The sequence below is a fragment of the Lepidothrix coronata genome, unplaced genomic scaffold (assembly GCF_001604755.1).
Source record: "Lepidothrix coronata isolate B3197 unplaced genomic scaffold, Lepidothrix_coronata-1.0 Scaffold7, whole genome shotgun sequence".
Taxonomy (NCBI): domain Eukaryota; kingdom Metazoa; phylum Chordata; class Aves; order Passeriformes; family Pipridae; genus Lepidothrix; species Lepidothrix coronata.
In genome coordinates, this window is record NW_016690187.1 from 11,599,172 (window position 1) to 11,671,260 (window position 72,089).

General features: G+C 35.1%; 1 protein-coding gene across 2 annotated transcripts; it reads left to right on the plus strand.

Annotated features, from left to right (window-relative positions):
- Positions 1 to 8,264: 8,264 nt before the first annotated feature.
- On the plus strand, positions 8,265 to 58,361 carry LOC108509129 (sodium channel protein type 2 subunit alpha-like). 2 transcript variants are annotated; one of them, XM_017838400.1, is made up of 26 exons: positions 8,265 to 8,537; positions 10,301 to 10,419; positions 11,714 to 11,803; positions 13,078 to 13,206; positions 13,630 to 13,721; positions 14,758 to 14,994; positions 18,703 to 18,766; positions 19,837 to 19,978; positions 20,672 to 20,878; positions 21,664 to 21,945; positions 22,449 to 22,829; positions 24,306 to 24,438; positions 25,232 to 25,470; positions 26,850 to 27,023; positions 28,185 to 28,541; positions 30,428 to 30,877; positions 38,348 to 38,465; positions 40,300 to 40,454; positions 41,637 to 41,810; positions 46,391 to 46,513; positions 46,780 to 47,061; positions 49,528 to 49,581; positions 50,370 to 50,507; positions 53,578 to 53,682; positions 54,092 to 54,362; positions 54,738 to 58,361. In XM_017838400.1, the coding sequence occupies exons 1-26, from the start codon at positions 8,265 to 8,267 to the stop codon at positions 55,913 to 55,915; spliced, it is 5,967 nt and encodes a 1,988-aa protein (XP_017693889.1). In that variant the 3' UTR covers positions 55,916 to 58,361. The 2 variants fall into 2 exon arrangements, with proteins under 2 accessions (XP_017693889.1, XP_017693897.1); XM_017838408.1 differs by having other exon boundaries at positions 22,449 to 22,796.
- The last annotated feature ends 13,728 nt before the right edge of the window (positions 58,362 to 72,089 follow it).

The window sequence follows — 72,089 nt, forward strand, 5'->3', positions numbered from 1 at the left end:
CTGGTTTTCGCATTCTGTGTATTTACTTGTGTGGGAAAGTTGCTTTACTCTCCCCCCCTTCTTTCCCGTATTCTCTTATTTGCAAAAAGAAAAAAAATCTTATTTTTTTCCAACATTTGAGGGAGAAAACCTGACACAAGTGGTCTTTGCAGACTAAAAAGCTTGTGACAAAGCACTAACAAAGCATATTGGCTTTATAAAATCTTCCAAATGATATGTCTGACCACCTTACAGAAGGCCTCATTTACTATATGGAAAATTAAAATGCAATGAAATTATTAATTTTTAAAATAATTATTAGAAACACCTAATAAAAATCCCTTCATGTTTATTAGGTCATAGTAATGTTATCTGTAACAGCAAATAAAGTTAAAGATTGCTTCAGAATTTTAACAGTTTTCAGTCAATGGAAAAATGTATTTTATATTATAGGTAGACATGTTCTTTTCTGCTGTGGTCTAAAGGAAACATCGTTTTGAGCTTTCTGATAGACAAAAACCAGAGTCGGTGTACATTTTAAAGATTTGATAACATAAATTTTTACTGTTTCAAATCTAGTGAAACAAAGGTTTGTGTTCTGTTCTGTGTTATTAATTCTATGTTATTAATGTCTTGTTAGCTTTTCTCATCATTATTATTGTCATTATTAATATTGTTCAAGAGGACTTTCCTAATATAAAAAGTCTTCTGAGTTTTAAACCTTGATTTAGGATAGCTTAAAGAGCTCATTCTGTTTAAGTTCCTAAGTCACTTTTGCTGTTCAGGAGGGGAACTTTCAACAGTGTTTTTTGGGAGCTGTACTAGTTTGATATCATTTATTGCTGTTGCTTTACAGTGGTGACTTGTGTTAGTGGTGGCCCAATAACTGAGCATAACACAAGAAAGGAGAATGAAATTTTAATCGCAGATGAGCAAAAACCTACAGCAAATATTCCAGAGCTCCACCTACTAGAACATGAGCCAGAAAGTTGCAGGGGCAGATGGTGCTGAAGGTTGATAGATAGCTGGTAAAAGAAGCCTTGCATGAGCTTGCATGAGGAGCAGGTTGGAATGTGGTGGGTGGAGATCCTGGAGAGACCCAGTGCAGGAATATGGGGAAGCAATCTGCAACAGACCCCTTGAACCTACTTTTACTTACTGTAGGCTATATAAGGTAGGTAACCTTAGCCTCCTTTTGAGCTGGATTTTGAACTATCTGCCTTCAAAAGGTGCCTCCCAAGCTATATTTTCCTCTGATATCTTCAGTCTTACTTTATGTAAGTTCTTAAAAATACAATACTAAAATTTCCATCAGAAATTTACTTTCTTTTTTTCCTCTAGCTGCAGTTGATATAAACTAAACCTTTCTGCTTCAAACACGGCCTGCATGTTCCCTGTGTGGAAAAAGCAAGTCCAGTGTTTTCTTCTAACTTTCATGAAATCAGTCATAATTCAGAATAATACTTTATGCATTAATGAAAGTTTCATTGATGTAAAGAAGGTGTTGGTACAGTTGTAGAGATCCCAATATGTTGACTTTAATCTGATAGAGGTAAGGCATTCAAGATAAGTTTATTTTTAAATCGATTTTACAATGAAGTTATCAGAATGGTAACAAAACTGAACCATGTAACAGTCTAAAGTCAAATATTTATAGCAAGTGGTTCACCTGCATGACAGAATAAATCACTTGGAGATGGTATACAAACTTTGAGTGATTTACTTGGAGCATTTGGATATCTGTGGCTTGACAGATGACACTTGTAAGAGCCAAACTAATGAAAAATCCCATGTGTGTGGATGTGTGCAGTTTCTTTGCTGTGCACAATGGTTATGTACTTTGTAATATTATGAGCACGTAATTTATTTATTACCATATTAATAATTCATTAATTTGAACTTATGAGGTCTGAGCAAATGATGTAGTGGTTCTGATTTGCTGCTGAGGCAGTCTCTATGCAGAGTAAAAGAACTTTGAGAGGATATATTTTAATGGATCAACAATGGGTTCACTGAAAATTCTAGCACCTTGATACAAAAAGATGAAAGAAGCTCTCAGTTTCTTTCCCTCCTGACACTATAATTTTGGGAATGGAACAGTTACATCCTAGAGAGTTTGTGTAGCTAAAACAAGTTTAAGTGGTGAATTCAGTTTTGTAACTAATACAATTAGTAGGTAATAAGCACTCTGTGTGAAAAAAATAAGCTTACCCTTTGTGATGGTTGCCCTTCCTCCATGCTCTCTTTCAGCTAATCAATTCAAGGAAACTAAACACTGTGCAAGCAGCATGATTATTTAAAAATATGTGTAGAGAGTATTGTTTCGTAGCTTATCCTTTAAATGGCTATACTATGTTATTCTGTGGTATCCATGGAGATATTTCTTTCTCCTGTTCATCTTTTAAATATCAAAACAAGGACTTAGATGCTTGCTCATTTCAATCCACAGATAGAAGTAGTATTTAAAAGTTTTGATTTATTAATTTATACAGAAATATTATCCAAACTTGTGAAGATGAATGTCATAATGTAATTAACTTGATATCATCTTTGGTGTCATAAAAGAAGTGTTTTAGAGCAAAGGTCACCCACCACACATTATCAGTGCTTTGTGATGAAACTACATAAAGTCTTATTTTGCCATAAATTGGTTTAATGACACATAAATAATGGCAGCAAATTGAAGAAGGAATCTGGAGAACTGAGGAGAAAAAACCCCGACACGTGGATAATGAAATCTCACAAGACCAAACACCAAGATTTACAAAAACAAATCTGTCCCACAAAGTAACATAAACACAAAAAATAAGTGTCAGTGACTAGTAGCATTTGTGTGACTCACAGAAAAGACTCACTGAACTCATATCACCAGATATTTTGAGAGGAGCATTTTTACTGTAAATATATGAAATTAGGAAGCACTGATGGGCTATTGAAGTGAATCACAGACTTAGTGTAGGAGCAAATCTGATATAAACTTCTCTTTAGATTGTAGAAGTAGTAAACAAACTGAAGAAGCTTTAAATTAGGATTATTATGGAGAGAGTTGGCTACATGACTTATTCGGACCTAATTAGAAGTAGGGTCTTGAAATATTACTCTAGTCTGGAAAAATGTCATAGAATTCATGTTAATGACAGAAATATCACACTTGATAGAATAAAAATATGTGTATATCACATTTCTGAGAATGTAAATCATGTTTTTCACAGTTCTCTGATGCCTTGCCCATAGTAAAAAAAAGTTGAAGTTTTGTATTTGATGTGTTGGCTGTTTGATATAAGGTGATTGGGTTGCTTGTTTGTGAGGACTGAATTTCCTGGATCTGCACTTGATGAATGCGTTTTCTAACATAAAGGAAAGAGGCAGATTGGTTTGCCAGTGTGGTTGCACATTGTAAAAATGGGCTTATATTAGAGAAATTTTCCTTCTGAAGATCAGCTGTAGCATCCTCTACCTTTTAAACATTTTTTGTTCCTGCAATAATAGTATTTTTCAGATATCTTCTGTGAATTGCTATAAATTTATAAATCGGAATGAGAGGCTCTTGAAATGAAAATAGCTAGTTTGGAGTAACTTTGCAGTTGATACAAGTCATGTAAGGCGAGTTGCGTATATGAAGTTGAATCCCTACCTAAAATTGAACAGAGATTCAGTCTGTCAACATTTGTTTTGGTCTTTAAAATTGTTTTCATGAACAAACTATAGAGAAAGAACTGATTTATAAATTAAGGACATGATGAAGTACTTTCTTTAAAATGATCTGTCCCACTGAGTGTTCTTGTATTGGCACAGTCTTTTGTTGAGAAGTATTGGGTGAAATGTAGCATAGGTCTAATTTATTCAGTCTCAAAATAATTAATAATTCAGTAACGTTTTAGTTTTTATTGATGTTTAGGAACAGATGCTTTCTAGATTAAACCATTGTCCTAAGAATTTTCTGGATTTGTGTTATAGCTTCCTGCTTGTTTTGCAAACAATTGCAGAATAGTAATATTAAGGTATCAGTAATAAACCCAGCTTATTTTCTGTAGAAGCTGTAACAGTCTTAAGGCTGCACCACTGAATAATGACAATATAGTAGTTAATAATGTAAATCTTAGTTTTTGGAGTAGAATTCAACAGCCCTGGAAAAAAACAGCCATATTCTTTTACGTACAGACGTGCACAAATAAGAGCATAGCAAAGAACATATGTGTAAACTTGCTTATGACTCACCAAATTTGATCACTTGCCTAACTGCATTTCACTGAACATCTTCACCCAGCTATCATGGTAGCAGCTTCTTATTTTTAATGAAGTTTTATACATGTGAGACTTAAATGGTTTTTGAGACTTAGTAAGTTCAGTAGTACGGCTTCCTTAGTATGCTGAAAGCTTTATTCATGCTACTAAATAGTACTATGAAATGTACCATAGTACAGAGAACATTGAAAATAACATTGTAAAAAATCATAATTATGTTATGGAATATAGAGCAGGAAGAGTAGATATGTTGTTTCTATCTCTGAAAAAATATTAAGATAAATATACTATGACTCATTCATTTCCTCATTACTGCTGTTTTTCTGCGGTATGATTTGGGTCTAAGCTTGACCATTATTTTTGCAAATATTAAAATAAACATTTTGTAGATTCCTGTAGAAAATAGAAACAAAAAATCGTATATATTCATGCTTTTGTTTTTAGCCCAGTGGACTCAAGCTTAAAAACCTCAAACTTGACATAAATGACCCTGATGCTTTTCTTTGTATACATATTAAAAATATTATTTAGAAGATCATTTATAAATTTTTCTTGCTTACTCAGCCATACTCCATGAAAATATATTTATGTTTACATCAGTATTGTGTTGTTAATCGTCTTGTTCCTGGCCCCAAGAGTTTTCTTCTAGTGCTGTGCTACTATATAGTCTGTGATATGTCACAGTTTTACGTAATCTTTCATTTGTAATTTGCATTTTCTGTCCTGCTTGATAGAGGGAGTCTCCATTCAGGCTTATCTGTACAATATGGTAGATTAGGAGCCTAATTCTTCAGAGTAAACTGAGTAAATTGGGCTTTATCTGTTGGGGTTTGTTTTTTATTGATGGTGGTTTTTTTAATGTTGGGCCTTTTTCTGTTTTCAGAAGGACTTTTGTGGGGGTTTTGGGGGGAAGGGCTAACAGTTTCTTCAGGATTCCCATTCTTTTTTGTTTTCTGATTTGATTGTTACTACCTCTTAATTTGTAGTAGAAGTCATCAAAATTGCAAAAAAGAGACACATTCAAGTCATTAAAGCAATCCAACCTGCTTCATAAATTTTTTTTCATTCCATTTCTTTTTTGGATAAACTGATTTCCATGATGTAATGATATAAGCAGCATCTATTTGTTCCACAGTGCTACAAAATTTATATATTTTTATTACTTTAAAAAAATCATGACAAGAAAATATGATCACTGAATTGTAACTCAAGATGTGTTTAATAGGTGTGCAGTTTTTTTCCAAGCATGTGTTGTGATTAGGCTGCTAGGGTAGATCAATCACAGAAGAGATTTGTCATGTGTTAGAACATAACTTTTTTCAGTTTTGTGCTAACACCAAGAGATGTGCTGCAGTCGTTGGCTGTGATGTCTCTAGAGTTCATCTCAGCCCTAAGGGTACCACTTAAGCCTTGCTGAATAAACCAGCGGAATATGAACATGCAAGTGGAAACATTGGTTTTCATTCTGATAACATCTGTAATAACTCAGAAAAACTGCCATAAGGCTGTAGCGGTATTTGGTAAAATGAACAGTCATAAGCTTTTAATTTTACGCATTATAGAACCTCTAAAGAGTAAATTTAGCCTAAATGCATAGACAGACGTAACAGTTAGTGACATTTTCAAATGCATGTTTGATAACAAGTAGTTTCTGCAGGCATCATATTCCTCACCTTCTGAGTACACATGCCAAATGTTGACTAGAAAACTATTCCTAAAGTTTTATAGAGCCTTTATCCAAGTGACGAGAACATCCTCCAAAAGACCAGCCAAATGTTTTGGTATATAGTTGAATTCTCTGAGAGGGTTTTTCTGTTGTTGTTGGCGGTGGTGTTTTTTTGTTGACATATTTATTTCTGTCTGTATTGTTTTTGAAGATAGTAATTGAAACACAAAATTGCCTAAGTATTTCTTAGACTGCCAAATGTGCCCTACTTGTTCCTAGGCATGGTGGACTGGTCAGTGGTGTGTAGATGTGCTGAAAGACCTGTTTGGTATTTAGCCTATAAAGGGCAACGTAACTGTAACAGGGCAGCAACACGTGTACAGCTCTTGTTCTGTTTGCTTACAAGATAGACATAGGTCTAATGGCTGTTAGATCTTGCTCTCTTGCCTCTTCAGACTCTAAAAGACTTCGTGCAAACATCTAGCCATTTTAGATAATAACTGAGTGTGTGTAGACTATTTATGTTATAACTGCATATATATTGTGTTGTTTGCATCATTCAATAAAGAAAAAACAAATATTGTAAGCACCTCGGGGAAAACACATCCAAAAAAGAGCAAAATGCCACAGGTCAGTGTAAGGAGAAAAGCGTGAGAAACAGCCCTAACACCAAGGTCAGGGGAGCAAGAGCGGGAGGAGGGCTGCAAGTCCTGGAGCAGAAATTCCCTGGAAGCCTGAGGGACAGGCCACATCAAAGCAGGTATTTCCCCACAGCCCACAGAGGACAGTGCCAGAGCAGATATCCACACTGCAGCCTGTGCAGGACGCAGCATTGGAGCAAGTGGATATTCCTTGATGGGAGGGCACGTGTAGAGCCCACATTGCAGCAATCTTATCCTGAAGCTCTACAGCCAATGTGAGGGACACATGCTAGAGCAAGGGAAAAACATGGGGAGGAAGGAGTAGCAAAGAGGAACGGAGGGGTCTGACCCCAGCCCCCATTCCCCATCTTCCCTGTGCCACTTGGGCAGGGAGGAGGTAGGAGTTGAGAATGGAGCATTGAAGTTGAGCCTGGAACAAAGAGGTAAAGTTCTTTTAGGATTTGTCTTTGTTTTTCATCATTCCATTCTGTTTTAACTGGCAATAAATTATTTTTCTCCAAGTGAGTCTGTTTTGCCCATGACAGTAATTTGTAAATGATCTCCCTGTCTTCATTTTTTTTTCACTACATTCTCCCCCACTCCACTGCCTTTTGTGGAGTGGGAGTGGAGAGCAGCCAGCCAAGGTCAACTCACCACATTGTTGTGTTGACAAAGGCTGCACCACTTAATGACAGTCAGCAAGTGGGATTGGATTCTGTTTTGTCTCTGTTCATAAAACTGGTTTATTCTGAAGATACTTACCCTTGGGTATTAACTGTACTCTCACTGTAGAAAGTGTAAACCTAGAAAGAAGTCATCAGTCAGGGTTTGTTGTAATTTAATGAATTTATTATTTTTAAGTATTTTGAAAATATCTTTGGCCTCAAAGAGAGTACTGCAACTTTGAGTAGAGTATGATGTGCTTTCTGTATAAATCTAAACCCCTTCATCCATCATAACTTCCTTAATTATGGAGGTAGCACCATCAAAGATAAAATTAAAAATCAGGTGGATAGGAATTAGAAGCCCTAAAAGAGAAAGACAAAACTTCAGCCCAGTTGCTTTCTGCTTGTGCACATGGCTTTAAATAAAGAATGCCTTTATGTAGTACCTGTCTAATAGTATAATATGAACATTAGTCTAGCAAGTAGTATAAGCCACTAGATGGAGTAATGTTGCCATGAGAAATTGAGAGTAATAGAAATATCATGTTTTTTCTTTCTACTTTTGTAATATATGTGACTGTTTTAAAGTACTGGGCCAACAATGTATAAATCCATGTCTTAGAAGTTTTAACCACTCACTGCAGTACTTAGCTGTGCTATTATATTTCTTACATTTTCACAATAAGGTAACGATGTTAGGCTAGGGAAAGTGAGAATGTTTTTTGTTTTTCTTGTTGTGAGATATAAACCTGAGCTGTAACAAACTATAAGCAAATCTGAACTTCCCCCCCGCCTTTTTTTTTTTTGTTACATCATAACTTCTATCTCTTTGCCATACTGTTACTGGTAGCTAATTTTCTGTTAAGTATCTGACAATTAATTGAAATACTTCTTGCTACAGTGCTTTATAAGTAAAAAAGGGGCAGATGATGACTATGCCAAAAACTTTTGTGTGGGGATCTTGGTGGTGGTGCGCTCTATTTTCTGTTGTTTGTTTGTTTTTTCCTGTTTTCCCAGGATCTTCTTGCACAAGAGCCTAAAAGCATTTAAAATTTGCAGAATGAAAAGATGGCGTGGGCAATGCTGGTACCGCCAGGACCTGAAAGCTTCTTCTATTTCACCAAAGAATCTCTTGCAGCTATTGAAAAACGTATCGCTGATGAAATATCTCATTGTGACAAAGATGAGCCTAAAGATGATGGTGGTCATGAAGAAAATCACCCAAAGCCAAGCAATGACTTGGAGGCAGGAAAGATACTACCATTTATTTATGGTGATATTCCTTCAGGAATGGTGTCTGAGCCCCTGGAGGACCTGGACCCATATTACATCAATAAAAAAGTAAGTATTTTATATTGAGAGTGTAATTAGAACACTCCTGTTGAACTATATAGGGTTAAGTGCTCTCGTGGGAAGGTGGTCAGAAGCCCTTATTGAGGTGACATCATGTTAATTGTTTTAATTACACTGTAAAGACAGCTGACTTCAACTTGCTTAAGTTGTTTTTTGGTTGGGTTTTTTTTTTAAGAGTTTTATTTTATTGTCTAATATTATTGTATTTTACTTAATGGATTCTGCATTAAATGTCCTGTAATCTCTTCAGATCTGATTGAAAGCTGAAGCATTTGAAAATTTCCCCTCTGTCTGGCTACTCTCTGGGTTTTTTAGGAAATGTATCACCTGAGATCTAGTTCATGGTAGTAGTCCTTGGACAAAGTGCTCATTCAGTCATATGCCAAAACAATCACTGTCAAAGAATTCTTGAAATATCATAAAAAATATTTGTTTTACAAAAGTAAAAAAAAAGGAAATATTTTAATATTGGGTCTATGTTATAGGCCTAATATAAACCTATATATATATTAAAAATTATACATAAAATATATTAAAATATATAGAATATATATAAACTCTAAATTTATATATATATAAGTATATTTTATATATAAATTTTATATATATAAATGTATGTATAATTACTCAGTTTCTTCTGTAGATACAACTATAACAAAAGAAAAGAGCAAAGTGATTACTTTGGCAAGTACAGATGAAGAAAACATATTTTTGTGTAGGCATGTGAAGTAAAATGTCCAGAAATAAAACTAAATTTAGTTTACATTAAAAAGACAGTACAAAGTAAGCAGGAAGTGGTTATTTTATTGTGTAAATCAATAAAATGCTTTTTGAATGAAAAACATAGAGCAGTTTCTTGAAATGAAGTACTGGATAATCAACAAATTAGTATCTCAGAAGTAAGCAGTTGACCAAAGAGCTGTATTATCTCTGGAAGAAGCAATTTAGTTAAAGCAGTGGGTTTTTTCTAGTACAGAATGTAGAAGATCAATAATCAGGTGTAGATTTTTTTTTTTTTTTAGTTATTTTAGTTTTTGTTCTCTCAACTTTATGAATACTTCTGACAAATGACCTGTTTCTTTTACAATAACATATCACTGGAATACAGAAAGATTCAGTGTCATAACTTGCTTGTTTCCAGATATTAGCCTTTTGGGGGGAATAATCATAAGATGTTAAAATCATAAGAATTAAGATTTCATTAGATGACATTTTCATTGTGTCTCCTAGTTAAAATCAAAAATGTTTACATGGATGGTGCTAGTGACAAATGCACAGGCAATAGAGGCAATAAAGCCTTTAAAAAATGAAGGCTGTCTCAACTCAGAGGCAGTTTTAACATGCTGAAATGGTTAAATATTTTCTCATGAGTGTCCAAAAATGGTTAGTTAGGGCCTTTGATTTGCATTGCCAGCTTTAATCTGAAGTACAAGTAATAGAGCTGCATTAAATCTAAATGTTAAAAGTGACATATTTTAAATTATATTTTTAATGTAATTACCTAATCCTAGAAAATGCTGAAATGCAGATTTTGTTTAAGAGCACAGAAATAAAGAATGCATGAGTTTTCATGGTTCATGTGAAAATTTAGAATCTGATATTTACTTGTATAATTCTACTGAAAACAAATATGGCAGCTACTAAGATCTATGTAAGTACAGCCTCTATAAAGGTAAGATTGCTAATATGTATCTTTAATTTCCTATTTCCTATCCCACTTCCCCAACACCCTTTTTGTCTATTTTTTAAAGACATTTATAGTATTGAATAAAGAGAAGAAAATCCACAGGTTCAGTGCCACACCTGCCTTGTACCTTTTATCTCCTTTCAATATTATTAGAAGAATAGCTATTAAGATTTTGGTTCATTCATATCCTTTTCCAGTGGTTTATTAAAAATTATTACTGATTAATTTTACTATTATTAGCACTGGTGGTTTTGGTTTAGTGTTTAAACGTGTTCCTGCCTTTAACTCTTTCCTCTCAAAATCAATCAGAGCTAAGATTAGTCACTATAAGCTGCTGATTAAATTCCAAGGAAGTCACTAGTGAGGTTCCCCAAGGTGCAGTACTGAGCCCAGCCTTGTTTAATATCTTTATTGATGATCTTCATGAGGAATCGAATGTACCCTCAGTAAATTCACAGATGGCACCAAGCTGGGTGTGAATGTTGATCTGGTGAAGGATACGGAGCCTCTGCAGAGGGATCTGAAAAGGCTCAAGATGGACCAAGACCAACAGCATGAGATTCAACATAAACAAGTGCCAGGTCCTACACTTTGGCCACAATACTCCCATGCAGTGACATAGGCTGGGCAAGAGTGCTTGGAAAGTGGCTCAGTGGAAAAGGACCTGCAGGTGCTGATCAGCTGCCACCTGAACATGAGCCAGCCTGTGCCCAGGTGGCCAAGAAGGCCAAAGGCATCCTGGCTTGTGTCAGAAATAGTGTGGCCAGCAGGAGCAGGGCAGTGATTGTTCCCCTGTACTTGGGACTGGTGAGGCCACACCTTGAGTGCTGTGTTCAGTTCTGGACCCCTCAGTGGAAGAAAGACAGTGAGGTCCCAGAAAAGGATGGTGAAGCTGGTGAAGGGTCGAGAGCAGCACATGCCCTGTGAGAAGCAGCTGATGGAGCTGGGGGGGTTTAGCCTGGAGAAAAGGAGGCTCAGGGGAATCTTTATATTTCTCTACAGTTGCCTGAAAGGAGGTTGTAGCCAGGTAGAGGTTGGCCTCTTCTCCCAGGCAGCTAGTGACAGGGTGATAGGATATAGCCTCAAGGTGTGCCAGGGGAGGTTCAGATTGGACTCAGGAGGAATTTCTTCATGGAAGGGCTTGTCAAGCTTTGGAATGGGCTGCCCAGAGAAGTGGTGGAGTCACAATCTTTGGGGTTCTCAAGAAATGACTGGATGTGGCACTTTGTGCCATGGTCTAGTTGACAAATGATCAGTCAAAGGTTGGACTTGATGGTCTCAGAGGTCTTTTCCAACTTAAATGATTCTGTGATAGCTGTATAGCCAATGTTATTATGAAATATCTTTGCAGTATTTATGACATTGATAGTGATAGTAAACTGATTTGTATCAATATTCTATGGCCTGTCAATTCCTCATTTTTTATGTTATGCAAATTCAGCTTTTAAAAGGAGTATGTTCCTTAACTACAGTCAACATGGTTCAACATGCTCATTATGCTCACTATTATGGCAAACTGTGTATGTATGACATGGGCTAAACTTCCAGAATGGATGAAGATTGTAGAGTAAGTATACTTAAATTGGCTAATAATTTTTAAAGTGGTTTAAAAATGACAAGCAAATTAAGAGCTAGACCATGTAGTTTTACTTACCCTTCTGTGTAATATCTTTTTCTTACTTAGAGTTTGGTCCTAGCTGCAACTCAAAGCAGCAGAGTTTTGCAAGCTCTGTGAAGGAAAGAAGCTGTGACATTGTTAATCTCTTTCTCTGAACAAAACACTGATAAATACTTTTCATCAGAATATTTGTACAAATAATGTTCTTATGCATTCTTGAGCTGTTCCTTTATCATTAAAAAAAAAAGAGAAATAGAAAATAACCATTGAAGCCGAAACTACTGCTTTTCAGTACAGAAGATACTTTCTGTAGCCCTTTTGAAATACCTTCATTTTGTACAATGAAATTTTAAAAATAGGACGCCCTCTATAAAGAAAATACCTCTGCTGGGGATAATTGTTTGATACTCTCAAGTCTATCTGCTCAGCCATTGCGTACCTTTAGTAAATACTAAGTTTCCCTTACCCATGGATTTTATTTCTGACATGGCAACCATGCTGAAATTTTTATTTGAACAAAAATATTTTTTTCATGTTAGTCATGATTATTACTACCACACCTGGAGTACTGTGTCCAGTTCTGGGCCCCTCAGTTCAGGAAGGATATTGAGGTGCTGGAGCAGGTCCAGAGAAGAGCAACAAGGCTGGTGAAGGGACTCGAGCACAAGTCCTGTGAGGAGAGGCTGAGGGAGCTGGGGTTGTTTAGCCTTGAGAAGAGAAGGCTCAGGGGAGACCTCATCAACTCCCTGAAAGGAGGTTGTAGCCAGGTAGGGGTTGGTCTCTTCTCCCAGACAAGACAAGAGGGCCTGGTCTTAAGCTGTGCCAGGAGAGGTTTAGGTTAGATATTAGGAAGAAATTCTTTACAGAGAGGGTAATCAGGCATTGGAATGAGCTGCCCAGGGAAGTGGTGGATTCTCCGTCCCTGGAGGTTTTTAAGATGAGGCTGGATGTGGCACTCAGTGCCATGGTCTAGCAACCACGGCGGTAGGACCAAGGGTTGGACTTGATGATCTCAGAGGTCCTTTCCAACCTAGCTGATTCTATGATTCTATGATTATTAGTGATGAAATTTCAAAAACTTACATGCTAGGAACCGCAAAACTATGTATGAGTTTGTAACTGCTATTACAGTGCATGTACTAATGACTGGTTTTGAGTTATTTTCCTGTGATGTATCACTGAACAACACAACAATCTAACTTTTGCTTGAATGTTTCTTACAGGTACACTTTCACTGGAATTTATACTTTTGAATTTCTAGTAAAAGTCCTTGCAATGGGCTTCTGTATAAATGATTTTACTTGCCTTCGTGACCCCTGGAACTGGCTTGATTTTATTGTCATTTCCTTTGCGTAAGTATATAGTATTTTTTTGAGTCTGTAATAATTTGTTTGGCTTATGTTAGCTCATTTGAAATTAATTGTAGTTGAATTGTGTTTCAATTTTTTCCACTTCAATATTTCACATTAATGTAGCACATAACAGAATTAGTGGGCTATCCCACAGTACAAAAGAAAAGTTACTGGTGAACAATCAATTTTAATTAGTATTTAAGAAATAAAATCAGGGATATACATTTCATTTTAAATTTGCATTTACTGGAAAAGCTGAAGGGTGCATTTTTTAGGGAAAACTTAATTGAAACAGGAAAATATGAAAGCAAATTTTTCATTTAAACTTGCTCCTTCCAAAAAAAAGAGAAAATCTGAATTACAGGTCCAGGTAAGTAGTATACACTCTGCCTAATTCTGAATGACTGTGATTTAATCCTACAGGTATATAACAGAATTTGTAAACCTAGGCAATCTTTCAGCTCTTCGAACTTTCAGAGTATTGAGAGCTTTGAAAACTATTTCTGTAATTCCAGGTAAGAAGTAACTGTGTAAAATAGTACGTGCTCTTGTGTCACCTCTGTTTAACTTTGTGTGTACTGTCATTGTTTGTGTGTGGAATGCCTCACTACAGATATGTGACAGAGCTTGTGGACCTGGGCAATGTCTCAGCATTGAGAACATTCAGAGTTCTCCGAGCTTTGAAAACAGTATCAGTCATTCCAGGTGAGAAAGAGGTTAAACACTGAGGCTGACTGAAACTCCACAGAAGCTGAACTCATGTTTTTAACAGAAACATCCAGGTTTTAGTATTAACTTCATTCCCTTTTCTAATTCTCTAAAACACTCAGCCTCAGAGTTTAATACATTGTTGCATGGGAAACTCCTTTACATAGCCTGTATATATTTCCATTTCATGATGTCAAACTTTCACACATTAAGGATCAAAATGAATTCCTTATATATTTCTCTAACTAATTTGAGTGTTACTATTTATGAAAGATTGAAAATTTTAGTGTGTTGTAAAACTTGAATCCTAGAGGAATGAGATAATAAAAAGTAGCATGGAAATTGCATGATATATTTATTAGCTTATGATGCCTATCTTCACCAAACTCCATCTCCAGTGGAATAGGGTGCATTAGGATGCAGACATTAAAATTACTACTGAAATACAGTTGTGCTCTCTTTTGGTTTGATGTTAGAGAACTAATGTATTGTATATTGGAATGGAACACTGGAAAAGGTTTGGAGCAAGAGGCATCAAAAAGCAAAGAAAATGAACTATTTTCTTGAGGTGTAATTTACATTTATTGAGAGCATAAATTAAAAGTTCTTCATTTCAAGAGTGGGTGGTTTGGAAAGCGTGCCATTCATCCTCCTTTATACATTATTTTCAAATTAATCTTTCAGGAATGATGAAATTTATTGGTATCTCTTCCTTTTGAAAATATTTTTGTGAAAAAAGACTATTTTTTTGTGAAGCTATGCATGATAATTAGTAGTGTTTGCATTGCATTTTAGCTTAGGTAAATATTTAGTATTAAAATAAAAATCTGCCTCTGTTTGCAGGCTTGAAGACTATTGTTGGAGCATTAATTCAGTCTGTGAAGAAGCTCTCGGATGTTATGATCCTGACTGTGTTTTGCCTGAGTGTATTTGCACTAATAGGATTGCAGCTGTTCATGGGCAATTTGAAGAATAAATGCTTGTTCTGGCCACCAGAAAATTCAACAGCTTTTAAAAAATACGTAGTTCCATACTTTAATGGTACAGAATTTGACTGGGCAGCATACATTAAGGAAGAAAGTAAGAAATACTGTTGTGACTTGCTAAAATTTTTGTGTAAAAATACACACAAACACAAGTTAACTGTTTCATAATACAGACTAAAGATAAAAAAGCATTTAAATAGGATGACAAAGAATCAGGATTTGTATGTATTACACCCTAAACTCATGCTGACATGATTGTTCTTTCCATTAACTGCACTTAGAAATGTATTTATAGGGTTAGTTTGGTTTTAGAATCACGTAGGCTGGACAGGATCTCCACAGTACAGACCAATTGCTGCTCAGCTGCAGGTCCAGTTAGAGTGGACTGCTCAGTGCCTTGTCAGGTCGAGTTTTTAGTATCTCTAAGGACTGAGATACCACAGCTTCTCTGGGCAGCCTGTTCCAGCATTTGACCAGTTGCACAGTATCTTATTTTAATATCAGTTCAGAATTTCCCATTCTCAGATTTTTGCTACTTACCTCTTATCTTTCCAGTGTGCACCCCTGAGAAGAGTCAGGCTCCATCTTCAATTACCATCTTTGATGTTATACTTGTGGGTAGCTTGGAGATCCTCACACATCCCAAACCCCCCCCCAACCTTTAGCCCTCTCAAGGCTAAACAAAACCAATTCTTTTAGGCTCTCCTAGTATCTTTAGGATATAAGACAGAGAACCTCTAGATAAATATCAGGGATATTTCTACTTAAGATGTACTTTTATTATTAGGTAGAGGTAACAAATCAGACTGAAATATGTAACTCTTTAGGCAAGCAGAGATTCTGGTAGGAAAGGAGGTAGTATTCATCTGTAGGACTTGTTGTTCCTCAGGGGGCTGCAAAGGCATCTTTATCAAGATATTTTTCAACAGTTTTAATGTCAGTAGACTGAAGTGATATCATTCAGGCTGGTTCAGAAACATGTAGATACTTTCGTGTTTGTGTCATTTTAAGAGATAGCATCAGTAGTGTTACAATACACAGTTAACTGTGAGTTAATGTAATATAATAACTTTACCAAAAATTTGGTTAATTTTCATGTGTGGGTTTGTGTTGGAAGTGGATTTACAGGGTATTGCTCAGTAATTAATTGTAGAAGTAGTGTATTTGATTAAAGAGAAATTGATAGAATAATGCTAGCTTTCCTTCTCTCTGACCCAAAAGTGAAGAAAAATACAGTTGCTATGGGCTGAGTTCTGATGAGTCATATTTTCTTCCTTTTTTAGCACTGGACACTAAAGTTCTCTGCTGTTTCCTGCGTTTTCAGATTTTCTTTCTATACTTCTTAATTTTTGAAATGTTGTGACTGTATTTATGTTTTCTGTGGAATCTATCATTTTAGCTAGTTTATTTGCCTAAGAAGGGTTGTGAAAGTGAAATGGTGATAGTACTTTGTGGATAATTTTGGCTGATAGTTTATGTGCTGTAGAACACTTGTGAATTCTCTCTTCAGATATACTATATATATTCTCTATTTCCATTTCCCACTGAGTAGCAATATAAAAGAAATAAAATTTTCCAGAATGTCAGTTGCTTCCTGTGCTGCATCTGTTGACTGTTGTGAGTCTCTACAGAGCACTGATGCAGGCAAGGCTGTTAGATCTTGTTGTGTTTTTATTCTTCCTTTCTCGTATAACTATTCTTAATACTATACACTCTATACAGTGGCATTGCAATATAGTTTCACTGGGCTCAGTTATGGGTCCTTCTAATATTTTTTTCAGCTGTTATATTCTGGTCAGCTGTGACCGAGTGTGATATCCTCTTGTCACTTTTTTTTAACGTGTGTGCATTTTCATTCATTAAGAAACAAGACCAGATTCATTTTTTGAAAATACAGCACAGATCTTGGATCCCCATGCCAAAGAATCGGCACATGGCATTTAGGTCATTATCTGAACATTTAGAGTTTTAGCCAGCTCTAAAGCTATTAGGGAAGTAATAGGATTATAATTTTTCTAATGTTTATATAAGTACTGTTCTTTGATGGTAGGGTTTTGGCATCACTGTATTTGATTTAAATGTTCAGTTTAGAATCTTCCTCTGTTCTTATATTTTTTATCTCTTGGGCTGTTTCTGACTATTTAAATACTACAATAATTTTTTACCTCGTGAAAACCAAAGCCCTTGTCAGCTTAAAAGGTACATCAATGACATCAACTGAGGATGGCAGCACATTGATTTAGTTGAGAATAGAGGGTTTTTTCCAGATTTCTGTGTCTTTTCCACATTTCAGTGCCTGACTATCCTCATGGTGAAAAGTTTCTCATATCCAGTCAGTACCTCTCTTGTTTCAGATTATGCCCAGTGTCTCTCATTCTTCTGCTAAGCACCAGAACTTGTCTCTGTCCCCTTGATAAGTTCCTTGTAGTTACTGAATGCTTTCTACCAACTCCCCCCGGAGCCTTCCCTTTGCCAGGCTGAACACGGCCAGGTTCCTTGGTCTCTCCTCACATGGTGAACGCTCCAGCCCCCTCATGACCTTGGTGACCCTCTGCTGCACTTGCTCCATTTTATCAATATCTGCTTGCACTGTGGGGCCAAACCTGGAAACAGTTCTCTTGGAGAAGTCTAATGAGTGCAGAGCCAAGGGGGACAGTCACTTCCCTCGCTCTGCAAGCTGGGCTTCTGGTCCTGCAGCCCCGGAGGTTGTTGACCCTCCTGGCTGCCAGGGCACACTGCTGGCTCAGCCTCACCTTGCTCTCTGTCCAACAAAAGTCTCAGGGCACTTTGTGCAGAGTTGCTCATCAGCTTGTCAGTTCCCAGCCCGTGTCACTGCAGGGACTCTTCCTTCCCAGGTACACAGCTGCATTTATCTTTGCTGATTTTTATGTGTCTTCAGTCAGCCTGTTCCTCCAGTCTGCCTAGGTCCCTCTGAATGGGGCCTACCCTCACTTCTACGAACTTCTTCCTTGATTTATTATCATCTTTTTATCTGTATTTTTTATTTCTTTTTTTTCTTTTTTTTTTTAAATTTTATTTTAAGGACAGCACAATTGTTAATTGTTAACAACAAAATATATTCATTTATTTCTGAAGGCTACCACCTTATAATTAGAAGGAAAATTTTGTAAAGTTGTTTATAGTACAGCAGCTGTTATTGTCATTGAAACATCCATCTTCTTTTCAAATGCTGCCTTCATATTTTAGTCACAAGATGTGCTAGTTAATGTTGCTCTGACTTCAAAACTCTCAGCCAGCCATTAGAAATATTTCCATTTCAAATGAGATAGGCTTTAATTTTCTGATTACAATCTACCTGCTGAATAAGAGAAGTTTTAAGTTTTGTGTTTTCTTTCTCTCATTTATTGGAAATCATATTTTGGAAAGATATCCAGTGTGCAGTGACTCAAGAAGAGAAAATGGAATTTATACTGTTTAATCATTGTTCTAAGATTTTATTTTTCCACGGTGTTTTTATTTTGTTACCCAGAGAGGTTGTGGATGTCCCATCTCTGCAAGTGTTCAAGGCCAGGTTGCATGGGGCCCTGATCTAGTAAATGGCATCCCTGCACATGGCAGGGGGGTTTGGAACCTCAGATGATCTTTAAGGTACCTTTCAAACCAAGCCATTCTATGATTCTGGGATCATACCAGCATTTGAACCCATTATTGGGAAACCATAGATGGGAGATTATGAACATTCAAAACATGATGATTTGAACATAGGTTCATTCTTAAAAAAAAAAAAACAAAAAACAACTCCTTCCATTTGTAAACATATCTCTTCCTATTTTTTCTTTAGGTCATTTCTATCGCTTAGAAGGAGCAAAGGATTTTTTGCTTTGTGGCAATAACACAGATGCAGGGTAAGGTACACTGAAAATTACGTACTAAACATGTAAAAAATATCAATCTAAACTTAGATATTGTGTTATCAGTTGCTTAAGAACATACTTCGTATTCATAGGTTTCATGGAACTTCTCAACTCTGAAATAGGCATGGGGCACTGAGCCTTATGACCAGATTTGGGGATGACACCTTCAGGTTTCTTCTGTCTGGGAACTGCATGCATGACATTGTCTTGCTTTCTCTTTGTGACAGTTCTCTGTAACAAAATCACATAATTCTATTTGCTAATGGTATATCAGTCCATCCCTTGGTTTCAGTTGGTTATGGCTTTAAAACATATATACTTAAACTATTTTGATAAACATTTAGTTTATGTATGTAACTATGAGATAATTTTATGTGTCTGTAAGTATACATCAAATATACACACACATATGTGAAAAGAAATCTTTATAATGTTTTTCTGTAGAGGTTTTGGAGGCAAGAACATTTTCTGTCCTTCAAGAATGAATCATAATTGAAACAGTGTGCCTATAGTTGATATCAAGATTGGATCACCTACTCTCAAAACTGATATGTACAAATAACCCTATGTGGGTTATTTGCTCCTGAGGAATTGGTAGAATTCGTTAATTAGACTTACTAATTCACAAATGTGAAGAAACCCAGAAATCTAGTATGGCAACCTTGCTGACAAAGTTCAGCATAAAATACATATGCTTTCTTTTTTTTGCATGGTAGTATCTGCTTCTTCAGATCTCTGTGTTAAGTAATATCTTGTTTTAATTGAAAAGGTATCTGCAGAACTAATACCAAACTGTTGGGAATAAGTTTTATTTTGTCTATAATGAAAGGGTGTAAGAAGAAATATTTTTATTTACTTTTTTGTTCTTCCTGGATTTTTCTTTAAAGAACACTCTTTTAATTTCCTCACTAATTTTTGAAATGTTGTAAGCCAGAAATAGCAGCACCCTTCACAGATGAAACTTCCTTAGAAGCTCAAGGCACAGCAATTAAAAAAAAAAATGTTATATATTTGTATATGGATTGCTTTACCTCTTTTTCTTCTTTTTTTTTGCCTCCTAGTAAATGTCCAGAAGAGTATATCTGTGTGAAAGCTGGTAAAAACCCCAACTATGGATATACTAGCTTTGATACGTTCAGTTGGGCTTTCTTGTCACTGTTTCGACTGATGACACAGGACGGCTGGGAAAATCTTTATCAGTTGGTGAGTGTATAGTAAAAATTGTGATTAGTGTCTTATTGGCCCCAAATCAATCATGGAAAGGCCATTCTTGCTGATATTGCACACCACTGTTGTTGTTAACAATTGAAAATTATTAAAGGAAGCAAATTCAGTTGCAGAATTGAGCAGACATGGACACTTGTTAGAGAGTCTCATGATTTCCGAAGAGGCCCATGAGGGTTTTTTTGATCCTTGATTTAATTTTTACAGTGTATATTAGATTTTGTGCTGCATGATAAGATATTTTCAAAAATGTCAATGTTGAGTTTAACTCGTAAAAATGTTACAGCAAAATCTGAATCTTAATTCTGTTCTTTTAATCCTGTTTCTAATAACTAAGAATGCATGTCTTGATATAAATTAATTTTCTTACCATAGCTTTTCATTATATGCTATGTGGTTTACATTAATAACTCTGATCCCATATCCTTTTCAAGATTATTAGGTATTGAAAGAGGTTTGTCTCAGAAAAGCATGGTCCTAAAACATGTTTTCCCCATACATGAATGGTCCCTTTGTTTTGATTACTTTGTAATTCAGAAAGCTTGTATGATCTTTCTACAGAAGAAAAACAACTCAGTATTAGTTTTCACTTTTCAAATATATTAATGCTTATGAACTGCAGAATTGATGCATGTCTTCACCAGATGGATCATTTCTCCTCTCCTCCTATAGACGCTACGAGCTGCTGGCACAACGTACATGATGTTTTTTGTTGTGGTGATTTTTCTGGGTTCCTTCTATTTGATTAACTTGATTTTGGCTGTGGTTGCCATGGCCTATGAAGAACAAAATCAAGCAACTATCTTTGAAGCAGAGCAGAGGGAGGCAGACTTCCAGCTGATGCTTGAACAGCTGAGGAAGCAGCAAGAAGAAGCTCAGGTATTTTCGAACAATAGTTTGGTCTTTAGTGTATTTCTTTGTGTGCTATTTGTTAAAAGCAGTAATTAAATTCACATATTAAAAAAACCCCATTCTTCAACATACCTCACAAGTACTTTAGACTGTTTTTTCTATGGCTCTTTATTGCTTTTTAAAGCTATAATGTCTAAAGCATTAACGAATTTCTGAACTGAGAATAAAAAGTACTCTCCAAATCAGAATAACAGTTTTAAAATAAATATTTCTTATCTAGGGATATTATCTAGTAACTTGTCATGATGATTTTCCAAATTCTCAACTTAGAATATTTTCGATACTTGTCAAGCCTTTATTAGAGTGTAAAATATTTTTGTCCATAAATTTCTGACTAAATTTTGCTACTTTTGTTACTAGCAGTGAATCAAAGACTGGAAGCAGTACCTCAAAGTTTTTTTCCTAAGAGCAGATTAAGGAAGTGGTTACTTATAATAAAAGTTAGAATTAGTTTGCTAAATTAGTACAGACTGAAGTATGACTCTGTTTAGCTTTTTTTTTTTTTTGCCATTGCATTCACTCTAACTAATGTTTCTATTGATTTTCAAATATTTTCAAATGAACTTTGTGGCTGTAGACAATGTGGTCTGTCTCCAAGATATGGATGCAAAGTAGAACTCCATTCATGTTACAGAATTTCATTTGATATAAATCTTAGGAACGAGGGCTATTAATCTTAGGAACAAGGGCTGTATTTTTCTTTAAAAATGGTGTGATTTGTAAAGCATCTCATTAAATAATTGCTGTGGCAGGCAATTGCAGCAGCTGTAACAGAGATGACTGAATACAGCGGTGAAAGTGGGATTGCTGGACCCTCAGATACTTCTTCAGAAGCATCCAAGCTTAGCTCAAAAAGTGCCAAAGAAAGGAGAAATAGAAGGAAGAAAAGAAAGCAGAGAGAGCTGTCTGGAGAAGAGGGTGGCATAAAACTTCCAAAATCTGAATCAGATGGAAGTATCAAAAGTAAAGGTTTCCGTTTTTCTTTTGATGGCAACAGACTTACATATGGGAAGCCATTTACATCACCTCACCAGGTACTGTGAATAGTGTAGTTGTCATTTTTGAAATTTGTGATATAACCATGATATCCAGATCTTTAGGACCTAGTGGGTCATAACATGCACAGAAGCCTTGCATTTTCCTAGTTTATCTAAAATAGAAATATCTTCTTAATTCGTAAAAGAAAAATTAAAGTATAATGTATGAATGTAGAAGACTAAGGGTATTGATATCTTTTAACTTAATGCATGATCTATGTGTATCATTAGAATTTCTATTTTTTTCTTTAAAGCAGATGAAACTACATTTTCATCCTTTTACATTTTTTCTCTCCAGTAATTGTTTTAGGTACACTGTAAATGTACCCATTCAGATGACTTTCATCTCTAATGTATCTCTGAGAACTGCCTGAGGCACTGTATTAAAGATAACACTGACAGATTCCTGGGAAATATAAATTATTATTTTTTAATACATAGACATGCATTTTGTATATTTGAAATCTTTGGATGGTCAGTTTTTTATGTTTCCTTTGCAGTCTTTGCTGAGTGTTCGTGGCTCCCTGTTTTCTCCCAGGCGTAGTAGCAAAACAAGCCTTTTCGGTTTTAGAGAATACGGAAGGGAGAGAGGATCTGAAAAGGAGTTTGCTGATGATGAGGACAGCACATTTGAGGATAATTCGAACAGAAGAGGTTCTCTCTTTTTGCCGTGCAGACACGGTGAACGGCGCAGCAGTAACATCAGTCAGGCCAGTAAATCATCAAGAGGGCTGATAGCACTTCCAGTGAATGGGAAGATGCAGAGTGCTGTGGACTGCAATGGAGTGGTTACCTTAGTGGATGGACCACCAGTTCTATTGTCGCCTACTGGACAACTTCTGCCAGAGGTGATAATAGACAAACCGTCAACTGATGGCAATGTAAGACAGTTTTAAATTACTCCAGGTTTCATGGCCTTTCTTTATTGCACCAGACAATGTTTTAATGTGACTAACTGCTTTGAAAATTGATGAGAAGTTGTGAATGCTTTTGCAGATCTTGCTGTAATGAAATGGTTTTGCGGTGATTCAATCAAAAGTGAGTGGCTGAAGCGTGAAAATGAAAGAGAACAAAATAGTATGTTTTTTATATACCTGCAAAGCAAGGATATGCATGCATAGTGAATCAAATTAGTAATCTCCCATTGCTAAATCTGTTTTAGAACTCAGAATAGGGTGCTCAGCTTTCTGAAATTTTCCATAAATTATTGTTTCAATTTTTTTCTTTCTTTATGGTTTTGGCCTCCCGTTAAAAGTATCTCCTAATTCTCTGTCAGTAATCTGCTGGTTCTGCTTTTCTCTCTTGTCCATATATTTGATATTGTGCAACTGTAACATGGTTGACATTTTAAAAGCTCTGAAAGTGGTTTTTTGTCCTGGGTCTGAGAGATTATCTGAGTTTCTCACTGCCTAGGATCAGGGTATCATTGAAAAAAAAAAAAAAGAAACCAACAACACAACATGAAAATTCATCCATTTATCCCTGTGCTCAGTTTTTCCTTTTCCCTCAGTTTGCTTTAGGAGCGGACCGCAGACATCCACATGCTTTTTTGTAGAAACCTTATTTTATTGAAATAGAAATTCCTATATGGATCACACGACCTGGAACTACATCAGCCAGGTTTCTTATAGTTATCAGCCAGATGCTTTACAGTTCTAATCTTCTTGTTGTTTATTATAACTTCATTTTCATGCATTTATTTAATTTACTGGAAAAAAACCCTACCCATTCTCATGCATTAAAAACTTCCTCAATAATAAAACTACAACACAACTTTCATTTTTTTTAATAAAATATTGTAAAACAAGTGTTCATTTTTGGGCTCAATTATGTCAGACTTACTTTGTTTCTTCAGTTGAAATTCATAGAATAAATCAGAGCTGATAGCTATTCAGTGTAGAAAATATAATTTAAATAAGTTTTGAATGGGTACAGAGATCAATTCTCATCTATTAAAATTAATTTATGGAATAATTGTTGCTGCAGAAAGCTTCCTACCATTAGTAGCTTGCTATAAGTATCTTGTGAATGAACTAGTTTAAAAGTGAAATATTGGTAGAGAAAATGTGTAACTGGCAAATGGGAGTTTTTCGACTCCAGTGCTGCAGCAGTCTTGCTTTGTTTCCTTGGCTGTGACCCCCTCCAAAATTTGTTTGTATCCAGTGTGGAATTAATAGTTTTTAACTATAATGCAGTGGTAATATTGAAACTAAATATCCTGGGTTTTTTAGTGCTTTGTAAGTATTAACAGCATTTAGAAGTACAGCATGAAAATAGTAGTTTAAAAAACCCATGGTATTTCTAAGTTGAATTTACTTTACAGCCTCTTCTTTTTTTTTTTTTTTTGTTTTTAATAGAGCACTGCTACAGAAAGAGGAATAAAAACCAGGCGTACAAGTTCGTATCAAATACCAGTGGAGTTGCTGGAGGATCCCAGTGTAAGGCAAAGGGCCATGAGTATAGCTGACATTATCACAAATACAATGGAAGGTGTGTTATAACTGCAGATACGTGAACTTTCTTGACATAGACTTGCTTGAAGGTATTATATCACAGTGCAAATACAGAAGACAAAAAATAAACTGAAAAGTAGGAAAAAATGCATGTACATAATGAAAAAGGAAGGTGAAGAATCTGATAAGCAGGCTAAAGCAAAAAATGCACTGTAATTAAAATAGATAATGTGTATATGTTTTATACTGTTTATTAATGTTTAGCAGCTATTGGAAGAAACCTTCTGATAACTTTTCCTCTATCTGTACTGTAAAAATATTACAGAAAATTAAAGGCCAGGCCTTAGTTAATAAGGAGAAGGAAATTTTTAGTAGGATTATCTGGAATGACTACTAGTGAAAATCTTGAAAAAAGCGTGAATAATTTTCAAAAACCTATTTAGGATGAAATTAGGTTTATTATTTTCCTGAAAGTAAATAATTAGATGTTTGAGAGGACTGTGAAGTTGAAAGTGTAACTGAAAAAAAAATAATCCCTAAACGTAAGTATAGGGATTTTTATGATGTTTTGGGTTTTTTTTGAAACAAGATTATATAATATTAAAAATAAACAAGTATTTCAATTATTAGCTCAAAACTCTTAAGGTTTTTCTTTTAGTCTTCTAAAACCTTTTCAACCAGAAAACAATAGGTTAAATTCCTGGAAATCTGAGGAGGTTCCTATGAACATCCTTGGTGGTTTCAAGTGTAAAGATTAAAACTTGAAAAAGCTAAAAATTATCTTCACTTTCTCCAAAACTTGCTCACTATAAGTTTCTTTTTTTCCCCAGAACTTGAAGGATCCAGACAAAAATGTCCACCTTGCTGGTGCAAGTTTGCTAACACTTTCTTAATTTGGGATTGTTGTGAGCTCTGGTTAAAAGTAAAGAGTGTAGTGGCATTTATTGTAATGGATCCACTTGTTGATCTGGCTATCACTGTTTGCATAGTTTTAAACACACTATTTATGGCCATGGAACATTATCCAATGACTGAAGATTTTGAGAATGTACTTAAAATAGGAAATCAGGTAAGTCCTTCAATCTATATAATTTGATACAATTGGAACTTGGTTTCTCTTTAAAATAGAATTGCTTTTATTAATTTTATTATTGTCTCATAAAATAAATGTTAAAGGTTTAATTATACTAAAAATACCATTTGAGATATGTTGTATGTAAGTTTGATTTCTGTATTAAAATTTCTTCAAATACACTTTTCAACAACCAGAGTTTGAATGATACAAAACTGAAAGAAATATGGCTTGTTTGTGTTTAGTATCACAAAAATAAAGTAGGAGCCAAATTAGATTTTTTTAACTATAGGTACCATTGATAACACAAGAAAAGTTGAATGCTATTTTTGATTATAATTTTTCACTGCTATTTTTGTGTATTGATTTTGTATTTTCATGAAGAATGTTTATTTGACTGGTCCATAACAATTGCAAGGCAAAGAATATATGACTTGTAAGAGTATCTTGATACAATTGGGTTTTGTTCCCTAGTAGACAGAGTCTGTAGGTCGGGTTTGGTGAGGTTTTGTGATCGTGGCTGCATGTTTCATCCAGAAGACTCCCATTTTTTCCTTTCCCATGTAATGCAGTAACTTGAGCTGTGTGAGTATAACTGTTCCTTAGTGCTAAGAATTTGTGCGTGCTCCCAGTCAGCTAAAATGTCACTATAATACTGATGTAGTTTCAGTGGTTGCTTTTTTGCTTTTTGGACCTTTTAAAGAATGCTTCTGATTTTTTTTAATGTTTGCTCATCTTTCTAGTAAAAGATAGTAATTTATGCAGTTTTGTAGATACTGGTGATCATACGTCTACAGTAAATACAATGCATTTATTTCAGAGGTGTGTTTTGCCTGCTGCTTCAGAAGACATCAGAGACATTCAGAATCAGAAAGGAGTTTTACTTCAAACATGACCTTTCACACAACCGATGTTTTTTTTGGCAGAAAAAAGGAGATGATGTGCTTATCTCTGAATTCCTATGTAGACTTCATTAATAGCACATCACTCCAATTTGTGACCAATTCACGTTTTTCCACACTCCTTTGTTAAAGCAGCTTCCATTTGTCAAGAGCAACTGTTAATTATCTTGACGAGAAAAGTTCCTTTAATTAGATGGACAGCAGGTATGAGGAACAAACCGGAGGCCTGTTAGGAACAGTTTGTTCTTTGGTAGTCACTAAATGTGTCCCAGGTTTAACTGAAATTATGGGTTTATGCTACAGCTCATTTTGATGTTGCCACTTACCTTCTCTGTGGGCTTCAGCTTGTTATGATTTTCCTTACTGACATCCTGCTGTAAGAGGGATGCTACTTCTTACTTAAGTTGTTCTTTATCTGCTGGTTCAACTTATTAATGTTTATCTATAAAGTAACAATAAACATTCTTTCTTCAGGTTTTTACTGGAATTTTTGCAGCAGAAATGGTTCTCAAGATAATTGCCATGCATCCTTTTTATTATTTCCAAGTTGGCTGGAATATTTTTGATAGTTTTATAGTTACTCTTAGTTTGGTGGAGCTTTTTCTGTCAAATGTGGATGGATTATCTGTTCTCCGATCATTCAGATTGGTAAATAATATATCTGCATTAATGAATAAATTATATTTGTATTTCAACTGTACTCATAAAAATAAGACCCTTTTTAGTATTATGTGTATTTTTTACTAAGTGTCACAGGATATCTCTGCAAGCATGTTTTACAAAATTATTTCTGCTATCATTAAATACTGTGAGCCATTTTATGGTTCAGAAGCAACTAAATACTGTTTTAAGGTGTAATTTTATTATAATTGTTTTAACATGAATGGGTAAAGCTCAGAGAAATGTATAATTTTTTAAGTGTGTATTGAGAGATATAAATAAAACACTTCTAGTCTTGTTAACTTCCATATGTGGAAATAGCAAAGAGGCTAGAGGTGTTCTTTTCAAATGTAGAAATTATAAAATTCATGGTTTTGAAAAAGTTCAAAAAGATTGATTTTTCTTTTCCCCTTAGAAAAAAAAAAAGCTTTATTGTATTAGAAAAATATTTTTGTTTTAAAAATGAGAAATGATGTGTGAGACATACTTTCCTTGTGTTCTGTTTCCATTTTGCATTTCTGTTTTTCTTTTATCTGAAAACAAAAAATATTTAATGCACTTTTATTTTGAGTGGGTTATGGGTAAGAAAGAATATGAATTACACTTTTTCCGCTTCATAAGTTGAAATGTTTGACTTGCATATTGTGCTTTGCTTTTATTTCCGGACAGTGGGTGTGTCTGATCTTTTTTTAATTTATTGGAGGCAATATTCTTTTGGAAGACCTCATTCTCTGAGGATTTCAGAATCCTTTTTTTTCTGTCAGTAGAATTCTGATGAACTTTATTATTTTTTTAATTCATTTCTGCACATAATGGTTGAGATGTATGCCATGTTTAGAATGCACTGTCTGAACAAATAAAATCCCTGTTCTATTTTTTTCTTGAGTAAAAGAATACAGATATGCTACCAAAAAAAACCAAAAACAAACAAAAAAAAGAAAACCATAAAAAGGCAAAGTCTAAAATTTATTAGGTTTGAAAATGCGTATTTTATGAAACTCCTGGCTCTGTGTAAGTTATAGTTGTTGGAATCATGTTGAAGTTTCTACTTTTTGCTATTGCTGAGAATCACTAGTTTATAATATATTGCTGTTTCTATAGAATTTTTGTAACTACTGCAAATAATGCTTCTGTATTTTTGTTTTTCAGTTGCGAGTTTTCAAGTTGGCAAAATCTTGGCCAACTCTAAATATGCTGATTAAGATTATGGGCAACTCAGTGGGGGCTCTGGGCAATCTGACCCTGGTGCTGACAATCATTGTGTTCATTTTCGCTGTGGTTGGGATGCAGCTCTTTGGGAAACACTACAAAGATTGGGTCTGCAAGATCTCTGATAATTGTGAACTTCCACGCTGGCACATGCATGATTTTTTCCACTCTTTCCTGATTGTATTCCGAGTGCTGTGTGGAGAATGGATAGAAACAATGTGGGACTGCATGGAGGTTGCTGGCCAAGCCATGTGCATTACAGTCTTCATGATGGTCATGGTGATTGGAAACCTGGTGGTATGTAGCCAAAATAATTTTAGAATTCATTTAGAAAAAGAATGGTAGCAGAACCAGTAACTTATTTTTCTAAAAATTATTAAATGGGGATTTTAAATATGTTTTTCATGATTTTGAATTTGTTATGAGTATGGATTCTGAAATAGAGTTTTCTTATTGTTAGATTTCTGATCCTCTGTAGAATCCTCAGCTTGGAGGATGGCCCCCCTCGGGGTCTGGAGTGGAATTCAGATATGGATGAGAGAGTGCAGCACCATGTGTTCAGGTTTTTGTGGACTACTGGTTACTTAGAGAGGGAGAGAATAAAGGCACCCCAAGTGTTAGGCTTCTAGGATGGGAGTTTGCTGTTTGCAGAAGAGGACATAGCACAGCATGCTTCCCTACCTGATTGAAGCATCACTTCCAATCACACATAGCCAGGTTATTAGTGGTACTTTTTTTACCATTTTCTGCTCTCTCCTGTCTAAAAGACTGCTTTAACATTCATAAGACTCTGAAATGTATGCCATATTGAGACCTCCTCGTTGCATAGCCAGTACTTTACACAAGTAGTATAAAGAAACTTGAATTAGAAGGCACTTGTTATGCAGAAAAAAAAAACAGATTCGATTACTTCAGCCTTTCTTTCACTTCTTCACCTTTTTGCTTCCTCTTCTGTGCTCTTTACAGATACTTTTAAAGTAGTTGCATTATATCTGCTTTTTTTTTCTCCAGAGGAAAGCATCATATCTGCACCAGATTGTACCTAAATGTGTATACAGTTCTCTTTTAAAATAAGTTTTATATTTATTAACTCACCAGTATTTAAGGCTTTAATTGCTCTGCCTTTTCCTCTGCTTTTCTTATTGCCTTCTGAGTCTTCCTGTGTTATTCTACATCTCTTCTTTATGCAACTGTCAGTAGCAGAAGGATTTTAAATTGACCATCCTGGAAGCATTCTCTATAAATAAAATTTCTAACAGGAATAAGTTAATTATCTTTAAACCAGGTGTGCATTGCTTCTAGTTGCATAGCCGTTTGCTTCAGTATTTTCTACAAATCTATTGTCTTATAATGGACTGAACTGTGAAGCTTTTTGACGAAAGAAAACTTCCTCCTTAAGTAGTTTTCTAAACCAGAAGTTAGAACTTTGTGCAATGAAGTATCCACCTCTGTGAATTGTCCCACAGTATTTACCGTATTTGGATTTTACTCCATAGCACTAGTAGAATTTCTTACATGAGCAGACATGCCTGCTGTATGTTCAAGGCTGTTTTATCCATTTATCTTTCTGTGTTCCCAACACGTAGTTTTACCCGTTGTCTTCCAAGCTGGTAGACAAACTGATTTGAAGATTTCAAGAGCTGGTACTCTGCTGCTTTGGCGTTCGAGTTCCTGGGAGACCCTGGGCTCACATAACCGATACACGTTCTATGTTTTGTCTAGCTGTGGGAAGAGGATGACTTGGGGTTAGAAGACAGAGTGCATTCCTCGTTTTTTAAGTCGCACTCAGCAAAATATTTGAGTTTGGGCCAGCATGTAGGAAATGTGTTTTCTGCACAGATCAATTGTGTTTTCTGTTGCAGAGTGCTTCGCTTTGCCAGAGCAGTAAATATGTTGAATCTGTTCAGGCAGAACCAAAGAATCCTTCATTTCTGACCTTGTACAAGCCTGAGCAGAAAAAGAATTTACAAGTTTCAGCAGTGTAAAACCACAAAACCCCCTGTGTAGAGGTATAGGGCAGGTGCTGTGCTTAAATTACATTTGCATTTTATTTTCTGTGTAATTTCCAGAATCTTATACTTTGAAGGAAAGCATGAAACCTATGTTCGTAGTGCATTCGTGAGAAGCATGTGAATGACAACTGAAGAAATTCATCTCTGTTGTCTTTTTTTTTTTTAAATTAGGTATTGAACCTTTTTCTGGCCTTGCTGCTGAGTTCATTTAGTTCAGACAATCTTGCTGCTACAGAGGATGATAATGAAATGAACAACTTGCAGATTGCTGTTGCAAGAATTCAGAAGGGAATAGATTATCTGAAGAAAAAAGCAGGTGAATGTGTCCAAAAATCTTGTTTGGGAAAACAAGCTGTTGTAAATCAAAGAACAGCAACAGATCAGTTGAATGATGAGAGACACCACATGTCCAACTGTACCATCACTGGAAAAAGAATAGATACAAATTATCACAAAAATGAGAATGGAATGGCCACTGTTATAGGTGGCAATGATTATCCATCATTCATAAGGAACCCAAGCCTTACTGTTACAGTACCAATAGCTGCTGGAGAGTCTGATTTTGAACATCTAAACACAGAAGAGTTTAGCAGTGACTCAGATTTGGAAGAAAGCAAGGAGGTAAAATTTAAATATTTTATTTTTTTGTATGAGCTAATTATACCAGTTGTATTGTTTCTTTGTATGAATCTTCCTACTGAGGAATGGAAAACAGTTGTAATTTGAGATTGTTGGACTGTGCTGAGAGTGAATAAATTGAATTGGGCAAGTGGAGCTCAAGGGGGCAGGAAATCCAGGCAGAACTCTATGACCATACATGAACCCATTTATAAAAAGATTTTTGAAGAAACAGTCTCATACAAATTGTTGGTTAAATAGACAAACTAGTATATATGTACAGCATAAACAGTTAAAAGACTGGGTTTTTTTATTTAACTGTAATATTTCTGTGAAGGAAGGATGAAAGTAAATTGCTATTTAAAAATATTAGAGAAGATAATAATAAAGAATATGAATACCCTTTTAGGAAAATCAACATTACTTTTACTGAATAAACTTAACAGAGGTGCTAACTCAGGCTAATGAGAGCAGTAACAACAATTTTCGAGTTCTGAGATTAAAATGATGGGGAAGAACCAAGGGAACAATGTTAGTATTATAAGATGAATACATCAATTAAAAACTGCTGAGAAAAAGTAGAATTACTGAATGAAAAAATACTGATTTCTTGCTTGTTTGTGGGAGTTTTGAACCAGTCACTTCAAAGGCAAGTGCCTGACTTTAAACTTGGTCAGCAACTGCAGACCGAGGGGGAAAAGCAAAATTATGGATTTCAGCAGGATCCTGAGAGACAATGAAAATTCAGATAGCAATCTGTGGCTCAAGAGCAGACTGTGTCTAGCATCAATACCCCTGGCATGTGAAGACACCAGAACATTAGTACCACTGATTGTGTAGACAGCTGTACTCCAGCCTGGATTGTTTTGGATTTTGGTGGGGGATGGGGGTGTGTGTTTGTTTGTTTGTTGTTTTTTGGGAGTTCAGTTGATTGGTTTGGAGGGGTTTTGTTTAGTTTTCAGCTTTTTAGGTTTTTAGTTGTTTTGTTTTGAATGGGTAATTAATTTGACCATATCATTTCCAAATTGTAGAAAATAAGTTTGTTCTAGAAAAGTGTAGTGAAATTACATTTAGAAAGGTGTAATAAGGTACTCTTTAGGTGTTTCTTTTATTGTAGAGTGCAGTGTTCATTAGTATTACACTTATTTTTGCTATTTCACCAGCTCGTTTTCTGATGCTTAATTTGTTCCATCTACTTTTTGGAGATTTCACTGCTTCATGTATTATATTGACCACTCGGTTGAGAAGACTGTAGATTACTAAGAGGCCTCTTTAAAGCAAAGCAAATAATATTCATAACTTCCTTAAAAATCTGACCAAAGGATAGTGGACTTCTTAGTGTTTTAATAAAATTTGGTTTTCTGAAAGGAATATTTGATGAATCCAGGTAATCTACTCTTGCTCTGATAACTCTGTTAAATCTAACTCTTACCTGGAAAATATTCTTCAATTGAAGACACCTCGTTCTTCACTATTTTATATTTAAGTATTGGGTGACAAAATCTATGTCTCCTCACCTGTGATATATTTCTGAAGATGAAACGTAAGTATTAGCTGTTTATATGATACTATTATCTACTATTAATTTTAACACACTCAAATTTGGAGAAGTGGCTTAGGATTGGTATAGTCGAAAGACAACCATAGGAAATACATAAACTAACAGCGAAAAACTATTTCATGTAAACTAGTTCATAGTCAGCAAGGAAATTGTCTTTTGTTTTGTAGATTATTTCAGCTCTTCCTTTCAGAATTTCCCTTTGAATGGGAGCAGTTTATGTTGGAGTTATTAGATAGCTACATTATTTGATAAGCCTTTGAGAAGTTATTGGTGAGAAGTGAGATTAGATTTATAACAGAAGACTAATAAAAGATAGGTCTGAGATACCTGAGGAAATTACAGGTTTATTGTTAGGCATGGGATTTTGGTTTTGATTGCTCTATGTCTGCTGCAATCCATAATGTACCTTAAACTGTTTGAAACTTTTTTTTAAAGTCATGCAGTTAAACATAATGTTTGTGGGAAAAATTGCTTATGCAGAAGTTTTCATGTTTGACATGGTATGATTTACTTTTTGTTTTGTTTTGCCCGCAGCTTCTTTCTGAAAGTTACAGTAGATACATATTTAGCACCTAGTGAAGACCAGGAATAACCTTGAAAACGAAATGCAAGGAGAAATAAATTTCTGTCGTTTTAAAGGTCTAGTTACTACTATTTAAAGGATGCTTAAACCTGTAGTATACACAGCGTGGGTGTATCTGTCTGTCTTTTTTGTTTGGGGCTTTTTTTGGAGGAGGAGGGGAATTTGAGGATGAAAGGATTTTTGGTGGTGGTTTGGTGGGTTTTTCTGTGGGGTGTTTTTTATGTTCAGGCCCAAGTCCAGTATACCTCTATGAACTTTAGATGTTCTGCTAATCTTACCTCTTCCATTATATCTTTGTGTATGCTTAAAGCTTCAATCCACAGCTATAAATGTGATGTTTTGCAAATGTGTGTCATATCTAGAAAACACATTTTTTACTCAGTTGGAATCCACACTTCTGTTTCCAGAACTCAAACAACCTAAAGGGTACCGTGTTTTAATGTCATTGCGTACCATTCTTACTTCTCACAGGAGTGAAATAAAGCTGGATCAGTGGCGAATGCAGATCTGGTGCTTTTTAACCAGGCAGAGCAACGTGTCAGCATGTTTACACAGGTTACCTGAACAAATCATACATATATGGTCATTTTTGAAATTGATTGGCCTGCATGCTACTCAGCTACAATATACTTTTCCCCATATGTTGCAATGTAGTGGAAACATACACAGCTGCTCTGTAAGCTGAGCCCCATGACCCACATCACAGCATGACTGAGGGCAACACCAACATGTTCTTCTCTCCTTGTTACATCTTTGGTATTTTCTGTACTACTTCTGTGGCATAACCTGCATGCTTTGTAGGTTTTTATTATTGTGATCTGAATTATTAAGTGTTAAGACTTCAAGGTTAAGAGAGGTTAACAACCTATGATTTTATGAAAATGAATAGTCCTCATGATGTTTTCTGTCATCTCTTGTACCATGTTTTTAACTGTCGTGTAATTATGAACATTTTCTGAGCATGTTCATTTGACCAGTGCCTCTGTAATATTACATATATACAGTTACCTGTATGCTAAAATGTTTATATCTTTGATATAAATTGTTTTGTGTTTGTTCACAGTGTTTTTATAATTTACATTCCAGTTTTCTCATATAAGAGAAGCTAAAATATAGGATGAAAGATACACTTCTAGGGATAATCAAACCTTTTTTTATACATATGCATAGTTCTTTGGATATGGATGTAATGATACAAACTACTCACAAAGTTTGTATATGTCTGTAAGATTGGAAGTTAGGGCATCATTTATATAAGTTTTGTTCTTCATTGTCAGTAATTGTTTCTCTGTGAACTTAATCCAGTTGCTTAATTTTTATAAAGATAGACCTAAAACGTAATTTCAATCAGAAATTCTGTGTAGGTTTCTGTGTAGCTGTCTAAATCTATCTGGGGTTTTTATAACTATATGAATAAGGAAGTTCAAACAAAGAAGAAATATAAAAATAGGAAAATCCGGAATATGAGTAAAAGTAAGACAGTTGTTAAATAGATGAAATACGAACTAATAGCCTACCAAATCTCTAAATTCAGGAACTCCAGAACTATAAAACAAACCTTAATTGTACCAAGTTATGTATTTCTTATTCCTGATGATCTCTTCTGAATAGTTGGGCACTTTCTCTCTTTGTCATATTGAGGTATTCCTTTTCCAAATACAAATTTTGTTTACGTGGCTTTGTTGTGGAATCCTGCATTATTTTTTGTGTATTCTTTGGCACTGTTTTATATATTGGAAAGATTTAGGCCTCACTTTTTTTGTTCAAGAGGGGCCTGTAAGCTGGTCAGAAAGAAGAAATGTAAAAATGTCTTTGTAAGGATTTTTCCAAACCTTTTTAGAAAAGGCACTTACATAGGGGAGAGAAGAATGTGGTAGTATCCCATCCTAGTGGTCCCAAGTATGGGGGAATCAGTCTCATTTGATGGATATTGTTTATGTGACACTGGTCCTGCTTCAAGCTTCTGCTAGTATGAATTTGGACAAGTGCAGAGCAGCACACAAACCAGTAAAGCAGGAGCTTGTAATCATCTGAATATCACTTTGTCTTACTTACCCTTCATTGCATAATAACATGATGCTTTTTTTAATAGATACACACACCAGTTTTTTCCTAAGTTACAGAGTAGGAGCAGTAGGTTTTGAGTTTAGTTTGTTGAAAAAAAAGTATTTTCTATGGAGAATCTTCTGGTTTCTTTAAAAGGTACGCTTTAACTGTAGACATGGTTACTTTTATTCTTTCAGGAAAAGATCCCAATAAAAGTGACTTTACTAACTGTGATTATGCTGAAGAGTACCCTACTCAGTGATAAGTCAACATGATGATTACAAAAAATGTGCTTTGTGTACTTTTTGTTGTTTAATTAATAGTTGACACTAAATGGAAAAATGAGAGGTTTTTTTAACTGAAGTATTTCCTGTTAAAAATAGATCTGATTGACTAGGCAGATAGCCAGTGGATGGAATATCAAAAGATCCAACACTGGTGCTTTCTCTTGTGTTTCTACATAACAATATTTTTGGATCCTCTTTTCTAAGAGGTTCCTAGCCATGTTCTCCAAAGCTCTGTTATCAGCAATTGTCTTTCACGTTTTACTGTAGTGCTTTACCTCTTCTTCAGCAAAAAGAGACTTGGTGATCTTAAATTAAAAAGCAAAAGAGAGAGAGATCCTTAGTTAATGGAAATATGAGAGTATGCAGTGCAGTCATCCAGTGAGTTGGGTTTTTTTGGTTTTTTTAAAATTACGCAAGACAATCTTTCCCTCTTATTCCTCCTCTTAACAACTGTATTGCTGATATGTTTTTTGTTTGCTTTGGAGCTTCAGTGGAACAATTTGTAGTAGTAGTAGTAGTAACATTTTTCTTGCAAATATTTGTGCCATTATACCTTGAATGCTTCAGAAATACAACCAGATCATAAGCATCAAATTATGACCTTAAAACAGTACAGGAGATATTTATATTGAAAAAATTGAAGTATTCAAAATCTGAATAGCTTTTCACTGCCAACAGTGAAAAAGAAAAAGGATATTGTATTGAGGGAATTTTCTGTAACAAAAACGATTTAGTGATTCTTTGCAAACATTAAGATCACTAATCAACTTCGAGTATGTCAGTTAATCCATTCAATCCAGTACTTAGTGTACATACAATATGGCCTTCTTACCTCAGTCTGGTAAACTGAGCAGCAGCTAATTCCCCAGAAGGTAAAGGATGAACATTTCTGTCTTTCCTAAAAGTCCCCCTCCTGGAGTGATTCCTATAATCAGTTAGATTTCTGCAAACTTTGTAAATAGCAAAGAAACTAGCTTTCAAATTTTTAATTAGAACAGGAAGCTCTTCTATGCATATTATTTTTATGATCTCTTTCTGTTTCTGTTTTTGTTGTTTGATAACTGCATCTTAGTGAAAAATATGGGTACCCTACATAAAAAAGAGAACCAATGTTTAGTTAAATCTGTGACTCTTCAAGCAGTAGGATTATATCCTATACTGTCCATAGAAAACAGACTTTCACATTACTGAAAGACTGTCACACTAGTGACAAAGTCACTAACCAGACTAGCTGGTTTATGTCAAAATAGTTCATGGAATTTCTAATTTGATTCTAGAGTCAAGAAAATTACTATTCTTAATTAAAACTAAATTTAAAAAAATCTCTAGTCTCTGATTCTTCTACTGTGAGTTAGAGGAGATATGTATCTTTTTGTTCCAAACACATTGATTCTTTTCAGTTCCTTTTGTATTTATGGTTGTTCATCTCATATTCTTTCAGTTGAATTCATGTCATCTGCTCAGACAGTTCACTAAGCTTACAGTTAAAATGACCCAGGGTACTTCATGTTGGTTTTAATTTTTATTAGCAATATGACACAAAACTTCTGTACTCTTAAAAAATATATTTTTTAAAATTAATAATTTGATTTATAATTCAATTAAGAATTTCAGTTTACCCACCACCGCTGCAACATTTTGCAATATATATGCTATGTCATGGAATGATGAAAGCAGCATATTAATAAAATTATAAAGGGCATATAGTGCTATCCTCCTGTTCAGAAGAATTAGATAGGAATAGTTGTTTGCTGTGAATATTGCTATTGTAAAATTAATGGTACTAAAAATGACAAGACATGTTTACAGTAGACATGAGCAATATGGGCCTTCTATTCCAGATAATCAGTTTTTAAAAAAGTAGCAGCAAAGTAGGCAATATAACAAAGCCTTTTTTAATAAAAGTAAATGCAGAATATTGAGTTACTTATTGTATTGTCTCTGTCTTTCAAAAACATGAAAAAATTGTTTAATACTGAAAATAATTTTGTCCTTTCGTGTTTCACAATTGAGCTGTAAATACAACTTGATTGGATAGTAACTTGTCTGCTTTTGTATCTTAAGTATCTCTTAATCATGCAAGTCTAGCTAAATTAATGAAAATGGTGTTGATTTGACAAAACCAAGGTTGTTTTATAAAGTGTGCTTACATCATTCCCTACGGACATTTACTTGTGTGACTTCATTACTGATGTTTTATACTTCTTGATAATAACATTATAAAATGTCAGAGAATGCTGTGGCCAAAACTACTTTGACTTAGTTTGGTACTCATACTTGAGATTAAGTGTACAGGACACCACATCTTCCTTTAAAATCTCCAGACTACAGACTTTGCAATACACGGGCAGATTACAAAATAAAAAAATAAATTAGGGTTTATTCTTTTATTGTTTGGGGCAGGTTTTTTAATTGTTTTTGTTTGTTTGAGTTGTTTTGGGGTTTTTTTGTTTGTTTTAGTTTGGTTTTGGGTTTGGTTTTTTTTTCTACTAATGTGACTTTTGTAATTTTAATTATTAAAACAAAAAAATAATTCCTGGGTGTTGACTGTACAGGTATGTGTACCAGAGTAATGGGTAGTTTCAGAATGCACAATGTACTACATATGTGCATTGGCAAAAAAGAATGCAAATTAATGCCAGTTGAAATGTATAAGAAAGTAATAGTAGAAAACAAAATAAATAGAATATGTATCAGCAAATCATCTTGGTAACAGTTAACTTTGATGAATGATCACACTGTACTATATTTAGACTAGAAATTCTGAAATTTCATGAAAAATTACATGATATGTCTTGCAATATCTGGGTAGAAAGTGGATGATTTATGCACATTTCAACAGCATTGACTGCTACACGTGGGTGTTTGTGTGTATTTCTGGTGACAAATATTGTTCTTATTATTACTGGTACACAGCGTTGCATGCCTAAAGTTAATTACAGTTCTAAAAATGTAAATATTAGTAAAGTAAAAATGTTATCGAATTTTATTTTCAGAAGTTAAATTTTTCCAGCTCATCTGAAGGAAGTACAGTTAATTTAGCTGTCTTTGGAGATGAAATAGCTGAAACTGAACCAGAAAAAGCATCAGAACTACAGGACTGCTTTACAGAAGGTATGGAAATAAAATTTGGGGTTAGAAATCACATTTTGCTTGTTTGCAGTTCAAGGAAGATATTGGCTACAGCAGCCCTGGATCCTAGTTTGTCAAGTCTTAGGATATGATTAATTTTGTCTTTTGTAGATGTGCTGAAGTCCGTGGAGCCATTTGTGTGATGCAAAGATAAATATGTGTGTATGTGATCATTTATGATATTTTAAAATAATCAATAGGCACAATTCTGTAAACTGATTCTCAGCCATCAGTAATTCTGTTGATTTGAATTACACTGTCAGTAGTGAAATCTGCAAGACCAAGCCCTCCACAAGGTTCACTTCACTGAGAAATTTAAACCATAGTCATGTGATTACTCACAGTCGCTTTTTAGTGCTAGAAAGCAATCCAGTGGTTGATTCAGATTTTGGAAAGTTTGACTCAAACAACAGTTATTATCTTGACATTATACTATTAATGGAGTGAGAGGGCGCATAAATATAATGTGGGATGCAACAGGTGAATGAGATCCTGTGGTGCTATTTAAGTAAAGAAGTCTTAACAGTGTACTTGAATGTCCTTAGAAGTTTTTATTCATTTTATTTCTGTATAACTATATCCTTTAGGGGACTATTGAAATTTACTATGTAGGAAAGAATTTTCAGTTTTTGCAATATTAAGATTTTAATTTCCTTTTAAGTTGTGGGTAAAATCATTCAAAACAAAATATGTTCCAGGATTAAATCTCCTGTCCATGCTTTCTGATTTACTATTTTGAAGACACCTTTGATTTAGGCTAGGAATCTTATCCTTTGAAGTATTCTTTTACTTATCTTTAAAAAAACAAAATTGTTTTTAAATGTGGGATTGCGTTGACTATATCAAGCTCTTAATTAAAAAAAAAAGTGCATTTCTCAAATAATTTAACATTATGTGATATCTATCAGTGCTTGGGCATAAGATTATTTTTTTCATAATGTAAGCATTTTGGCTAGTTGAAGGTGAGGTTAACCATGTTCTTCACAGTGGTAGGTGTTTTATCTGAGCTGATGAAACATAGTGTAACTTACTTACTTGTAACATATCAACTTAATGACACTCACAGGAAACCCAGAATGCATTTGGGACCCATTAAAGTAGTTTCAACCTCTTTACGTTTTTGTATTGTTAATAATTTTTAAAGAATTCAGGAGGCTACTATTGGCTAAGCAGATACTGATATTCATTGAAAATGATGCCTCTAGGCTCCATGGTAGATGTGGATGGTTGTGTGGAAGTTGCCACAAATCTGTATCACATGGGAAAGCTCTCACAGTCTCCAGACATTTGTTTATGTCATGAAAGAGGTATCCTTAGTTAGCCCTTGAAGCAGCAGTTTTTCCTCAGTGTAATAAATTAGTGTTTATGTCTGTGATTTATCTGAACCTTAGCTGAGAAGCAAAATTTCTTTTAAAAGAAGCTTCTGTACTCTTGAACTAGTTCATGTGAAAGTTGCTGTGTATGCTCTTCTTTTCTACTCCCTGATATTTCTCCTGTGTTCTTTGATTATCTGTATATAAGTTGAAAATAATTTTAAAAATGTTTGTAAATGAAAATTAGCTCAATTAGATTACTCTCTTTTATTATAAGCTTGATGTAGCTAGCATCAGAGTAGAGAAAAAATTGTGTACATGCAAATTTTCCTACATCCAAAGTATAAAATTGAGAAAAGTAGGTATGCTTTAAGTAGCATGCAGTAATTTGAAGCGCAGAGTGAAGTAATTTGAACTTCTTGAAACAGGAGCTAGTTAAGAATCATTTGATTTTTCAGAATAATAAAAATTTTACCATATAAAAATATTTTTTGTACTGTTAGGCTGTATACGGAAGTTTAAATGCTGTAAAGGAAGTATGGAAAGCACAAAAGGAAGAATCTGGTGGAACCTTCGAAAAACCTGTTACAAGATAGTAGAACACAACTGGTTTGAAACATTTATTGTCTTCATGATTCTTCTCAGCAGTGGAGCTCTGGTAAGTCAAGCTTGCAGCCATAGGAATGGTACCTATTAAAATGTGTTATCAAAGGCAGTATTATAACATGTGTTCATTAAGAAAAAAATACAGAGTTGTCTTGAAAGAGAACTTGGACCTGAATTCTCAGATTATTTCAAGTATTACATTTAAAATAAGTCATTAAAATGTTGCAGGTGAATTTTTGATTAATACAAGGTAATGTATCTATGTTTATGAAAAGGATTATGATAAAAACCTTCTTTAAGAAATTATAAAAATAATGAAAAATGGATTGTGTGCAATAAAGGAAGCAATTTTTCTACTTCAAATTAAAATTGTCGCCAAAAGCAGTATAGATACTAAATTCATCATGCTCTCATTATTTTTTTGCTATAATTTTAGTTTCAGTATTTCTAGTCTGTTACATAGGAATTCTTGAGTTCCTTTATGCTGTTCTTAGTGACATTTAGTCCTTCACACAATTTGGACTTGTTTTGGTTGTTGATTGACGTAGGATTTGGTATATACTGTCATTATTTCAGCTCCAACACCTAAAGCACCATGTCCCTTCCTTCTCTGACCTTGATGTTTACCCGGTAGTTTCTCTCATTTTTTTCCTTCAATCCTCATACTGCCATGTGATGTTTTGCAATCTCTTAAATATATTTTCCCAGAGGCACCACCAGCTTTACCATTGGACTCAGCTGCTTCCAGTGTTGGGTTCATGCTGGAGCCAGCACAAAACAGCCCCCTGCTCTCTCCTCACAGTGGCCACACCTACAGCCTGCCACTACTAAAACCTTGCCATCAGCAAAGATTGTCAGCAACATAATATTTGGTCTCTGTAGCTCATTATTCTCTTTTGTTAATTGAAGTTAATGTAATAATGAGACTGCCTCCTGACTGAACCTGACTGGGCTTTCCAGGGTGACAAATTGTAATTCTGCGTTGAATATTACTGAAATTTCTAAAAACTTTTTTGGCAACTTCAGACATTCTTTTGTAATTCCATTATCAGACAATGATAAAATCTAAAACTCAGAAAGAATGCAATTGTAGTTTCTACTCATATTGGTTTTTCAAGGTAAAATATCTCAAGTTGAAAGTGATTCTACTTTGCTGTTTTAATTCAGTTCTGATTAATTTGTAATTTGCAAAGAGTTTTCAATATCTGACTTATATATAACCCATTCTTCACAGGCCTTTGAAGATATAAATATTGAACGGCGCAAGACTGTAAAAATCATACTGGAATATGCTGATAAAATCTTTACTTATGTCTTTATTCTGGAAATGGTGCTAAAATGGGTGGCCTACGGTTTTCAGACTTACTTCACTAATGCTTGGTGCTGGCTGGACTTCCTGATTGTTGATGTAAGTACTATACTTTCTAGGTAGTCTATTTTTGTTGTTTAGGCAGATCCTTTTTTGTAGCTCCAATATGATATGTATACAGTGAATAATATAAATTTGACTTAAAAGAACAGAAAATTACATACTTGTGAATAAGATTCCACTGTAATTACGTGGTGAGTAACTAAATCTGGCCTTGTGCCATCATTGACTCCATGTGTTCTGTGCTTTACTACTCTGGGTTCTGACTGGTAAGTGAGGACTATCAACTGGTTTGACTTCAGTCTTCTGGATGTGGTGACAGAGAAGGAGGAAGCAGACACAGCAAGGAAAGAGAAATTAAAGTGAGAATATGGAGTAGGACAGTAGCACAGCTGATCCCGAGCTTAATGTGTCACTGGCAAGGAAGTGTGGGGGAGAATTGTTCTTCAACAATAGCAGTAAAAACTAGTGTTGAAATTTCACTCCAAAGAAATTAATTAAATTAGTGATATTGCATGATGTGTTTGGTTAAAGGAGTTCTTTTTCTTTGCGTAGACATTGGAGTGGAAATTCAACAAATGGACAAGAGAAAACTCTGTTAGTTGGATGGTATCTGGAATCTAGGACAGAAATTTTGTCTCCTGCCAGTAGAATTGAAACTTACCTAATGCTCTTTTTAAAGTAGATTTTTTGGAGGGAAGGGCACCAGTGGTGTTTTTTGTCTTCCTCGTGTAACTGTGCTGCTCTTTCTAGTGAATCCACATTCTGAGCAAATGGACTAGCTCAGTGACATGAGATAACACATGATCTCTCTGGGAAAGTTTTCTACTTTCTCCTTTCATATCCTCTCCACTTCTTCTGTTGTGAACACCCAAATTAAATTTACACCAAGTACAAAGTCAACACACATTCCCGGCACAGATGTATTGATCTGTAAGAAACTTAGAAAGTATAAAAGATTATCCCCTTTCCCTAAGATTAAATTATCCAAAGCAAAATACCCTCAACAAGCAAAAGGAAAAAAAGTTAGGACTGTCTTTTGAGTAAGGCTGAATGTACTATGTGTTTTTATTAGCTTTCTTTATGAATACCATTGGCTTCTGATTTTTCTTTATTGTAGCTTAAATGAAAAATTATAACAATTTTTTAATTAGCGGAAAATCAGCAGCAATCATCTAGATCAATTTTGTTGTCTTCACTTAAAATTGTTGATGCAATACTTTAGAATCCTAAAAGGAAATGAGACTAAGAAAGTTTCCAGAACCTTGTGATACTTAAATTTGCTTTTTTTTTTATCCATTAGAGTTGTAATTAGTGAAAATGAAAGAAAATTAAATATAAATAAATAAATGTATTACTAATTAAATAATATTTAAGTAGTATTCAGAATTAGTATCTCTGTACAAACCTGTATTGGGAAAGATTGATCTTGAATTGATTTAAGATCAATGCTTTAAAGTAAAGTGTACCATATCTCCATATGGATAGGTACAGGCTCTTCCTTTTTGAGTGATTTCAGCGCTGTCGTGTAGCTGTCTTAATCTTTTGCTTCCAGTGTCTGCATTTTATGGCCCTGCAATAGCAGATTATATAACAGTTTATGTTGGATGGCACTTTTGGAGGTTTCAATTCGCTCGAACCTCAAAGTGAGATTAGACAGCTGAGGCTGATACTCAGTTTTGAACGGAGAATGCCTTACTTAGCAATCCATTTCCAGTGTGTGACTGGAAACTCATCCCTAAAGTCAGTTGTGATCTGCTTAGCTTTTTCTGACTTTGCTGCCAGATTTACTTGTTATTGTTTTCAGCTAGGAGCAAGCAACTTTTTCTCTTACTGTGGCCGTTTTACCTGCTGGTTTAGGTAACAGGCAGTATGCTGCCCTCAACTGCTTGAATCTGTCTTTGCTTTATCTTCCTGTCTTGTGCCTTTATCCAGCTAAACATTGAATAAAATTGCCATACTAGTACCAGTCAAATTAAATTATCACAATGAGGCAACATTTTACGGATTCTTTTTAGGCAAACTGTCCTGTACCTATCAGTCTGAACTTTCCAGCTGTTCCCTATTTGGGAAAGAACTTAGAGTATACAAACAGAAATTCTTACCCATTGTGTTATTCATAGTGATTTCAGAAAAGGATAATTAGCCCCAAAACAAGTGCAAATGCTGGTTTAGCTCAGCTTTCTATGTGCAAGTACAAATGATTTTACGAAAAAGAACAAATATGGGATTGTACAGTATTTGGCAGCTTGCTTGAGCTACCCTTAAAGGAAAGAAATCTACAGAAGTCTTCCTTGTGTAAATGCAACAAGAGACAGTGATCTGGGGTGGAAGATTCAATGAGGAAAAAAGTCGTTGACTTTCACCAGAAAATGGCAGGAAAATCAGCTTTTGAGCTGTTAATCCAGCTGTAATAAAGGTTTCAAAAATTTTTGTGGATTAAATCCTTTCTTCCTCAAAAGTAATACTGTTAAGAGGAAATGTCAAGGCACATTAATTATCCAAAACAGAGACAGTTTAACAAATCCAAAATAAGATGTTTCCTGCTTATGGTAACCTGCGGTATTTGGTAGTTATAAGACCAGAGAGTTGAAATGAAGCTGAGGTTGCGATTCTGCCTCACATATACCACTGCAGTGGGTTTTTTACATTTCCCCTTCTTTTTGCTACAATACATCTTTGTGGCAGTGGAAGTATATAATACTGTTTGCTAATTTTACATCGCAGAAATGTTGCATTTAGCAATTTTATGTGTGGAAGACAATTCAGAGCTGGTGTCAGGCGTTGTCCAAACCATGGTCTGACACAAGGAAGAAGAGGAAATTTTTTTTAAAATGAAATTACTTGTGTGCACACAGACCCACATCCACAGATGGTACCAGAAAAACTAAGCTTTCATTACCTTCAGCACCATGTGATGAGAGGAACTATCCTTACTTTCTCCCCTCCAAAAAAAGAAAGCAGAAAAAAGCAATGTGTTAAATTGTGTCATAATTTTCAAAGAAAGGTAAAACTATCGCATTATTAAGTAGAGATGCTCTAATCTTGCAGGAAGAGGCTTTCCTCTAATGCAAATATAATGACTGCATTACCTAAGAAAATATGGTTATCTGACAGGAATACTTAAAACATTTTCTCTGTAACTTCCATAGAATTATAGTCTGAAGGTGTAATGATCTTAAGGTCTTGATGGATTCATAAGGATTAATGCTTTCTATACTAAATGTTTGTCTAACATTCGAATTTAAAGAGGGCACAATCTTCTGAAACTGATTATTATAATTCAGTTTGTATAGGAAATCAGATTAGTGGCATAAACAAAGGTCATTCCACTCAGTGAATGTGTTATTTTTCTGGATCTTCTCCTAATTTTTTCTCCTTTTTTTTTTGTTTAATTAATTTTTCTTCTCTTGAACTACATGGCCTAATTGTAATTACTATAGTGGCTGAATTATCTGAAGTTTTAGACAGGTTATTTCAAAAATACAGGTAGTGATCACTGACTTGTATTTCATGTATTGCGCAGTTATTCCCTGTGTTAATTTGGTTTTATCAAGTTTGTATGATTTACAAAACAAAAATTAAATCTTGATTTTTTTAAAAATCACCTTTGATTATATTAAACCATTGCATGCTATCTTTAAGAAAATTAGCCAGTTTCTCCTCATTGTCTGTCTATTTTATTATGTGCCATTGTTTCATTCATTTCAATGCTCTAAGGTAGATAACTCTAAAACAAATCTGCCAGCTTCTCAATCACGCTTGGACTTAAAATTTTTAACTTCAGCTTTGAAGTTCAAACACAGGAAACAATGCTCTTTACCAAATGGAGGTAAACAGATTTTCTTCTGGTATTTGATATTATGATTTTTAAATATCCAGATTGCAGTAGTCTGAAGAGACGGTAAAGCAAAGCTCACAATTAAATTATTAACTGTCATAACTCCACTTCCAGGAAAGTGCTGTCTATGCATTCAAGTGCATTGCTTTTAGATAATCTTATTGACATTGATATTTTTTTTTGTGTCATACAGTTAGAAGTCACCCATATTAAAGTCCTTTCTGACTGAGTATATGCCACTTCCAAGCCTGTCTTCTTCAGCAGGCAATATGAATTACTAGTTCTTCGTATACCAGCTATTTTGTGGATTATTCTAAGTGCAAATTAGCAGAAGCAAATACTGCTGGCTCACATTTTATCATGAGTATAATAAAGCACTCTTTAGTGTTGTAATATGTCATGTAGAATAGGATTAAGTTTTCAATACATTTCAAGCATATACTGAGTTTATTGGGAAGCTGAACTTCTATTCAAATTCTTTTGTCCAAATTGCCCTTCATTTTGCACAAGTATGATATGCATTCTTCTAACTAGAACTGTGTGATGAAAATTCCAGAGATTGTTATCTTTTTGTTTAAGCTGTTCTGAAATTTACATGCAATGTTACACAAATTTTTCTCCTGTTTTGTTCTTTTTTTATTTATTCTTGCTGGACCTTGTAAACTTTTTTTCCGCAATATCCAGATCAAAGTTTTTCATCCTAGAGGTGTTTGTGTTTTGAAGTTACTTAAAAAAAAAAGTAAAAAAGTGTTCTTTTGTTTTGGTTTTTTTCCTCCAGGTCTCGTTGGTTAGCTTAGTAGCTAATGCCCTTGGTTTGTCAGACCTCAGTGCAATTAAATCCCTCCGAACATTAAGAGCTTTGAGACCTCTGAGAGCTTTGTCACGCTTTGAAGGCATGAGGGTAAGAAAAAAAAAGAAATAATGTGTAAAAAAAAATCCATAATAATACACTTAATTATAAAATCATTGAGGAACACTGAATTGCATGTCTTTTTACAAGGCCAACAGTAGCATGTTTGATTGTATTACATGCATTAGTCCTTTTCTGTTTGCATTACTTCCGTGTAATGTAATGTTTTACATAAAATCTTTTTCTAGATTTAGAAAAATTAATCCTTGTGTTGTTTTTTTAAAAATGGGGATTTTTTTTCTGTTTTTATTTCCTAGGTGGTTGTGAATGCTCTTACTGGAGCAATCCCATCCATTATGAACGTGCTTCTGGTTTGTCTTACCTTCTGGCTAGTTTTCAGCATCATGGGAGTAAATTTGTTTGCTGGCAAGTTCTATCACTGTGTTAACACCACAAATGATGAGACATTCACACCAGAGGAAGTCAGTAATAAAAGCATGTGTGAAAAAATTAACATGACTACTGGAGGTGTTCGGTGGAAAAATGTGAAAGTAAACTTTGATAATGTTGCAATTGGTTATCTTTCTCTGCTTCAAGTGGTAAGTGTATAATTTTTCCAGCTTTATTTTTTGTAGCAGTAACATTTAATTCCATAATTTTCAGTGCTATTTTACAATATATTAATGGATATGGGATTTGATTTTATAATTCTGTTCTATGAAGCTAATTAATGTTGCTTATGGTAAAAATCTGATATGTTCTCTGGCCTTTTTGGAAGAGGAGGAATATCTCTTATTTACCTGATGGATATAAATTTTCTTGGCACCCAGCTGCTAGTACCTTTTCAAGTTCTACAGAAAAACAGCGTCTAGGTAAAATATCTAGATAAAAAAATGACCTAGCTTTAATTTCCTTTTATTTGCTTTATCTGTTAAGGCATATTGACTAAGATTTTTATCATGGTAGTCATGTACATTCTAGGGCTCATCTGATCTTCAAACAAGAAGAGAGCAAACGATTTAGTTTGCTAAAAATCTAAAACCTTAGAAAAAGGTTTTGAATTCACTTTTCCCTCACTCTTCCTTTTCTTTTTTATTATTATTACTAGTTGTACTCCAGTCATTGTTTGTTATTGCCAAGTGAGTTTTTTGGAGAAAGTTTTAACTTGTTTTTAAACTCTAGATGAACAGTTGCAGAATTTACTAGTGTTAGATTTCTAAGCACAAAACTCTTTTAGAGGCAGCATCTGTAAATTGGAACCAATAAGACAGAAATATGTATTCAAAATATTGACAAAATGCTTGTGGAAACTTATTTGTGCTCATAAGCAATTGGCAACTATTCTGTCTTTACAAATTTCCAACTGGTAGTATTTAGTAGTTGGTATTGTGCTAGCAGGCTATCATCTGATTGCTTCAGGGAGTAGCAGTAGCTGTTGCTAAATAGCACTAGGCATAAATTACCTGCTTAGAGAACAGCAGTACTTTTAGCATTTGTAACATATCTTGCATATAGAGTTCACCTTTGTAATGTTAGCAGTGAACATACCATTCACACCTTGTATGCTCTCAGTATCATTGCTCAAAGGAGTAAGTGTGGTGAAGGCCCACTAGGGGGATAAGGAATTGCCTGGATGGCTGTGTTGGAAGATTTACAGTCAGTGGCTTAATGTCCAAGTGGAAACCAGTAATAAGTGGTGTCTCTCAAAGGTTTGCACTAGGACCAATACTATCTAAGAGCTTCACCAAGGACATGAATAATGGAATTGAGTGCACCCTCAGCAGTTTGCAGATGACACCAAGTTGAGTGGTACAGTTGATACTTAGAGGGGTTGCCAACCTGAGGGACCTCAGCAGGCCTAAGGTTGTTGAACCTCATGTAGTTCCAGAAGGCCACATGCAAGATCCTGCACCTGGTTCATGAGCAGTCTCCAGTATCAGTACAGACTGGAGCATGAATGAATTGAGGTCAGCTCCACAGAGGTGGTCTTCTGAATACGGGTGGAGAAAAATTGAACATGAGCTGGCAATATGTGCTTGCACAGGATATGATTGCAAAGTCAGTCATATCCTGGGCTGGACAACAATAGATTTGGCCAACAGATGAGGTCGTTCTCCCCATACAGTCCATTCTTACAAGGCCTTACCAGTATAAGGAAGATATAGACCTCTTAGACTGGGTCCAGAGGATGGCCAGGAAAAAAATCAGAGGACTGGAACACCTTTCCCAGCGTGGGAAGAAGAAAGAGCTGAGAGAGTTGGGAATTTCAACCTGGAGAAGAGAAGGTTCCAGGGAGACCTTATTGTGTCCTTTCAATGTTTAAAAGGAGACCTATAAGAAAGGCTAAGAGAAAATTTTTCAAAAGGCCTGTAGTGACAAAGGGCAATGTTTTTTAACTGAAAGAGGGTAGTTTTATATTGTATATAAATAAGATTTTCCTTTTTTTTTTAACGATAAGACAGTGAGACACTCAAACAGGTTGCCCAGAGAAGTTGTGGATGGCCCATCATTGGAAGTATGTGATGTAGTGAAAGATGTCCCTGCCCATGGCAGAGGGCTTGAACTAGATAATTTTTAAAGGTTCCTTCCAAGTCAAACCATTCTGTGTTTCTATTATTTTCCTCAAGAGTTTTTGGGACTACTTACCTTTTGGAGTTTCTTCTAGGACTATTTCCATATTCTGCCTGAAAAATGCCAACCAATGATGGCTGATTCTTTTTTTTTCTGGAGAAGTTCTCCAGTTTTTTTGGTAGTCAGAAAATTAGAACTGAAAGTCCTGTTATAAATTGCAGTCTCTCTGGTAGACTCAGATATCGTTTGCAACTCATCTCACAGAGAGTTTATATGAATTTCCATGAAGACTAGAATTTATTCAGCGTTTTACGAACTAGGGAGAAGTATTCCACAGTACAGTACTTCCCATGAATGCTTCACTTGTAACCTACCAGACTTTTAATATTTCTCTTTATTTTTGTGGGTGCAAATACATAGCAGAAGACAGTTTTATTTAGAATGTTTGCAAAATTGAAGCTTTGATAGAAAATATCAACAAATTTTGCTTTTAGGCAACATTTAAAGGATGGATGGACATCATGTACGCTGCGGTTGATTCTACAGAAGTGAGTGCAATATAAAATCTACTGAGTAAAAATAAAATTTACTGAGTGAAAACAAATATACGATTGATTTAATGCTTCTTGGATGGCAGTTGAAATGAACTAAAATATAAAAAATTAAAATGTAAAATCTTGATAAATTTCCTATATAAACCTATGAACTATAAAGTGCATATACTTTTAATAGGTAAAAAAAAATTATAACCATAGATCCACATAAAGTATTACTCATTTAATAAGTCATCTGAAAATTCAAAACTAATGAGATCTGGTTTCCTATTAATTTATCTCACTGAGATTGTTTTACCTGTGTCTTCAAAAATAACCCAAATAGTCTAGTGGCATCCCTGCAGTAGCAATAGCTGCAGACTCTGATGATGTCAAAAAATAAACTGGCTAAATTTTGCCTGGTTTTGTTTTAATGTTGATATTTGTTTGCGTCTCTCCTCTATCCAGCTCCTGATTTGCATAAAGTCTGTAGGAACTGAATTGTTTCTGAGAGTTTTAAGATTTGCACGTTTCTGTCAAATTTAGCAGTACCCATGTGAAATGTCAAATGTCATTAAAGAGGACAGACAGGAAGGGGAAGAACGGCAGGTCTGTGTGTGCAGTTACAGATATCTGTATTAAATGGATTTTAAAGTTGAAATATAAGGCAAGTGTAGGATATGCTTCAAAAAAGTCAGTGACAGTGTTGCTGTCCATCTGGATGCCACTTCTGTTCCTGCTTGGTATACTGTGATTTGTCTTATCTGTTATTTGTGATGTGTTGCTGTTTTTCTGTTACATAGGCAGAGAAACAGCCCAAGTATGAAGAAAGCCTGTACATGTATATTTACTTTGTTGCCTTTATCATCTTTGGATCATTTTTCACCCTAAACTTATTTATTGGTGTCATCATAGATAATTTCAACCAACAAAAGAAGAAGATAAGTATCACATATTTCATTTTCACAACACTTCATTGTTACTGAGCACTCAGAAAATGTATGCAAGGATAAATGTGTCTGAAACTTCTCATAGTAATTTAAAAAAAGAAATCAGCTGTTAGGATTTCTGTTTATTCAGAATAATGAAATAATAGTACTTTCTTTTCAAGGCATTTGAAGTAATTTACAGTTACACTGAGTGTTTGAGTGTTGTCAACATTCGTGTACAGCCCAGTGATATGCTGTACATCCGAAAGTTACATCTTTGTTTTTCCTTACCCTTACAGTGCTGAGACAAAGCTTTGTGAAAATGCAGATGATTTAAGTCAAGCAAATAAATGACAGGAAAAAAGAGAATATGCAAAACTATAAATATCAAAATTGATAAGGAGATAGAGCAGTACAGTGAAGGCCTTCTCAATTACAGACACTAATACAGACAAATTGAGTGCTGGAAATACTGCTCTGTACTGTAAGACTAGAGAGAGTGGGCAAACTCTTGAATTAGTAGTGAGTTTGCAAAAGAAAGAAAACTGATGACATTTGAAAATATATAGTTTTTCTTTTCAACTAAAATTGTTTCTGTTATTCAGATGAACACAGAATTGTGTCAAGAACTCTGGGAGCATTTAGATAGATTAAAATGCAGACTATGATAGCAAATTAAACTGTCCTTGCTATTTAAACTATAAATGCTGCCTAAGGTCTATAATAGTCTTATTTTTCTGTGCACATTTGGGGCAGAATTGTACTGGAATATTGATTTTATTTTTTTTAACTGAGCTAAGTAATAACAAGGCTGTACATAATTTCTGCATTTGTGATTTGAGATTGTTTGTCAATGATTCATTATACTGAAAAAAGATCTTGCTAGACTTACTGCAGTAGAAACTTCAGTAAATCTTTCCACTTCAGATTGGAGTATGCAGCTTCCTATATTGCTTCTTCAGATCCTCTAAGACTGTTATCTGCAGACCCACATAATAGAGAGGAGGAGTTTGTGGTTCCAAACCTAGTGGCATCTTCATCCTCCGAGATGTTTGCACCTCCCTTGGAATAAACTTCAGGTGCATCCATTGCTTAGGAGGAAGGTGGTTCCATTTTTCATCCTTGGAGAGCAAGTCTGAGGTTATATACATTTTTGTATATAACCTGAGGTTATTGGCATTTTTGGCAGTCGATACATAACAAGGTGGCCTTACCCAGTAATGAGGTGATTTTCTATTAAGTTCACTTGGCAGATACTGTCTACTGAAATCATTATGACTCAGAAGGCAGAGAAGGTTTCCTGCTAAAGGACTTTCTCTGGCAGTGTGGTACCCACCCCTTGTACATTTGTAGCTGTTGTGACTGTCACCAAGAAAGTAAAATACTGCAGATACAATTAGGCTGGGGAAAATTCTATCTGCATGTTCATATCTTCAGTTTAATGTAGCTAACTAGCAAACATTAGTCATCTGTCTTTTGAATTTGTAGATGCACCTGTGCTCACAGAAATGTCCAGATCACTACCCAGTAGCATTTTTCTGGTCTTTGTTCTGTCTTCACGTTACTGAGATCACTTCGCTTTGGACAATGTCGTCGGAATATGAATGGGAAAAGACTTGATGTTGCAATATACTGTCTCTGTGTAGTTAAACTGTGTGCATTTCTGTGGTTCCTGTGTGCATCCTACTTTGATCACATTAGTTCCCATGAGGAAAGAAATGTTCTGCTAGCTGTCAACTTCCTAACCCTTACAATCCTCCAGGGTATCCTGTCTTGAGACCTATATTCTCCCTATGGACAGCACACTGAGACAAGGATGACTTGTTCAGTCATGATAGCCATTACATCAGTGAGACAGCAGAAGAAATCCCCAGTTCAGTGCCAGTTTCTTCATAGTTTTTTTTTTTTTATTATTATTTCCCACTGGGTAAGATCTGACAGTCACATCACATTTCCACCATAATTAGCAAATTCATTTCTTGTTTTTCTTCCAAAATCCTTATTCTCTAAGAAATAAATTTTATTTGAATGTTTGACTTATGAGGAGAGCATGCTAAACAGGGTCTCTTTTGACTTCTAAATCTTCCTGTTTATATATAGCCACAGCTGAAAGAGTCAAACACATTTTCATCCAGATTCATCATTACTTTGTCAATAAGATTGACACGACATTTGACAAAGTCAGTGAGACAAAGTGACAGAATGGCTGGTGACTCTGAAATTCTTTTCCAAATGCCACTACTTTGACATCATAGATACTTGGAATGTACTTACAAACAAATGCATGAAAACAAAAAACAAGTTACTTATCAATATAAATTGTATTTCTGTCAAGCGTTTCCATGTGTGTATTACGCATACCAGTGTAGATACTCTTTTATTCAGACTGCTGTCCTCTTATTCAGGCAAGAAACCTTAGACTAAGCTCATGATTCTGATGATCTCTGTACAATATAGGGAGTTGATCAAGTCATATATATATATATATGTATATATATATATATGTATATATATATGTATATATATATGTATATATATATGTATGTATATATATATATGTGTGTATACATACATATATATATATATATATATATATATATATATATACAGTGGAAGTACTATCTTCTGAACTGAGGTACCTGTGCTGAAATGGTAAAACGTGCATCCTGAAAAGTAAAGTCACTAGTTGCTTTCTCCTCATGTTTTACCTGAAGGCATATCTGCTTGCAGTGAATCTTTGTACCTTTGAAGCTTTTTTATTTCTGGTAGATTAATTTACAATGTGGAGTTTATGATGCTAGATTTTTAAGTATGCGTGGAATGTATATTTTACAAGTTGTTTTTTTTCATACTTCTTTACTTGAATTAATCATGTATGTATTTTTTAAAATAACAAATAGATAGAAGCTCTGGGGTGTTTCTTTGTTCCTTAATGTGTTTTATTTTTGAAATAATTACTATATTTGGTTTTATTAACAATATGTAAGAATGAATAAAGGGTTCATTAAAACTATATTCTGCAGTGCTGTGAATTAATGGATTTAAAACCTTGGCTGTAATCAGGTTTTTTTTATTATTTTACCTTGGAGGTCAAGACATTTTCATGACAGAAGAACAAAAGAAATATTACAATGCAATGAAAAAGCTGGGAACCAAGAAACCACAAAAACCTATACCTAGACCCGTGGTAAGAATGTGTGCTATTCTTCTATCATCTATATTTGGGAAGAAATGGCAGCAGTACATTAACTATCAAAAAATTTTTTCCTTGAGTCTAAAAGGGTTTAGGCCTAATTCAAGTTATCTGTCCATTCTGAAATGAACCATGTACATGTGTCTGTTCTGCAGGAAAAAACGCATATTTATTGTGCCTGAGGAACTAGAGAATCAAAGAATCTGAAGAAATATAAGCCTATAGGTTTTCAGGGGAAAACTTAGAACAGGCAACTAAAGAAGTTACTGGGCAGTGTTTTTCTTAGATTTTTCAGCCTTTTGCTTGGTTGTGTATTTTGGGAGAGGAAAAAGGAAATAGGAGGGAGGAAAAGGATGTTCATTACATACAAAATACTATCACATTTTCTTTTTTCTCCCCTCAGAACAAATTGCAAGGTCTGGTGTTTGATATTGTAACAAAACAAGCATTTGACATTACCATTATGGTTCTCATCTGTCTTAATATGGTCACAATGATGATAGAAACAGATGACCAGAGTGAACTGATGCAAAATATTTTACACTGGATTAACTTGGTCTTTGTTGTCCTTTTCACTGGAGAATGTGTCTTCAAAATATTCTCACTCCGTTTTTATTACTTCACCATTGGCTGGAATATTTTTGATTTTGTGGTTGTTATTCTTTCAATAGTAGGTAAGAAATCCTTATATTCAAAATGAAATATAGTTAGGTATGTATTTAATGCTTTATCTCTGTCGAGTTATGCCAACCAGAGGTGTTACTTAATTTTAAATTCTCTTGATTGTTTATGAAATAAAAAGCATACTTGAGAGTAGTAACTTTCTTAATAGATCTGTGTCAGTTTTAATACTTCTAGAATTTGCTTTTTTTTTTGTTGTTCTAAGAGTACTGGGAAAAAAATCTAAAATTACCCATAGCAGATAAAATTTAATCTCCAGTAATCTTCCACTAATTCCAAAACTACAATTGGGTTTTGTTCACATTTTATTGTGGAAAATGTAATCTGTGTTAAAGTTATTCTCTTAATTTTATTCTTTTATTTCACAGGTATGTTTCTTTCTAAGGTGTTTGAGCAGTACTTTGTCTCCCCCACTTTGTTCAGAGTTGTACGACTTGCCAGAATCGGTCGAATCCTGCGCCTCATTAAAGGCGCCAAGGGAATCCGCACTCTGCTTTTTGCTTTGATGATGTCTCTTCCTGCTCTGTTCAACATTGGTCTGCTGCTCTTCCTGGTCATGTTCATCTATGCGATATTTGGCATGTCCAACTTTGCCTATGTTAAGAGGGAAGCTGGTATAGATGACATGTTCAACTTTGAAACGTTTGGCAACAGCATGATCTGCCTGTTTCAGATCACCACGTCTGCTGGCTGGGATGCTTTGCTTGCCCCAATTCTGAACAGTGGGGAGCCCGACTGTGATCCCCATAAAGATCATCCTGGGAGCTCTGTGAAAGGTGACTGTGGCAATCCTTCTGTTGGGATTTTCTTCTTTGTCAGCTACATTATCATCTCCTTTCTGGTAGTGGTGAACATGTACATTGCTGTGATTTTGGAGAACTTCAGTGTTGCTACTGAGGAGAGCGCTGAACCCTTGAGCGAGGACGACTTTGAGATGTTCTATGAGGTCTGGGAAAAATATGATCCTGATGCAACACAGTTCATAGAATATAGCAAATTGTCTGATTTTGCCGCTTCTCTAGATCCTCCTCTTAATATACCAAAACCAAACACAATTCAGCTCATTGCAATGGATCTGCCCATGGTGAGTGGTGACAGAATTCACTGCCTTGACATCCTGTTTGCTTTCACAAAGCGTGTTTTGGGGGAAAGTGATGAGATGGACGCCCTCAGAATACAGATGGAAGATCGATTTATGGCAGCCAATCCTTCTAAAGTCTCCTATGAACCAATTACAACCACATTGAAACGAAAACATGAAGAAGTGTCTGCCGCTATCATTCAGCGTGCTTACAGACGTCATCTTTTAAGACAGGCAGTAAAGAAACTTTCATTTATGTATCGGGAAGATGGGGTTGATCTGCTTATCAGAAAAGATATGATTATTGGTAAGCTAAGTGAAAACTCACCTCCAGAGAAAGTGGATATGTCTGCATCCGCCACAGCTCCACCTTCTTATGACAGTGTAACAAAACCAGAAAAATATGAAGATGACAAATCAGAAAAAGAAGACAAGGGAAAAGACAGAAAAGGAAATAAAAAGTAAAAGACAGAGAGGTTGTCCATGATGAATGTTTACAAGCCTGAGAAGATGACGTTTTTATCAGTAGCATTCTTATTGAAGAATTATGCCAAAATTACAAGTTTTTACATATTTACCCACTGCTACAGTCAGTGCCTGTACCAAGACTATGACCCTTCACTAGTAAACTCTCAATTTGTAACAGGGAAACAAACTTGCATAACAATAGTTTTGATTATCAGCTGTCATTAACTGAGAGGAGACAAAAAATTTCTACTTAGACTGTAGGAACCCTTATTGGAGTGCAAAATTACCAATCCTTACAAGCGGGTATTTTTGTGGAATAAGTGTATCCACCAAGTTCATTTCATCTCCTGTGTTCCATGTGTGTCAGAGTTTTTTTTGTCATCTTATTTGCTTTAATCACACACTGCTATCAGTAATTCTGCAGTGTGATAAAAAAATCTAAATACTTTTTATTTAAATAAATACTAAATGCTAAGTAATACTCTGTATGCAGAGGAACACAAATGTCCGGAATATGTGATTATAACATCATAAATGAACATAGTTCTCTTGAAACCAACTCTAAATGCAGAAACTAAGATTCCATCTCAGGATCTAGATCAAATCAGCAGCAGTTATAATAAAAACCCCAGAGTTTAGATAGAGAATTTATCGGAAAAATAAAACAAGGGAATAATTTTCACTGGAAAGAGGTTGGTAGCTTAGTCTCTTAAGTTTAATATACTTATTTTTAATACTTTTTAGTTATTCTTCATTTATTATACTATCCATTTCAGATACAGTGATTTAGATAAATGGTGCTACACACAGCTCCCATTCCAAAAATCATGAAACTATGGAAAAAACCCAGTTCCTTTCAGAGTACAAGATGCTTCATAATTCCTGAGATATTCAAATAATTCTTTTCACAGAAAAGCTACAAATGCTAAATTGTGCCTACAGGAAATTATACAGATTAAAAAAGAAGGGGTAAGCTTTTTTTTTTTTTTAAACTGGTAGACCCTGTAATATCATGAGTAGTTTCCATACTTCATTCCAAAATCTGTTTCTACACTTCTTATTTCTCATGAGTATATCCCACTTAGCACAATAATCAGAGCTATGTGAATAAGTTGATAGCAGAGTACCTTTGGGGACAAATACTCCCTTAATGTATACCTCAGATTTAAAATTCTATGCTTTGGAAGGATGGATCATGCCAGAGACACAAAATAAATAGGTCAGAGGTGGTTTTGACACCCCCTATGGCACTTTAGTCAGGTTTCCACTGTAATGCAATCTTCTATAGAAAGCTGAGTTGATGTACTTACATCAGCTTTGTCCTGCATCGTGTTTTAGATGACTTTTTTGTCATCCAGGCTGACACTATACATGTAAGTAAAATCCTCTGCTATTTAATCAGTTGTTTACACGGTGGTATCTTTTTGAACAAAGAGACAATGACCTAATTACTCTGTATGTGTCAAATATGTACCCTAGTAAGTTAGCTTATTAAATTTCAGTAGATATTATGATATATTCTGTAATACTCAAAATAATTGGGAAGCTTTAACTGATGCATGCTTGCTGCTATTATGCTACAGCTGTTAAAGTTTAAGATGGGAAGACACGTGAGAGGTAAAAAGAAAAAACTATTCGACAAGACCATCATTCCTCATACCAGTAAGCAATAGTTGCTGCTATTAAATATTTTATTTTGTTTCAATTTTGTAATCAGCAAATATGCAGTAAATTATCAGACTATACAGGACAAATATACGGCTTAAAATGTGGGACTAGAAAAACTTTTATAATATATATCTATTGATCTATTCTTGTTATTTTGAAAATAGTTTTAATTTATAGCATTTTATACTTATAAAAAATTATACATATCTTCATATTGTTCTTATTTTTTCTTGATGTCTGTCTTTAACACTTTACTTTTGGGAAGCCTAAGGTACAATGCAAATTGGTAATTGGAAGTTTCTGCTAATTATTTTTTATAGCATTTTAATAAGGAATAATTTAAAAAGAAATGAACAGTACAGTTATTTTTCTGATCAGTAAGTAGGTCTTTTTACGTGCAAAAAGATAAAAGGGTTTGTTTGGTTTTTTAATGATAATTCGGTCTGTTAATTTTCAGGGTAATCATAGTCATAAAAACATTGCTTTCCCCAGAGTTAGTCTCACACTGTCTGCTTTGCTTACTGGTACATACTGCAGTAGAAATGCTTTAAATATAATTTGTTATTCAAAATCTTCCTTTATGAGGATGAACAGTGAACTTGTGCAATGGACAGTGAAATACTTTGCATTTCTTCTTTATTCTAGAATATAGATTGGCTCCTGCTTTTATAGAAATTATTGTCTCATTGTTCTGATGAACTGCATGCAGGAAGTTGTTTTACCGAAAATAACTGCATTGCTAACAACCCAAAAGAATAAAGATAACCTTTTTATGGAATTATTCTAGTCTTTGTGTTTTTATTGTATGAAGTTTATGAAGATTAACAAGTGATGGTTGGTGGAATAAAGGGGGAACCTCTTTGGCAGTGAGGCGATATATTTTAGACGTCTAGATCACACGTTGCTTCATGACTTAGATCTGCATCAACTTGTCACCATCTAGAGAAGTGATTATATTGTCCTGGCCAGAGAAGTTTTTCTAGAATTCAGAAAAGAAATCCATTCTAACTATGTGTCAAATTTTTGAGTGGACCAGTGATATTCTCTATTAGTCAAGTCCAATGCAGGATGGCTCCACAGCTGATCCAGTAGACACAGCTCACCCTGGGATAGGTGATAGTGTCACCAAAATAACCCCATGAGGGCATAACGGAGTCACTTTAGTTCCATCCTTGCTCAAGAAATCCATGCTTGCCAAGAGGATGGAAAAAGACCTGTTAGAGGTGTTAATGGCCATGCCACAGCTGTTGTCAGGTAACTGATGCCTTTACAGAGCCTAAAAGACATGGTCCCTGGCAAGAGGTTACTGCATGCAGGTGGCAGGATATGGGACACAGTGTGTGTATTGGACCTGTGCATGGGGTAATTAATGCTTTTTTGTGTGTGTTCTCGTTTCTTTGTAAAGAGTAGCTGCTGTATACTGGGATCAATATAGCTACCACGGAAAAAACCCTTCAGAATGCTGTGCTTTGAAGGACAATGTGCATGTTTTTAGTAACTGTCTGATTTGAATTAAAATGTGGGGTTTTTTCAATCCAGAATAGTTAGTGTTTTACTGTCCTAGTTTCTAACAATAATTATTCTTAAATTGTTGTTTAAAGAACAAGGTAAGTCAGTACTGGACAGGTATGTAGTTAGCTTGAAAATTCTGTGTGGAATAAGCGTAAAATATTTATGTGGTAATTTTTCTATGAATTTGGTAGTGTGCAGAAGTGTATGAGGTCACTTACAAAATCATTTTACCCTATAAAATTTCTGTCATTTTTAAAGTTATATTTATTGAACCCATGATCCAGCTAAAGTCACTCCATTTTTCGTGTCTCAAATGCTTAGCTTTTTGTTCCTTTACAAAAAGAGTAATGTATTTTTGGATTCCAAGTGTATATATTTGAATAAATTTGTATCCTTTCATATTTCTTTGAAATTATTTCAGTATACCTTGAAGATAAAGAGCTTATGGAAGACACAGTTGACTTGCAGACTTCCTCTTTAACCTGCAGGTATAAAATAAATTAATGTTTTATTGTTGATATAAGACAATTGTTTCAGAATAATGGATCGGTCATATATTGTTATGCAAATTATTAAGCAGAATTCCTAGAACAGTAGGACACTGCACTCTCTTACTGTCCCAGCTCACAGAGAATGAAAAATGAATATGAAAGGTTCCCTTAAAATTGTCTCAGAAATGAACTTTTTTTACTCTCTGTTACTGTTTCAGGAATGTAAGTCTTTTTTATTTTGTGAAGGTGTCATCAACCTCCAGCCCTCCTCCACACCCCCCAAAAATCCCCCAACCATACCCCAAACCTATATTAAGACATAAAAGGGGAAATTTTCCTGGATTTTTCAAATCTTGGCCTTACTCAACTCTATAACAAACTCAGCTTCACTTCTAAGGACAAGACTTGTTCTGCATCCATCATAGAAGATTACGTCTAAAATATTTTTTTTGTTCTTAGAGGCCTTAAAGATGTTCTGGGGGTTATTTGTATTTTTAAGCAGAAATATCTCTTGCTGAGTACCATGCCTAGATCGGATGCATATGAGCGTCTCTCCGGCTGCTGGCAGCGCGGGATGTGCGATTCGTGGCTGCTTCCAGCAGAGGGCACAGGCGGCCCGGGTGCTGCCGGAGCCGGGAGTCTGCAGACACAGGCGGGATCAACAGACTCAAATTGCAGGCACAGGGGAGAGCTTACAGCTTTACAAACAATTGGTAGATTTTTATACTTGTTATAAAAATTGTTATAAAAATGATATTTCGGGTTGTTCTGTGAAGATAGGTTTGTTGTTAATACTTCTGTGACTGAAGCGGCAATTTCTTGGATTTAAGTTCTGTGCCCTGTAAGGCATGTGGACCTCTATCCAGACCTGGCACCACATTGGTTAAGAACTGCTATCTGAGCTTACTAAACTACAGCTAAAGGGTGTTGATGCATCGTGGAGTTCCACAAATAGCTTTAAATTTTACTTTTATTAAGACATTATTCATCTAATCCCACAGTGCACCCCTGAAACAGCCCCAGCCTTCTAAAAGAATCACGTATGAAAGTACCTGTGTCATTTTCATGACAAACAGTCATAAATATAATGAAGTATCTTTAAAAATACAATTTTTTTTGGCATAGAAAATCCTTACAATACTCATTTTATAGCATAGATTCAGAAAGGCTTATCTAGTTCGGAAAAGCGTTAGAAGAACTAATCTGAAATATCTGCAGTGTAGGAATATTTAATGGCTCACAAACCTCTGCATTAGCAACATTCTTTTCAGTGGGGGATGGTACCATCTCTTTAATTGTCTGAGCACAACAGGATTTTGTCTATGTGATACAGCATGCAAGCTCTGTCACTCAGCATATTTATTTCTCTTTGCTAATCAGTGGGAGCTGTTGCATGGTGAAAGAGAAATATTCTAGTGCCTGCCTTAAAAAAAAAAAAAACAACAAAAAAAAGATACTGCAGTGTAACCCAAGCAAAGTAAACTGCGGCATATTGTCATCCCTCTGGAGAGGGAAAATTGCATGCTGAAGCACACATGATCTCTGCTGCAAGAAAAGCTTTTGATGGAAATAAGGAGTGACACTTCATAAACAATTTATAACAATCAAATCGAGCAGTTCCAGACATGCTCTGCACTTCCATTTTCTATTGTCTTAAAAGCATGTTACTTTCCCTTTAACAGCAATCTTGATAATAATCTTTGTGGAATGTGACAGCTGATTAAAAAACACCACAATATATTTTTTAGAAAATGTATATCTGAAATGGAACGTAATAAGCTGTTTTCATTTTCAAAGGAGTCATTATCTGCAATATTCATGTTTAAAAATGTTCAGAGAATTACATGCTGTACTGCTATTTGCAGTATTGCTTTATAAAAAAGTCAAGCTTGCAGATACCATAGCAACCCCTCTCATGTGGTACTTTTTGATTGCTGAACTATATAGTAGCTCTATGCCCATATTCTGCAGCCATACTTGCACTAATATCTTTATACAGTGTTTAGTAAAAATTGCATCTGCATCTGCAACATAAGGCAAGCTGGACTATGGCAGCAATGATCTCAGGTTCATGGTCACAGGCAGGCAAAAAGTTAAAATATTCTCTCCAATAATAAACATTCTGAATACCTGTAACGTTTCTCTTGTCTTAACTTCTTCATGGCCCTCATGGCTGTCAAATGAGATCAACGAGGATTCATGCAGCATGGCTGCAAATGCTAGTATATTTATTTATATAGATGGAAAGCATCTGCTCATGCACTTAACTGTGTAAGTTTGGAAATTGGATGTGATTTATATGATGAAGAATAGATGGGCAGATAAATGCAGGCTCCTGATAGCCTCTATCTGGAACTGCATTTACATCCAAGAAAAAAACCACACATTTTCAGAGTGAAGCTCAAGAGCACTGTGAAGTCACCAGCTTTACAGCTCTTGTTTTCTCATTTATTTGCAAAGCAATTATTTGAAATTTCATTTATCTGTCATGGTGCAACAATTTTTAGAATTCTCTTATTTTTGTATAAAAATTAAAAGAAAAAGGAAAGGAGAATGCTTGTGTTGAAAGGATAGCAACCAATGACAGCTATGGAGAAAACATAATAAAATGTTAACATGATTTTTTTGCTTGTATTTTAGGACTAAAACATTTATTTCATAGTGGAATTCTACTCCATATAAGGAGAGCTTCAAACACAGGAAATTTCAAATGTTGTACATAGAAAAACTGATAGGAAAGGAAATTACAGTACTGATATTACCGAAAGGTTATTAATATAAAATCTTTTGCAGAAGTTGATTGGAAGCTGATGCACTCTGAAAATAAAAAATTGTGCCAAAGAACGTGGAGCGAGAAAGATCTGCAGGAGATTACAATGAGAAATTACTGTCTTGGCACAGTGAAACTGTTTTGCTTTTGTGATTAGAGAGAAAACTTCATACTAAAACCTAGGATCAAAAAATACTTTACATATCCATTAATATCCAAAACGCATCTATGTGTGTGTACCCTTTTTATTCATGTCTATTACTATATAAACTTCTTTAATTATTTTAGAGTATAAAAATCTTCTCAGTTTTCTTAAGAAAAAAAGGGAAAATGTGTAATAGGAGGACACACAGGTTCAACTTTTCTGTATTACTTGGTATCTACTCAGATTCCAGCTTCTCTTACCCTGTTCCACTATCAATTTGTTTGCATGAGAGAAAGATTTCACATGACAGTTCAGGCTGATGTGGTGGAATACACTTCTTTTATAAGACCATGATGAAGTAAAATAAAATGCATTTTCTCCTCTGAAGGACAGAAAAAAGTGGAGTTTGCAGGCCTTCCTAGCCTTGTCAATAATATACTATCCAAAAACCACTCGTGCGATTCTTAGCTTTTAAAAAGTTCTAGGTTGTTAAGTCAAAGGAACTGAACCTGAAAGGTTTCCTCAGTATTCCTTCATATATATGACGTAGTAAAAAAAATTACATTCTTTAGAGCTGCATTTAGCCTGCAGTCTCTGACTCCATTTTTGCCTCTGGTCTTACAGAAGTATGTTTGTGGAAGTATAAAGGAAGAGCATGTAAGTAGCAGGTAAGAGCCTACACCTGTTCCTCTGCACATAGGTTCTTTTCTATCTTTAAAGCAGCTCTAGTAGAGGATAATTCAGTCTCCTTTCCTTTTCCTTCCTGCTCTATTCCCAGTCTGGAAGACAGAAGAGTTGCCTTTCAAACAGGAAGACCACAAATCAATTTACTGTTGCAGGTGATTCAAACAGTGGAGCTGAAGACTAATTGGATCAGCTGTAGCAGTTATTTCACATATGACAGCACCAGCAAATGATGGTAGGTAACCTCATTAGCAAACAGACTTCAGCAGCAATTAGAATAAATGTTAAAGAGGGAAGAAAGAAGATACTGGTATTTGCAAAAAAACTAAGAGGAGTTAAGGTCTCCTAGGTTTTATAGGTAATTGTATTCCACGTAAAACTGTAACTCTGTGTATGAATTCTTTAAAAAGCAGAGGCACAGTACTCAGATCTACCTCATGGGGATAGAGAACACTCTAGAAGTGATTTTAAATGACTTTATATTTTAAATACTTTAAATATACTTTAAAATATTCCATTTAACTGTAAGCAGAAGCAGATAAAAATCATAGAGACTGATAAACAACTTACTTTCTTCTTTTACTTATTTTTTTTGGATAGGGAAGTTGGTTTTGTCCCTTTTAGACTTGTCCCATCTTATGAAAGTGAAAAGGATTTTGGAAAGTATCTGATTTGTTCATAACCTTGTGAAAGTTTCAAGAGTATAGTTAAATGTCAGGGCAGTTTCAGCTATGAACTTCTAAATGTTTTCTCTTGGTGCCTAGTGACTGTCCTAAAAACTTGTTAATCTATACAGCACTAACTACATGAAAAAAAAAAGAGAATAGCATCTAGCAGAACATAATCTAAATTTATACTAAATTTCTAGTCCTTCTATGCACGGCTGAGATGCTGGTCTGAAAAACCTTCCTTGGAGATCACTGGCTGTTGGCCATTCTGATGGTGAAAAGCAGTTAATGCCAAAAAGCCACCACCTCTCCCTGGCTGAGAGTCTGACCAATCAATTGCCTTCTGATTCGTCCCAGCCCTTTGACTGCAGATGCACTGGAAAAGTCATGAGAATTACCAAGCAGGTAAAAAGTTCTTTGAGCAAACTGCCCAGCATCTTAATCCTTCAATTAGTCTGTTTGTAAAAGCACAGCAGTCAACAAGTCATTGCTCCACCTTGCATGTTATGGTGACAGCCTTGAGTGTGTAACTGGCAACCTCTGTTGTGGGTGAGGTGGGGTTTCTCCATCACGGTTTTCTGTTCTTTATTGTTTACCAGGGTGTGAGCTGAAGGAAATAAGGGATGGAAAGAAAGAGGAGAAGAGACTCAGTTCAGAAAGCTGACACGGAGCTGGGCAGAGTAGGGATAAAGACGAAGGAAAAGAATGAAATAAAGCTGGGCAATAACTCCTGTTGCAGATGTCAAAGACTGAATTAGCTGAACTGGTTTAATTTAGTGTTAAGAGGAATTATGTCAGAAAATCAGGAGGCCACTGTAAATATGAACCTGATAGCAGTGAGGGGATTCTTTAGGATATGAGGGATTGAGCAATTGCACAGCTTGCTTTGTATTTATAAAACATGCATGCTTAAGAGTTTGCAGCTGCTTCTGGTCAGTTTATGTATTAAGGGACTACTGCAAACTTGTCTGAAATCATCTAGATCTATTACTGTCAGTTACACTGACATGTCATGATTAATATTTACTGTTATAGTGCAGTGTAATTCAGTTAGCATTCGCTATCACTACCCTTTCCTAATCTTAGTTGTTCCTAGCTAGGAACAACTGAATATAACTGAAGAATACTCCAAGTGGCTCAGAAATTTGCTAGGATACACTGACAATTTAGCAGTTCTTTCACAACTCAGCTGTGAAAGACATTGTAGGAAAGCATTGTCAAAGTGTTTCTGGAAAGAATTTGTTATAGTGCTCTTAGGTACTTTTAATGTTTAGGGTTTATATAGCAGATTTATTAACACAGCTGCTAGGCAGTGAATGGGACATGAAGAAGTTAGGATCAGATCTTACCAAATAGTGAATTTTCCTGATCTTGGGTGATTTAGAAAGAAAATGTCATTCTTTACATATTATTAATGCAAAATTATTCTCTTATTTTGTAGACTTATGTCAATTTTTTTCCAGTATTCCAGTTTCCTTCCTTAAAATGTAATGTATTAATCTTGACTCTCCTGATTCGATGTGAATTTAGTAAAAGTAATACTGAGAGCCATAATGCTAATAAACCTGGTTATCATACAATCATAATTTCATTTAAGCAGGCATACTTCTGTGGCTTTCTTTTTCTCTCCTTAAAATTCTTGACAACTCTTTGGTGGGTAAGTTCTAGTGCTGATGACTCACTGTGATTTTTGTTTCAGTAGCACTTCTGACAGCTGACATCTCTGAAAGTGTCTTATCCTTACTAGTTGTCAAGTGTAAGGTCTAAATTAGGCCATAGTTTCACAAGCATTTTAACTGCCATAAGGTGGCAATGTAAGTGAAAGAAGCAGACTTCTCCCCTAGATTAGAACAACCATTTGTGTTTCCCTATGACAGACTAGATTGGAGAACTAAAAACTTAGTGAGAACAAAAGTTTATCCTTAACCTAGATAATTTTCCTATTCAATTCACTCTATGGCCGTACCACTGCTTGTGGTAGACAGAAGGGAGGTGGAGAGCAGCAAACAATGCCCTTGCATGCTAATTTGGTATCTCTGAAATTATGACTTTGGTTTTCTTTTGGTGGTCCCTTGAGCTGAAGCCTTGATGTTTTCCTTTGCTCCTAGAAGAGAAATGAAACTGCAAAGTAAGCAAGAAATTATCTATATTATGAGAATTGAAAGTCAGTTTTTGCTTGCATAGCTTTATATTCCATATCTCTGCTGCTGGTAGTTTTATAGCCTCAAAAACCTGATGCACAGTTTCTTAATTTTCTCTTTCGATCATTTTCCTTTCAGTGCAGGAATTACTTTCTTCAAAGTATTGCCTAACAGAAAACTGCATTCTTGTTCTTTCAACATCTTAGTTGCATTAATACTTTTATTTGTCGCCTTCAAAGTAGCCTACTCCATGCTCCACGTGTAGCTACTGATTGATCAGCTGATCATTTTATCTACCCATAAGAGAAATAAAAGGCATATAGCCAACCAACTTCACATGTCTGACATGAAAGATGTACCTTGGCAGAGGCAAAGTGAGATGGCAATAGGGTGGATGGGTTAAGGCAGAGGCAGTGGCTTAGTGAGGTAGGAGGAGAACCCAATATTGCAGTTCAGCTACTGGGAGCAGCTACCACAAACAACTGATATGATAACTTTGGTATGTGGTAATTGTATAAAATCCAGGGTCAGGGATAAGATGTCATCCATTCAGTGTATTTACTTTCACTTTCAAATTGACTTTCATCTTTTGGTTGTGCGTCCTTGTATTACTTATGTCATGAAGATCTGTGAATTTTTAGACTCGAGGAAGACAAAAAAAAAAAATGTTATGTTGGGTTTCTTTTTGGGTTTTGAGTGTGCATAATAAATGATTACTGAAGAATGCATAGCATCTGGGGATTAATATGATTTCCTCTTTAGGATTTGCATAAGTTGGAAGTGCATCATGCATAACTGTCTTTGCCATAGCCGTGTTTTCCAAGGATCAGAAGAGATTTTTTTCAAGGAATCTTTATTCAATTAAAGATAAATCTTTGGATTCCAGAGGTCTTTTTATGAAGCAAAACGTCTCAGTGACTTTTTTTATAAAATAGGCTGTGTACATGTTTATTACCATGCAGTTGATTTTTTTTTTTTATTTCTACACTAATTGTTCTTAAGGTATTTAGAGTCAAAATTAGGGATTTGTATCTTTTTAATCACTTCTTAATGTCTGACAGGACAGCTAATAATAATATTAAGAAGTAATCTTCCATGAGGTGTTTTTTTTTTCTTTTTATCATCTTGACAACCCACCTCTAATGCCTTTTTATCACTTTTAGCTGCCTCAGCCTATCAACCTGAGTCATACCATCAGGAAGCAAATTGTACCTAAGCTGAATGGGAGGATTCCCAGATGGTGACTTTTTTTTTAAGTCAACCTTATGTAGATATTTCACATTTATGAACAACCTTGAGAAATTTTCCCTCTTTCAAAATCCTTATCGATCATTAAATTTAAGAAATTCAGCTTTTAGCAGCAATAAACCTTTTGATAAACAACATGCATAAATTTTCTTATTTGAATAACTGTAGTTTTTTATGTGAATATTTAAACCATGTATCTGGAAATAATTGATTAACCTAATTCATACATATGTCATGTAATTATATATGCCTCACTAATAGAATAAAAATATATTTTCTTAGCTTTAAAGGATTTAATCAAAGCAGTACTCCCCTATGAATGAATAGAATGATCCTTCTTCATCTTTGGGCTCTCTGCCAAGATTCCTGAGTATGGCAAAAATAAAATAAGACTGAAGGGTTTAAAATTAGATCTTACCTGTCTCTCCACAAATGCTAATAAAATGGAAAAAAATAACTCACTTGGATGCCAGACTCAGTAAATGTACCAAGATTTTGGGGGCTAAAACAGAGAGAGAGAGACTGGATGGGTTTCACAGCATGCTTACTGAGCAGGGGGTTAAATTTTGGAAGCAGGCAGCCAGCATGCTCTGCAGCAGTTTGCAGGTGTAAGGACAGCAACCTTTTGCAGTTTGTGCTCTCAGAAATCTACTGATATTGCTGATGCCTTTTAAGAGAATATTGAGAAATTCAGTAGGTTTCTGCTTCCTTAGAGTTTAGGGCATAAATTAATGCTATGAAGTCCAGAGGTATGAACTGGCTAAAACATCATCTTCATTACACAGGCTCAGGGAAGTGTCTATGTCATTGTAACAAATAGTAACAAACCTGATAATGCAGATGGTAGCGACTCTTCAGCTTTTGTGGGTTTTGTTCTAAGTGCAGGATGTAAACTAACTGAATAATGAACTTCAATATTAAAAAAAAAAAAGCACTAGTATTCAGTGTCACAATATTTTGGGGATTAAAGGGGAGCTCAACAAAAACAGAATAGTGTCAGTGAATTTATTATTTCAAGGTAAATGATGGACATGTAGACTTGTACTTATTAGTTGTGTTTTGATGATTTTTTTTTTTCCATGGCAAAGTTGGAAGGCTGATTACAGGTACCATTCCATGCAATGCTAGTGCATAGTACCTTGAGGAATAGCCAAGAATGGTAGCAAAAAACTGCAGGCTTTTTGACTTGTGTAGTGGGTGATTGAGCAAAGTGTGAAGTTATTAGCATGAAATCAAAGCAGACAGATGTTACTTTGAGCCTAGTTTTATTGATCATTAAAAATCTACATAGTAAATCAACTGTAGAGGTGTTCATTTCTGCCTGCCACGTGGGGATGAAGGCATGCATGTTCAGAGAGCCTGAGCAGACTTCTGTGTTACAAAAAAAGGCTTGTTCTCTAGAAGGTACAGCTATGGGTGGGAGAGGCTGGGGATGGCAGCAAGCAGTGCAACACCTAAAAAGCCCAGTACCATCAACATTTGGTGACATAGTTAGACCTAAATGTGTTTGTGTGATTATGTGCATGAACCTATTATGCTCAGAGTACGTAGACAGATGGGATTAGGTCCACAGGATGTCATTTCAGTTGGATTCATGTTATTTACCCTGCCTCAGTGCAAAAACAGATGAGTACCTTTACAGAATGCTACCCTACTACTCCCATTTTTTCACATTATTTGCTTAATGAGAAAGACAGTTTTTTGGGTTTGGTGGCTGTAATAGAGATAAGCTTGATTTGCTGCTGCTTTACTAATTACAGAGCAACTGATGTGAAGGTGAACCTGTTGTTTTGTAGACACGGGAAAATGGTTTTAGATTAAATCTTTTTCTTTTTTTTTATTAATTCTGCATGGTATGAAGAAGTTCCTTCAGTCTCCTGACTCTTCCATCCAAAGAATTACTGGTAAGTACAACATTGAATGATTCTACTTTGTTCAGATTTTCTTTTAAAAGCTTTTCATACTTTCCATTTCATTACATATGTATTTCAAAAGGGAAATTAAAAGAGAATTATTAGATATTACTTAAGAATTTTCCCTACTGTCAGTTATACTATGCCTACATCCCTTCTAATTTCAGAGCATGACAAACATGCTAGATAAATTAAAAATTATAGGGCTAAAATGCAAACAAATTGCTTTTAAGTCCCTCACTGTGGCACATAAGCAGACTTCCGGCAAATAGTTCCTCTAATCCTATTTGCAATATTTTTGGTGTACCTAAAAAACCTTCTATTTACTGAATTAATGTTAATTCAAATTAATAGTAAAGGATGCTACTTCATTCTGGTGATTGGTAAGGAGATACAATCTCTTCTAGCTTTAGAATAATAGGAAGGCAGCAGTTTAAATCTCTGTAGGACTTTAGCAATTGTGAGCAGTTACCATTTGATGGTCATTCAGCAGCCTGTGTGAGATGAATCAGTGATTTGTAGGGCAGCCTAAACAAGCCTGCAATGCTGCTCTGCCTGTTCTCTATATAAATAGACAGGCCAGATCTCCAGAGATGTCAGTCTGGCACTTCTCACAAGCTTTGCATTTACTTACTATTCATTATTAATTGTTAAGTGCTTGCAGCACACTTGATATTGTAAAAAGTACAAAGATACAGTCCCTGCCTGGAGGAGTTTACTTTAGAAGATAAGCAGAACCAACTCGTTCTTTTCCTATACAACAAATACAGTTTTCATTGTGTTTTGTTCTAATTCTCTGAAACTCTGAGAATATGGACTTCACGGCAGGTTACATAACGTTTCTTTACTGACTTTCACATTACCCAGTTCACAGTGAAAGAACTGTCAGAGCATGCTTGGCTATATGCAGTGTGACAGGTTTCACTGTTCTGAACAATTGGTCCCATCTGCTCTTATTTCTTGTTTGAGGTTTCAAACTGTTTTTGAAAGCTATCAAATTTCCCGTTAATCTCCTCGGGAGGAGAAAGAACAAATCTCTGGATGGGAAGACAAGTCAGAGTTGATGCATACTGAATAGCAGGAGAGGCAGAATATTACTTGGAAAGGCCTCTGACTATTCTGTACCCCGTTCTCCATAAGGCAGAAAGTTTTATGATTTTGCTGGGGGGCAAAAGGGGAGAGTTAATAGGTTAGGCAAATGTGGCATTTTCTTAAAAAAAACAAACAAACAAAACCAAATACACTACCCTGCATTTTATAAATAGAATGTGTATGATTTTATTTGTTTGATTTCCTCTCAGGTAAGAATTAGTACATGACACATTTGGGTTCTTTATGTCCATGGCTATACTTGCTCCATCCCATACATTCCAGAATCTCAAGCACAGTTGCCAATTTTTGGAAGGCTTTGTAACTAGCAACTGAGTGCTAAATGTTAAGATTTGGGTGAATGAGGGGGAAATTTTTAACTAAAAGAATAAAAGGGAAGTAAAAACAGGCAAGAAGAAGTAGGTGACTTTAAACATGCAGAGAAAGAGAGAGATATAAAAATATTCTGAAAATAATTACAGATTGAATCACACTTGCTTTTTGATCATGACAAAGCACCTCTGCAACAGTTTTTGAGTAGTGTATGTTTTACTTGTGTTAGGCTGGTCCACAAATGAGTCAATTGCTTTAATAGGACAGCAGATTATAATGAGAAAAAAAAAGGGGAGATTGGAAGCAGTCACTCTGGGGGCTCCTAACTGGAGGGCAGTTGAGGTGCCAGGTCAAAACCAGTGATCTGGAAGACTCCTGGCTTGGCTGCCTACACGTCCCACTGAAGCTGACCTGTGAGTCAGCACCTGGAGCTTGTCAGGACTATGGGAGCACTGGCAACAAAAACAGGAACTGTCTTTTAAAAGGGGTGATAGGTGTTCAGAGCTGCTCAACTTCTTCCTGATAAGTATGTAGGAGCTTAGAGATCTTCCAATAATATTTTTAGCAGAACAGGTACTCCATGTATACTGTCATAAATATCTTCCGTGTTGGTAGTTATTCCTTCTGTTAAATCAAAAATGCCTGGTCACCATCCTTTCATTAAATTCACAAATAGAAGAGCTACAGATGCCAGTCTCAGAAGAAATTGGGTAAGCGCAGTTCAGAAAAATTAATGCACAACCACTCAACTCACTATAATTTCGTTTTTCATTTCAGCATATTAGATACTTCTCGCTGACATTACAACCCTTTCTGTAACATTTAGACCCTTTCACAAAGTTATTTGAGTCTATGTATCAATAATCTGTTATAAAGAATCTAAAAGCATCACAAAATTCAACATATACTTTGCAATAAGTGTGGTCCAAGGGGATCTTGACATATTTATATTTATTTTAAGGAACAGGCCAGAAGGAATACCAAGCTAATCCAAGTATAGCTTCTTGCCAAATTTGTCTAGTGGGAGGTGATCAACTAAAAAAAAAAAAATACAATTGAACTTAGAAAGTACATTAGAATAGGCCACAGAAGCAAATAAGAGGTCTAGGATTGATATTTCAGTCCTAAGCAAATTTAAGCAAAACTAGCTTAGATACTGAATACTTAAGACAACTTCAATATGATGATGGAAACATAGGTAATTGAAAGTATTCCCCATGTTTGAAGCTCTTGACTTTGTAGTCAGTTTTAAAATTAAGCATTCTGGATACCGTCTAAGCACCATAAATGGTAAGTGAGGAGAATGAATCTTATTTTTTTTGTAACCATTTAGACAGAGCACTGAAAGGCAATCAACATCTACAGAGTGCTGGCAAAAAAAGAGTTTTGAATTCTTTAAAATCTGGCAATCTGTAAAAGTAGGCCTAGGCTTCATTCCAATATTTTTTTTAAGTTTTTTTACATCAAAATTATTAGAGAATGACTTTAGGCATGATGGTCCATCAGCTC

Excerpts from the sequence above, each read along its gene's own strand:
- LOC108509129 (XM_017838400.1), top strand. The coding sequence starts at position 8,265 with ATGGCGTGGGCAATGCTGGTACCGCCAGGACCTGAAAGCTTCTTCTAT. Across the intron at positions 20,879-21,663 it reads AGCAGCAAGAAGAAGCTCAG|GCAATTGCAGCAGCTGTAAC; the intron begins GTATTTTCGAAC and ends TTGCTGTGGCAG. Across the intron at positions 28,542-30,427 it reads TGGTGATTGGAAACCTGGTG|GTATTGAACCTTTTTCTGGC; the intron begins GTATGTAGCCAA and ends TTTTTAAATTAG.